The 72089-nt window shown below is 42.0% G+C and overlaps 2 protein-coding genes and 1 long non-coding RNA gene across 3 annotated transcripts; all 3 read right to left on the bottom strand.

The window, feature by feature from the left end:
* Positions 1 to 18263: 18263 nt before the first annotated feature.
* On the bottom strand, positions 18264 to 32317 carry LOC136762743 (CMRF35-like molecule 6). Its single transcript, XM_066716305.1, has 6 exons — positions 32192 to 32317; positions 25782 to 26114; positions 21397 to 21705; positions 19326 to 19449; positions 18860 to 18960; positions 18264 to 18593 (listed from the first exon to the last, which is right to left on the bottom strand). Exons 1-6 carry the CDS (start codon positions 32241 to 32243, stop codon positions 18571 to 18573), a joined length of 942 nt encoding a protein of 313 aa, XP_066572402.1. The 5' UTR covers positions 32244 to 32317; the 3' UTR covers positions 18264 to 18570.
* Positions 32318 to 35850: 3533 nt separating this feature from the next.
* Positions 35851 to 53785, bottom strand: LOC136762736 (uncharacterized). Its single transcript, XR_010820883.1, has 7 exons — positions 51509 to 53785; positions 50531 to 50627; positions 46033 to 46116; positions 45055 to 45151; positions 40557 to 40640; positions 39579 to 39675; positions 35851 to 36809 (listed from the first exon to the last, which is right to left on the bottom strand). It is a non-coding gene; the product is annotated as an uncharacterized LOC136762736 (long non-coding RNA).
* A 6655-nt stretch (positions 53786 to 60440) lies between these two features.
* Positions 60441 to 63021, bottom strand: LOC136712428 (uncharacterized). Its single transcript, XM_066689013.1, has 4 exons — positions 62804 to 63021; positions 61552 to 61650; positions 60989 to 61090; positions 60441 to 60862 (listed from the first exon to the last, which is right to left on the bottom strand). The coding sequence occupies exons 1-4, from the start codon at positions 62990 to 62992 to the stop codon at positions 60650 to 60652; spliced, it is 603 nt and encodes a 200-aa protein (XP_066545110.1). The 5' UTR covers positions 62993 to 63021; the 3' UTR covers positions 60441 to 60649.
* Positions 63022 to 72089: the final 9068 nt, after the last annotated feature.

Here is a 72089-nt window from a genome sequence, read left to right as displayed (position 1 = left end):
TGCACATTAGACCCTATACCCACTAAACTGCTAAAACAATCTCTGCCATTAATTATTCACAGAATACACACTATTATTAATGTCTCTTTATCCTCAGGATCTGTTCCTGAATCGTTTAAAATAGCTGTAATTAAACCACTTCTTAAGAAATCCAGTGCCGAGCCTAACCAACTTAAACACTCGATCTCAAATTTTCCCTTCCTTTCTAAGGTTCTAGAGAAAGTAGTTGCAAACCAACTGCAAGCTTTTTTAACCGATAATCATCTTTATGAAAAATTCCAATCAGGCTTCCGTTCCGGCCATAGTACAGAAACGGCCCTGTTAAAAGTATTGAATGATGTGTTTCAGTCCTCCGATGTAGGGCACACCAGTGTTATTATTCTATTAGACTTAAGTGCGGCTTTTGACAAAATCGACCACAAAATCTTGATACACCGCTTAAAAAATCGCAATGTGCTTTCATGGTTTAAATCATATCTGTCAAACAGACTCCAATATGTACAGATTAACGACAACCACTCAAATTTAACTGAGGTTAAGTACGGAGTCCCACAGGGCTCAGTCCTCGGACCTATACTTTTTTCATTATACATGCTCCCTTTAGGTGATATCATTCGACGACATAATATTAACTTTCACAGTTACGCAGACGACACACAATTATATCTGTCAGTAAATCCTAACAATACCATAGACCTAGAAAAACTAATGTGCTGTCTGTCTGAGATTAAAACAAGGATGACAAAAACATTTCTTATGCTTAATTCTGACAAAACAGAAGTCCTAATTTTAGGAGACAAAAATCGAACTGTTCATCATGCACTAACAAAACTGAGTAATGATAACTTTAATTTCTCCCCTAAGGAGATGGCACAAAACCTGGGTGTCGTCTGTGATCATAATCTGTCCTTTGAATCACACATTCAGAATGTGTCGAGATCTTCATTCCTCCCGCTCAGAAACATTGCTAGACTAAGACAATTCCTCTCGTTACAGGACACTGAGAAATTGATACACGCATTTGTTACATCTAGAATGGATTACTGCAATGACATTCTGTCAGGCAGCACAAACAGCTATTTCTGCACTTCAGTCCAAAATGCTGCTGCAAGAATCCTAACAACAACAAAAAAACATGAACACATCACTCCAGTATTGGCTTCTCTTCACTGGCTGCCGGTGCACTACAGGATAGACTTGAAAGTGCTCTTATTAACATTTAAAGCACTAAAGGGACTGGCACCTCTCTACCTCCTATTCGAATACACTCCAGGTCGGCCATTGAGATCACAGGAAGCCGGTTACTTAGCACTCCCTAAAATACACAAGAAAAGCGGAGGTGGTAGAGCATTCAGTTATAGGGCCCCGAAGCTGTGGAACGATCTTCCAGCCAATGTAAGAGATGCCCCCTCTGTCTTAGCCTTTAAATCACGGCTGAAGACTCATCTGTTTAGTCTCTGTTTTTCTAGCGCATAGTGCTGCCGGTGTGCCATGGACATGCAATTGCACAACTGTCTTTGGAAATGTTTACCAGTCTGTAAAGCGCTCTGTGGCTACCCTGCGAAGGGTGCTATACAAATAAAAATGGATTGATTGATTGTCAAAAGTGTAGAATTGAGAACAAGGGCAGTGATGTTCAGACTGTACAATGCACTAGTTAGAGCTCATCTGGATACTGTGGACGGTTCTGGGCTCCACACTTCAAGAAAGATATCGCTGCTCTAGAGGCAGTTCAGAGGAGAGCAACCAGACTTATTCCAGGTCTGAAGGGAATGTCCTACTGAGAGACTGAGGAACTGAACCTTTTCACCCAGGAACAGAGGAGACTACATGGGGACTTGATCCAAGTCTTCAAAATCATGAAAGGCATCGACCACATCAAACCAGAGGAGCTTTTCCAGATCAGCAGGGACACACGCACCCGGGGACACAAATGGAAATTGGGCTTCAAGGCATTCAAGACAGAAAACAGGAGACACTTCTTTACACAGAGAGTAGTCACAATCTGGAATAAACTACCCAGCGATGTGGTAGAAGCTGAAAGTTTGGGAACATTTAAAAATAGACTGGATAGGATCCTTGGATCACTTAGATATTAATGGACACCAAACGAGCACGATGGGTCGAATGGCCTCCTCTTGTTTGTAAATTTTCTTATGTTCTTATGTTCTAATGCATCTGGGTACGGGCACTCTCACAGTGCGCTGGTTCAGTGAGTGACCACTGATGAGCAGGACTGTATTATTTATTATAAATCCAATATGAGTGACCACTGATGAGCAGGACTGTGTGTTATTTATTATAAATCTAACATGCTGCTGTGATTGTGGGCCAGTGTCTCAAAGAGGGAAACGATTCTCTGTGAGTTTATATTCACACTCTGGGCAGCTGCTCTGTTGGCCGCTCACTGTATATAAAATCCTGCCCTGACCTTGCTGCTGCATCCACAGTTCGGTGAATGTCTTAATTCAGTTTTTAATTGCTTTGTTTTGTTTTTCATTTGTCTGATGTTTGGAAAAGTTATAAGAATGCATTAGACTGGTTGGAATTGTTTTGGTTTTGTTAGAGACAAGTTTTGTTTTTCATTTTGTTTAATGCATTCACTGTTAATTATAATAATGCATCAGATTGTTTTTTGAATGTTCTGTTGGGAAGTGTTAATTTGATTGAGTTATATACACTGATTGGTTTAAGTGCACTGGTTGATTTGTTTTGATCTTGTTTTGTTGAGATTTATTTGAAGATTTAAAAAAATAATTTTAGAATTTTAAAATGAAAAGTTTTAGAAATTTGAATCATAAGTATTAAAATTTGAATGCTTTTATATCTGTAAATGTAAAATACTCACACAATAAAACAATATTTTTACTAGGAGCCAGTGTCCCCTCAGTGGGTCAGTTTCACTGGGAGCCAGTGTCCCCTCAGTGGGTCAGTTTCACTGGGAGCCAGTGTCCCCTCAGTGGGTCAGTTTTACTGGGAGCCAGTGTCCGCTCAGTGGAGCAGTTTTACTGGGGGCCAGTGTCCACTCAGTGGGTCATTGACCACTAGCACCACTGACCGCATCCTGGAAACACAATCAGACAATTTGATGCCCCGACACACTGAAGTGGCTCCCATTACAGGGTTACTGAAGCCCCGCCCACTGCTGCGAGAGGCTGACTGACCAAAGGGACGGGGCTGGATTTGCATGTTAGGTATATATTTATTTGGCAAACTCCACATTTAACATTTATATTTAGACTAAATATGTATTTAAAAGCTATATATTCATTTTATGACTCAGAGATTTATGATTTAGTTAAATATTTAATAAAACGATAAATATTTATTTTTCAAAAACTGAGATTAAGCATTTGTTGAAGTATTTATTAAAAAAAAATGAAATCTTTAGATATGTGGAAAAAATGTCTTAAGTATTTACAAGAAAACCACAAGATTTAAGAATTCCTGCTCGTCCTTGACTAAATCACCTTTCTACAACCTATTTACTTGCACCAACTCAGCAGCTGAACTGAATTGACTTCAATTAAGGCAAACTTAATAACTTGTATGTCTTAAGAAGGAGGGTCTCTAATACAATCCAGGCGCATCGTGTTAAAAAATGCAATTGTTTTTTAAAAAGAAAGTTTTGAATATGAAATGAGGCAGATTTTCCATTATATAGACAGGGAGAAAAGCACCACTGGAACTCTGATATCTACTCCCTGTAGAACGGCTTTCTTAGGTTTTGCTTGGGCTGATGGTTGACACACATCACCCTGTCGTTATCCACACAGACTCCGTATTAAATTATGCAAATAAACATTTATTCCACTGGTTCCACAGGTCAAATATTTATGGTTATTTACATGATTTCATTGTAATCATTATACATATTTACAAGTTGATTTCATGAATTAACGCAGGTGTTATGACATGGTCAGATAACCATGAGGCTCCATAGCTAAACTAACTGAATATGTGACAGTTGATTTCAAATATATATATAAACGCACGAGCCATGGAACATACATAAAGCTCAGTTTCTTAAAGAAACAAAGTACAATTAATCCAAATGCATAAACTGACAAATACAGAATCAATATATTTCTTCTAAATAATAACACGTTAAATAAACTAATTGGCTCCTACATACCGGCCCCAAATTGTTATCTATGGCTATGAAACAATTACTAATTAAACACACAAGGAGCCAAGTTAACTGAAACTTTTGTTGAAAAATCCTCAGTCTTCCATTGTCTTCTATTACCTGAAGTCAGAGTTTACTAGCACATGACTCACCATAGGAGATCAGCTTTTACCACTGTCTAATTCTTATTCTGCTTCTTGAAGAAGACAGGCCTTAGTGATGGGTGTGTGCAGTACGCTGGTCTTAGTCTTGATGTGGACATCTGTCCATGTCCATGTCTGTCTGGAACCACCTGGATGACCTTTCCCATGACCCAGGAATTACGAGGTGCTGAGTCGTCCACCACCCGCACGACATCTCCAGCAACGAAGTTGCATGACACACGTGACAACTTCTGGCGCTCCTGCAGCTGAGGTAGATATTCCTTAGTCCATCGCTTCCAGAACAGGTCCGACATGTACTGGACTTGCTTCCACTTTCGACGAGCATAGAGGTCTTCCTTCTGAAAAAGCCCTGGGGGTAGAGATGGCTTGGTCTTGAGGAGCAGCAGGTGATTAGGCGTCAACGCCTCCAGGTCATTTGGGTCGCTGGATGCCTTTGTAATTGGACGACTGTTGATGATAGCTTCTGCTTCACACAGCACGGTATGAAGGCCCTCTTCATCCAAAGCTTGTACTCTCAAAGTAGCATTGAGAATCTTCCTTATTGACCTGATCAAACTTTCCCAGACTGCACCATGATGGGAGCCTGTAGGGGGGTTAATCTTCCACTGGATTCCATACTGATGGAGAGTGTTCTCGATCTTGGCGCAATTCCATCCTTTGATTGCTTCTCTCAGTTCACATTCAGCTCCAATGAAGTTGGTTCCATTGTCTGAGCGAAGCACTGAAACTTGACCTCTTCTGGCTATAAAGCGACGAAGAGCATTGATGAATGAGTCTGTATCCAGAGACAATGCTACTTCAATATGGACAGCTCGGATGGCCATGCAAGTAAAGATGACCCCATACCTCTTCACGACACCTCTTCCACGCCGAACCTCAAATGGACCAAAGTAGTCTACACCAGTATTTGTGAACGGAGGTTCATCTGGCAAGACTCTATCCTGGGGTAGATCAGCCATCTGTTGTCGCCCTGCAGCACTATGTAACCACCGACAGACAACACACTTGACTAGGACTCTTCTTGTAGCTGAACTGGCACCAGGAATCCAATAGTTTTGGCGCAGCTTGGATAGCATATGGTTGCGACCATTGTGACCCACATCCTGATGGATCTCACGAAGGATAATCTCTGTCACATGGAAGTCTTTTGACAGGATGGCAGGGTGTTTAGATTCTTCTGGAATAGCTGCCCTACTGAGTCTTCCACCAACTCTAAGGACTCCATCTTGTAATATAGGATTGAGTTTGTAAATATGGCTGCTCTTCTTAACACTCTTGCCCTTCTGTAGGGTGGAGATTTCCTCAGGAAACTTCCTCCTCTGGTTGCAGTGGATGATCTCCAGTTCGGCGTCCTTGAGGTCTTTCACAGTGATGCTTCTCTTGTCAATGCTTGCATTGAAGCTTTGTAGCTCCTTGTCCAGCACAAGCCTTTGTCGATCCTTGTCATTCTCAGACTGAGCAATGGCCACACTCAAAAGTTTCCTCTTTTTACAAAGACGATGCAGAGTTCCTCTCAACTTTAGAATCCATGCCACTGCCCTCTTGAGACGAATCCAAGAAGAGAAATGTTCCATAAACTGCTGCACTGTATCTATCCTTTCTTCAGCTGTCAGAGTGTTCACTATAATGCTCCTTTTGACCTCTGGGTCATCTGTAGAAGTGTCTCCAGATTGGTCTGGGTAATATGGCCACTCATTCTCAGACTTCACAAGAAAATCTGGCCCTGAGATCCAATCTTGATTCTGCATGAAGGAATCCACCTTGAGTCCTCTTGATGAATGATCAGCTGGATTGTTGACAGTATTAACATACCTCCACTGTGATGCTTCAGACACCCTCAAAATCATTGACACTCTGTTAGCCACGAAGGTGTGGAACCTAGTGGTCTCATTCTTAATTTACTTAAATACAGCTGTGCTATCTGTCCAAAATACAGATTCTTTGAGCTGTAGCTGCAACTCCCTTTTTAGCATCAGAGCAACTGGCCTTCCCCATGACAAAGGTGCAATGCACTTGATTGCGGCTGTTCCGATGCAGACGGTAGCTCAATGTACCATAGCCCTCTTCACTCGCATCTGAGAAATGATGCAGCTGAGCGAATGAGGAGTCTCCAAAGCCTGCAGGCTGAAAACACTGTTCAACTTCAAAGTCTTTCAGCTGGTGCAGTTCCTTCATCCAGTCAGACCACTGCTGTACAAGTTGATTTGATATGACATCGTCCCAGCCTAGCTTCATTCTGCAAAGCTCTTGCAGAATCTTCTGCTGACAACAGAAAGAATACCCCACTGTATGTACACTGTACACACCACTGTATGCCTAATGCTTGCTCTACTGGGAGTGCATCTTGATCCAGGTCCAAGTCCTTGACCTCCTTTGCTCTCTCCTCTTCGGAAATAGTAGACAGTACAGCACGATTGTTGCTCACCCATTTAGTTAGTCTGAATCCTCCCTTAGCGCAGATGGCTCTCGGGTCATGATGCAATGACACAGCTTCTTCCTTGGAGCTGACTAATTTCAGACAGTTGTGAACATAAAAATTGTGATGTACTGTGTCAACCACCATGGCGTCAAACTGCTCTCTGTTGTCTCCGGCACGTTTTTTAAGGGCAAAGCTGGCACAGCTTGGTGATGACGTTGCACTGAATAAGTGCACGACCATCTTATACTCCACCAAGGCTAGACTGATGTCACCATGTGGCCACCAGAGAAATCTGAGAAGGTCAGAATCTTCAGATGGCACCTTCACTTGATGGAACATGGCCCCCACGTCAGCCATAATCGCTACTGGCTCTTGTCTGAATCTGGTGATAACACCTATCAGTCTGCTGGAGAGAACTGGCCCATGTAGCAGCTGGTCGTTCAGTGTGGTACCTTGGAACGATGCCCCACAATCAAACACTACACGTATCTTCTGCTTCTTTGGATGGTACACACTGTGATGTGGTATATACCACATGCTTTAGCTAACAAAGTAACTCTTTTCACTTCAGCCTTTAAACGTGCAGATGAGGCAGATGATGAAGCAAGTGAAGAATGTCCAGTGTGGCTTTGTTTTCTCCTTCTAGTAACTGATGACACACTAGATATGCTATCTGATGGCTTGACCTCTTCATCACACTGCCTGGTTTGTTTCATACGTTTATGGACTTCTTCTATCCATATCTCAGTTTTCCCTATGAATTCTCTGAATGAACTAGCTTTGGGCTCAAACCAATTAAGCTGATCATCATTAATTTCCTTCTTGGATTGCTGCTGAAGTAGTTGTTTTACTGTAGTGTTCAGCTCACAGAAATCCCCAAAAAGCTGGCTGAACGTGATCATTAATTTGGTCTTAATTATTTCCAAGTTGTCATCATCATCCATTAAGTAACGCATTTCATTCATCTTGCCTGTCAGCTGACCTAGCTTGCCTTTCCGTGAGCCAATAAGACGATTCTGCATTTCCTCCATAGCTTTAAATGTAGGTTTCACTTGCCTCTTAGTCACAGGTAAAACAGATACTTCTTCATCACCATTCATGATAACATATTTTACCTTGCTTAGCTGATACAGTACAGTCCAATGATGTTCCACAATACAGCTGCGTCAATCTAAATACAGCGTATATACAAGTATTTCACCTTTTAATCCTTCACGATGTCTGAAACATTGAACTAGCAATGAAGGAGATAAATCCTGTACCGTACTATCGCTTTTCATGAATAGGGAAAACTAGTGAATAGCATTAGCTAGGGGTACACTAGTAGAAACAGTTAACTTTGTTTCCATCCACTGAGATAAAAAGACAAAACTTACATTCGCAGTCAAGCTGGCTCATTCAAAGCGACGATGGATAATCTTTCTTTTATCTTGAGATCCAAAAGCTCCGTTTCTTTTCACGTCCAGTTTTCCAACCGGAGAGCTGGGTTTTCTGACTTTATTGTAGAACGGCTTTCTTAGGTTTAGCTTGGGCTGATGGTTCACACGCATCACCCTGTCGTTATCCACACAGACTCCGTATTAAATCATGCAAATAAACATTTATTCCACTGGTTCCACAGGTCAAATATTTACGGCTATTTACACAATTTCATTGTAATCATTATACATATTTACAAATTGATTTCATGAATTACCGCAGGTGTTATGACACGGTCAGAAAACCGTGAGGCTCCATAGCTACACTAACTGAATATGTAACAGTTGATTTCAAATATATATATATATAAACGCACAAGCCATGGAACATAAATAAAGCTCGGTTTCTTAAAGAAACAAAGTACAATTAATCCAAATGCATAAACTAACAAATACAGAATAAATATATTTCTTCTAAATAATAACACGTTAAATAAACGAATTGGCTCCTACATTCCCATAATGCATTGTGGCTCAAAGATGGAAGAAAAGAGGGAGTTGACTGTCTGTTTAAATAGAGGATATTGGTCCCAGATAATGTGTGCATAAATGTGAATATCATCATACAATTGTGGGATTGCAAAATTATGTTGAATTTTGCATTTACATTTGAATTAAGTCCTCTAAACGCTTCCATATAGCATTGGATCTGAAAATGGGCTACAAGCGTAGAGCACAATAGGCGCTTGGAAAAGAGGAAGTGGGTTTGGGTGGTGGCTCAGCTACTCTTACAGTGGCCAGCCAGGGCTCAGAGCCTAAATGTCTATCCCCTCTATTTTCCTCTTTTAACTTATTGTAATGGTTTTAATATTTGAACATTTTATACTTTTAATTTGCAATCCCTTGTCCTTTTATTCCCTGGTGTTTTAATAAACTATTAAATATCAACTTTCATTGTTTTACTGTAATTCCAGTGCCAGATGAAAATAGCCTAATTAACATAAAGGTGGTGGGGTACACATGTAGAAGGACTACTATGTTATCCTTTTCAGAATTTGCTTTTTTTATTGTCGCCCTTTAAATGTTGCTTCGTTTAGAACCATTCGGTTTAGCTAATTCCCTTCAAGAAGTCATTTTACCTATTGCCCTTATAAAGACAAGGTGTTCTGGCCTGAAAATGAAGACCCTATACTTCTGCTTTAGCACTGTGCACACTGTTCAGTGACCTGCAGCTCAGTTATTTCTATCTCACCACCTTACAAGATATAAATACAGAGTGTGATCACATGGGCATCATGGTGCCATTAGTCTTCTGCAGTTTCCTGTTGAATTGTACAAGGTGTTAGATAAGACTCATCCGCTGAACCATTTAACACAGATACAAATTACATACATACTCAAAAGTTTTAGAAGACCTAAATTTTCACAGGTTTTATTGAATATAAGCAGTTTAATGTCCCAATGTACTCTGAAGTTAAAGCATAGAACAAATAAACAATTGGAGATAAACAAAATGATTTCATGATTTATTTTTTAACAAAATTTAATCTAAATTTTTCACTCATCAAAGTAGCCACCTTTTGCAGGTACAGTGAGGGAAAAAAGTATTTGATCCCCTGCTGATTTTTTTACGTTTGCCCAATGACAAAGAAATGATAATTTTAATGGTAGGTGTATTTTAACAGTGAGAGACAGAATAACAACAACAAAACTCGGAAAAACGCATTTCAAAAAAGTTATAAATTGATTTGCATGTTAATGAGGGAAATAAGTATTTGATCCCCTATCAATCAACAAGATTTCTGGCTCCCAGGTGTCTTTTATACAGGTAACGAGCTGAGATTAGGAGCACTCTCTTAAAGGGAGTGCTCCTAATCTCAGCTTGTTACCTGTATAAAAGACACCTGTCCACAGAAGCAATCAATCCCTGTCCAACTAGGCGTATACCAGAGGGTACTGCATGGTGGTAGTTATTTTGGTTCAGGGTACCACTCAGTCGCTGACTCTGGGATCCAGCAAAAGAGCCCCAGACCATCACACTCCTCCTCCATGTTTGACAGTTGGTGTCACACACTGAGGAACCATCCTTTCACCTACTTGACAGCATACAAAAACCCTGCGTGATGAACCAAAGATTTCAAATTTGAATTAGTCGGCCCATAAGACCTTCTTCCAGTCTTCAGTAGAAGAAGGCAAGCCTCTTTTTCTTATTATGCCATCTTAGCAATGGCTTTCTTACTGCATCTTCTCTTCACAGTTGAAACTGAGACTTGCTTACTTCGTGTTCAGGTGTGTTTGAAGCTGAAGTCCTGCGAGCCCCTATCTGCTGTAGACTCTCAGAAACTTGTCTTCTGATTCTGTTGTGGCTTTGGGTCTGCCAGACCTCTTCCTCTCAGAGTTTTCTCCAGTTTCCAAGTGCCTTTTGATGGTGTAGGAAACTGTACTCACTGACACCTTGGCTTTCTTTGCAATTTCTCTAAAGGACCTACACTTTTAAGTCTGTCTTCCTTTGTTAATTGCCTTTTTCTTGCCATTATGATAGTAATATACTATGTCCTGCAGTACAATGCTATCCAAATGCTTAAGAGGGTGTTGTAACACAGTCTGTTCCAGCACTGCTTTTATACAGCACTGTGGAGTAGTGGTTAGTGCTCTGGACTCATAACTGGAAGGTGGGGGTAGTAATCCCGGGTGGGGATATTTGTGTTGACTATTGATGATTGTTTCAGGTGTGTTTGAAATCTTGCTTTAGTAACTGAGAAAAAATAAATGTTGCATGACCAAGCTCTGTGAGGGTTTCATCTGGAAAGAGAAACTTTCCAAATTACAAAACACCAAATGAATAACAGTCAGCTCAGAGTTTCAGCAGCACGTGTTGGGAGCTCATCGCAGAGATACGCACTTAGATTGCTCCAGTAAAATGCCCAGCTGTATAAATGGGTACAAATGTAAATCGCCCTGGATAAGAGCGTCTGCTAAATTACAACTAATGTAATGTAATACAGACAAAGGGTTTGTAAGTAATCAACAGAAGTTGGGACACCTGTAGGAATTTTTAGCATCAACTCTTAAGGCTTAATTTAAGAACATAAGAAAGTTTACAAACGAGAGGAGGCCATTTGACCCATTGTGCTCGTTTGGTGTCCATTAATTTCTAAGTGATCCAAAGATCCTATCCAGTCTATTTTTAAATGTTCCCAAACTTTCAGCTTCTACCACATCGCTGGGGAGTTTGTTCAAATTGTGAGTCTCTCTGTGGAAAAAAGTGTCTCCTGTTTTCCATTTTGAATGCCTTGAAGCCCAATTTGCATTTGTGTCCCGGGTGCGTGTGTCCCTGCTGATCTGGAAAAGCTCCTCTGGTTTGATGTGGTCGATTACAGCAGAACAGCAAGTTGGTAACCCATTACTTGTTCCCTGAAAACATTTTTATAACTCTGAAATGTACATTATTTTTTCAGTTTTTGGTAACCTAAACTTTTATTCTTTAACTTCTGGTAGTTTACCGCTTACCATTTCAGGTTATTCACTGGACTTGAACTACTTACATTTCAATCAAAACTGGAAAAACTGTGAAAAAAAGGTGTTAGATTAGACTCATCCGCTGAACAATTTAACACAGATACAAAATACATACACTACCGGTCAAAAGTTTTAGAAGACCTACATTTTCACAGGTTTTATTGAAATATAAGCAGTTTAATGTCCCAATGTACTCTGAAGTTAAAGCATAGAACAAATAAACAATTGGAGATTGTTTCTCCATTTATAACTCTGAAATGTACATAATTTTTTCAGTTTTTGGTATCCTAAACTTTTATTTTTTAACTTCTGGTAGTTTACTGCTTACCATTTCAGGTTATTCACTGGACTTGAACTGCTTACATTTCAATCAAAACTGGAAAAATGTGGGTGTTCTAAAGCTTTTGACCGGTCGTGTATACATTTTTAATGCATGGTTGAAATGTGTGCCAAAAAGTTTGTATATTTAAAATTTGAGATACATTTCAAACAGGTTTTACTCTTGAAAATATATGATTAAGTTATTTTCTGAAATTTATTTTCAACATATAATACAAGGATTACAGACAAAAACATAGTTTAAATATATTTAAAATAATATACTATATATTCAAATGCATATTTGTTCTGTAAGGGCAGGCACTCATACTGCATGTGAGAATAGAAACACGGCTATTTCTGTATTTGGTCTAAGCATGTGGTTATGCAAGACATACAATACAATTAATCAAATTAGCTTTGCAAGTTTTGAAAATTATAAAGCATTCTCTCACGTTGACATTTTATTTTATTCTTGATTCTTTCTGTTTGAGTTTTGTAAAATGGACAAAGTTTCAGAAATTGTTTTATAAATTATGAAGAACTATTACATGAATGATCTATTATCCAATTCTGATTCCTGTAATAAATGTCATTACAGTAACAAATATGGTCTATTAGGACTGCAATATTTTAATTGTTGCAAATGTTAGTTTAAGCTAGTATATTGTATATGTACATCAAAATACCAAACTAACCAACAGATAGAATAAGAACACAATAGATATTGGATTTATAGTTTTACATACAATGTTGCCATGCTTAATCATATGCAGTGATGTGTAACCAATATATTTGAACAACACTTTTTTGTTCAGTGGTAAAACATTGCTTTAGTTTAAGTTGTGCAAGTATTATACAGGGATTTATACAATTAGATTTGCTACTGTTTTACAAGTTTTGTACATATGTGTTGTGTTTGGATATTTGTGTTGACTATTGATCATTGTTTCAGGTGTGTTTGAAATCTTGCTTTAGTAACTGAGAAAAAATAAATGTTGCATGACCAAGCTGTGTGAGGGTTTCATCTGGAAAAAGAAACTTTCCAAATTCCAAATCAACAAATGAATAACAGTCAGCACAGAGTTTCAGCAACATCGCAGAGATAGTCAGGTTCCTGCTAGAAGAGCCACAGTTTTATAAACTTATTCATAGTTGAAGACGGTTATCTCTGATTTTCACCACTCACCATTATCTAGGAGGCTGTTTACTTGTTTTAGACATTTCAACTACCTTTTACTCCAGACCTTGTAAATTCTTACACCTCAAATCCTTCAGCAGACCTCCATGCACTAAAGATGGACAGACAGCCATTCTCATAAAAATCAAAAATATATACGTATTCAATTTGTTTTCTTAACAAACATAGACTAAGGCACGGGATATATCCCACGTTAAATCTGTGGCTTTCATTACAGTTGTTTCAAAGGAAAATGGAAACTGTCGCAAATCCCTGATGGCAAAAGAGACCGTTAAAGAAAGATCGCAGTGAACATTGTGTGGTGTGAAGTGTAAAGTGAGAAACTCCTGCAAACGGGTCTCCACACACGCAGGAGTGATTGAATGTCTTTTACCTGGGAGTGGAGAGAGGAGCGGCAGCAGGAGGAGGAGCAGAGCAGCAGCCATTCCTGTCAGGACAGCAGTCCCTGCAGATTGGCTGCAAGTCGCTGCCCTGGAGAGACAGCAGCGGCTATCAGTGTCATCAGATCCTCTACCGCAGAGCTAATTACAGCCAAAAGGGGAACTGGGTTGAGCTGTGTGTGAAACAGCTGGTCCCTCGGGGTCACAGTGCAGCAAGATTTAAATTCTCTGGTTGATATAGTGGCTTATAACGTTCCTATGGATTGAAACTCATGACCCTCAGACCAACACACTGGTGTGTCACGTCAATAAACAGTAATGGCATGGCCATGGCATAAGAAAAAACAAAACTTGACAATTAAAGAATGACAATAGCTGTTAGATGTTTGAGTGCTGTTGTGACTGTCTTCTCCATGGTTTAGGAGACAATGCCCGGGGAGAGCAGGGCTATCGGCAATCTGCAGTGTCCTCTCAGCTGTCTGCCATGTGCAGTCAGATTCTCTCTTTCTGCAGATTGGTGACACGCGTGTATACATTTCCACTGGGTTGATTACCTTACTTGTTGAGAATGTTAATTGCTGCATGCTGTGTGTATGGCCTGTATCACAGAGGGGTTTAACCACATTAAGGTGATGGAGACCACACATTGACTTTTAAAACAAACCCAAAGTTTCTAAAGAATATGGTCATGTACTGGCTAAAGTGTCCTGACAAATGTAATCTGTATACATGCCTGATGCCAAGGCAGTAATGCCTGACAAATTAATCAGAGACATTCATGGTCATTATTAAAGTGAAGAATTTCATCCAAAATATAACCCACCAGTTCTCCCTTCAATACCAGTTTAGAATGAATGACTTTTCAGTGTTAAGCTTTCAAAATAATAATGAATACATCTAAAAACATTAGTCTGGCTGTTTACCCTTGCTATTAATACAAATCTTTATTTACAGGAACACAGGGCACGAAGACTGCTCTTGACAGTACATATGAACAGGGAAAAGAATACAAAACCTAGATAAAATTGCCTATGAATCTAGATTTCCTCCATATAGTAAACGTCACAGACTGACAGAAGCTCTCTTTATCACTGATTATATTGTTCACTAGGTGTCACAGGTGACAGTGACCACCGTAGTCCTGACTGCGCCACTCCTGATTATGGAGGTTGGGGGATCCCTAATCACCCCTAACACAGGTACCCTAACACAGGTACCCTAATCTCCCCTAACACAGGTACCTCTAATTGCCCTTAATAAACAGTTAATAAGTAAATCTATTTAATTCAGTCTTTCCTATTTCCTCTCAGTAGACACGGCCAGCAAGCAGCAAGAATGCAGGAGAGTGCAGGAGCAACAGCTCAGCCCTAGCAATGGCAATCAAGCCGGTCTGCCTTCTCAACAGTCTTGTTCGTGAATCCCTTGTACCACACGGATATTTATCTTGCCACAGTGTCGTGACAGTCTGGTCTGCTCTATGACCCGGACTATCCACACTGTTGGAGTTTCAGTGGAGCTGTGGGACAGGATTTCTCTCCCCGCTCTGCTGCTCACTTCTCCCATTTATCTTTCTCTCTCTCTCTCCATACAACATCGCTGGGGAGTTTGTTCCAGATTGTGACGACTCTCTGTGTGAAGAAGTGTCTCCTGTTTTCTTTCTTGAATGCCTTGAAGCCCAATTTCCATTTGTGTCCCCGGGTGCATGTGTTCCTGCTGAACTGGAAAAGCTCCTCTGGTTTGTGGTCGATGCCTTTGATGATTTTGAAGACTTGGATCAAGTCCCCATGTAGTCTTCTCTGTTCCAGGGTGAAAAGGTTCAGTTCCTCCGTCTCTCAGTAGGACATTCCCTTCAGACCTGAAAAAAGTCTGGTTGCTCTCCTCTGAACTGCCTCTAGAGCAGCGATATCTTTCTTGAAGTGCGGAGCCCAGAACTGTCCACAGTATCCAGATGAGCTCTAACTAGTGCATTGTACAGTGTGAACATCACTGCCCTTGTTCTCAATTCTACACTTTTGACAATATACCCTAGCATTGTGTTTGCCTTTTTTATTGCTTCCCCACATTGTCTGGATGGAGAAAGTGAGGAGTCCACATAGACTCCTAGGTCTTTCTCATGCGTTACTTCATCTCATAGTGTAATTATAGTGGACATGTTTGTTACCTGCATGTATTACCTTGCACTTGTCCACATTGAATTTCATCTGCCAGGTGTCGCCCACAACTGAATATTATCTAAGTCCCTTTGAATAGCCTGTGCCGCCAAGATTGTATCTGCTGAGCCACCTATTTTAGTATCATCTGCAAATTTGACAAGTTTGCTAACTATCCCAGAGTCCAGATCATTAATATAGATTAGAAAAAGCACAGGCCCTGCAACTCCACTAACAACCTCACTCCAGTTAGAAACAACTCCTCTAATCGACACCCTCTGTTTCCTATACATCAACCAGTTCATAATCTAAACCCATGTTGACTATCTGCAAGAATATGGTTTTCATTAAGATGCTCCTCTATTTTCCAATTACATTGGTTTAATTACATTCTCACAGCAATAAAATAATGTATGGCATTAAAGGAATGGAGAGGTTACAAATAGGAAAACTTTTTCTGCATATAGGATACCTGATGAGAAGTGTAAGCCTTCTGGCAGATGTGTGATCGCAGACCTGTGATAGGGGCTGTTCTGAAGGTGAAGGGATTTCATGAGAGAACCTCTCAGAGCTGCAGTCAGTTTGTGTCGTGATCTTCATGCTGCATAAACTGGGAGAAAGACCTCAGAGCATTTGTCTGCTACAGCTCATGTGTGATGCCACTGCAAGGCCATTTCTCAAGGAATATGAACTGATCTGGAGGAAGGACCACAACTTACAAATTACCGATACATTTTTAATTACACCCGTGTCACCTTCAATCAATTATTCCTAATCATTTTTTTTTATTTGACAGTTGAAATCAGCTCCTGTAGTATTAGGGGTGCATTGAGATTGAATGAGTGCATTGGATGAAAATGCTAATAAGGGCAAATCCATCATTAAGTGACCCTGGCCAAGAAGAAATAAAACTGCCTTTATAAACAAGAGATCTTTCTCAGTTTTTACTCAAAAGTGTATATTTGTGCATGTTGTATTATTTTTGTTCAGTTTATGCCTTTTCTTTACAGCCATTTAAAATTAACTGTTGAAAAACAAAATGGTCTACTTTTCAGGTTTAGATAGTAATATTGATTCATTTGGAAATGTGCCCAAGTTGAACTCAATGGATATGCAATACAGTTAAAAATACTGCATTTTACTGATAAAAGGAAACTTATACAGTAGTTCAAAATAACGGTGTTTATAAAAAACACGTCGTGTCCATACCATGTTCTTGTTTTTAATAACATTGTGTACTGCATAAAGAAGTACTATTCAGTCTGTATTTTTCCACTAACCAAAAATATATTCTGCTGTACTAGCAAAAATCCCAAATTACAATAACAAGTTGTCTAAGTAGGGCAAAGGGGACATATGTTGCAATATCTAAACTATGTACACGATCTTGTATGAATACCGTCTGCCTAGATACCATCCTCCAATGCAGGATGACACCCCAGATGTTTAAGACCATTGGAGTGAATTTGCCATAGAGGAAGCATAACCAGATTGTATAAATATAACTTGCTTCCTGTAAAACTTTGAGAATATCAGGGAACTTCCCCTGATGCTCCCCCGATAGAAAACGTTTAGCCTTTATTAATAAAAATGGCCAAAATGGTCTCTCCTAAAGTAATAGTAATCTTGAGAGATGATTACAAATAATGTCTTAGGATACAGAAGCAAAATACATATTAAATTCACTCATAGTAACACATTTTCATGCCATACCTTATATATTAAAATCACTTATTTAAACGGTGTCAAATTGCTCTTTATCTGTCAATAGCTCTTGGTGAATTACAAATGAGCATTGACGTGTTTAAAACGCTTATATAATACATATTGTAGCAGTGTGAGAGACAAGGTGGACATTTGTGTTACAAGGCTCTCAGACACAATCTCGGCAGCACAGGCTATTCAAATGGACTTAGATAATATTCAGTTGTGCGCTGATACCTGGCAGATGAAATTCAATGTGGACAAGTGCAAGGTATTTCATGCAGGTAACATAAATGTCCACTATAATTACACTATGGGAGGAATAGAACTAGATGAAGTAACGCATGAGAAAGACCTAGGAGTCTATGTGGACTCCTCACTTTCTCCATCCAAACAATGTGGGGAAGCAATAAAAAAGGCAAACACAATATTAGGGTATATTGTCAAAAGTGTAGAATTGAGAACAAGGGCAGTGATGTTCAGACTGTACAATGCACTAGTACTGGCAGCACTGTGGAGTAGTGGTTAGGGCTTTGGACTCATAACCGGAAGGTCTGAAAGGAATGTCCTGGGCACGACTTGCTCATGAACAAAATCTGCACATTCTTTGAAAACTGTGATCATTTATGAAAATCAATTATAGAAAATTAATAAATTAAATATATTTTCAATTTTAGTTTTTTACTGGGGGCCCCCTAGCGGCTCATGGCTAGAAACAGCTCTGTGTGAGAGTGTGCGTGTGTCAGTGTGGATGACTGGGAGTGCGTATGTGTGTGTCAGAGTGTGTTAGTGTGTGTCAATGTTGGTGTGTGTGTGTGAGACCACTCCTCCACTCCTGTTCACCTCTCAGACACAGTGTAATAGTTTGAAAACTGTCATGTAATATAATTTATTAGCAGTAAGATGATATACAGTGCAGACAGTTATATAGATGATAGAGAGATAGATAATAAAACGACCTGGTGGACCCTATTGAGGAGAGTTATAGAATTGTTTCTATTATAATGTGACGCTCAATGTCCCTATGTGTTGGGATCGCTGCTGGAGTCGCCTTTCTCTAATGTCCATCCAGGGCTCGGTGAGGAACTCCTGCAGACGGAGCTCCAGAGGCCGTGGGTTTGTGCTGCCAGATCAAAAGACCTGTTCTTTCAGGCATTGTGGGTCAACATCAAAGGGCATCTTGTTTGGCGGCTGTGGGAAACAGGACGGATTAGAGATTCCTGTGAGGAAGACCAGAGCGACATTGTGCAGGTCCTCATGTGCAGAAAGCCACAATGAAGAGGACATGCAACTAGCAGCCAAAGCATGTATGTCTCTCTGATATACTCGGGTGTGTTTGCTGAATATCAAGGTGTGTGCTCTCATACATATACACTGCAGTGCACATCTATTTCACCTTTCATAACGTGAGTCACAATGGCTCTGTAGGCAGAACGAATAGTTGTGTTGTAACTCACTGCGGTTCTTCCAGATCTTCCCGATGGCGATGACGGAGCAGGTCAAGAAGAGCAGGAACACGGTCATCTTCCCCAGGACGTTCAGCGCGAGTTCAGTTAGGCTGCAGGAGAGTCAATGATGTAGGTGTGGTGTCATGACTTCTTTTTAAGCTGCTAAGACTGAATAAGATTTTAGGCTGTCCTGGTCGGTTCTGTATTCACTTAACAATTCCTGCTTTGGACCTTTGTGATTTGAGGTGTTAAAATCATTTAAAGCTCTAACCAGCCTGAAGCGAGGCCAAAACACTCAGCCATGTGGTCAGGGAAGAGCGGAACAAGAGGATCGATCCCAGCAAGCTGGAGAACGAGGTCTCCTACAGTCACACAGGCACCTATAGGCGGCTCTGATAGAAACATGGTTCGATAGCTTTCCATGGGGATTGGTGTAACCCCAGTGCTTCCCACTTGAGAGATAACATATGTGTACCTGTTGGCGTTGTGCTTCTCACATCCTTCACCTCCGCTGTCTTTATCTGTAGGTGCAGGTGGAGCTGTGTGAACAGCTGAAGAGGTTTGCTGTGATGTAGGTGCTGCCGTTGCTGTTGTTGTTGCTGTAATAGAATGAATCAGAATTCAGCTTACAAATCACACAAAAAACAAACAAACAAAACAACATCCATGTGCAATGTTTTTCCATGCATTTTAAAACAAAAAAATAAGATAGCACCACATTGTACACAACCTGAATTTACACAAATGTGTACTTCATGTATAATTGCATTTTACTTAGTTCTTTAGTGTGTTTTTTTATTTATGCAGAAAAAATAAGGAGCCAGATCGAAGGAAAAAGCATAGGGAACAGGGACAGCAGGCAGGTCTGTAAAGAAACATGTAGGGAGATACAGTTAGGTCCATAAATATTTGGACAGTGACACAATTGTCATCATTTTGGCTCTGTACACCACCACAATGGATTTGAAAGGAAACAAGATGTGCTTTTCAGGGTAGTTATATCCAAATTGGGTGAACGGTGCAGGAATTACACCCATTTATATATGTGGTCCCCCAGTTTTATGGGCTGAAAAGTATTTGGACAAACTAACATAATCATGAATTAAATTGTGAGTTTCAATACTTGGTTTCAAATCCTTTGATTTGCCTGAAGTCTGAACCCATAGACATCTCCAGATGCTGGGTTTCTTCCCTGGTGATGCTCTGCCAGGCCTGCACTGTAGCTGTCTTTAGTTCCTGCTTGTCCTTGGGCTGTTTTGCCTTCAGTTTTGCCTTCAGCAAGTGAAATGCTGCTCAACTGGATTCAGGTCAGGTGAATGATTTGGCCATTACAGAACATTGCACTTCTTCACCTTAAAAAAGTCTTGGGTTGCATTTGCAGTATGCTTCGGGTCATTGTCCATCTGCACTGTGAAGCACCGTACAATGAGTTTTGAAGCATTTGGCTGAATCTGAGCAGATAATATAGCCCTAAACACTTCACAATTCATCCTGCTGCTTCAACTTCAACTGTTGTCAGGGGGTTATTCTTCACCAGGGAGAGAATTCTTCTGTCATCCACCACAGTTGTTATCCGTGGTCTTCTGGGCCTTTTGGTGTTCCTGAGCTCACCAGTGCGTTCTTTCTTTTTAAGAATGTACCAATAGTTGATTTGTTTTTGCTATCTCTCCGATTGGTTTTGTTGAATCCACCTTTTATCTGTGTATGGATTTTTCCAATAAGTCAGACCGATGAACCAGAAATATGTGAAGATAGAAGTTTATTGCGATACAAGCAGCTTGGAAGAATGTGATCACAGAGGTCTCTATGACAGCAGATCCTTAAAGGCAATTTACACACACACACATATTTATATGATATAGTACATGACGCGACGGACTCTCTGCCAATCTCCTCAGACATGTCAGTCTCTTTAGGACATATTACAGATCTAGTTGCTGGGCAGACAGGGAATTTGTCCGTTATCATAACTCATAACACAGAGAGCAGTCCGACAATATTTTTGACAAGTTTCTCTTGAGAACCACAGAGAGAAACAACTCCTTGTATGGTACAGACAGTCTGGATGCAGATCTTCCTATTTTTATATAAAGCACATCAAGTACAGACAACATTAAGTATAGACAAGGACAGGGTTATTCACATAGCACTCCTTATCTCAACTTCCTCAAACAGGAGGATTTTTACAAATTGTTTTAGTTCCTCAGCCTAATGACGGCTTGCTTCACTCGCAGTGGCAGCTCTTTGGATTCATATTGAGGGTTAACAGCAACAGATTCCAAATGCAAATGCCACACTTGAAATCAAATCTAGACCTTTTATCTGCTTACCTGTAATTGAACTAATGAAGGAATAACACACACCTGACTATGGAACAGCTGAGACAGGAGAAAGTACAAAAGAGTCACAGGACATGGAAACACACAAGAGTCTGAAGCTTGTTGTGCGTTTGCTGTGTTTGAGTTTGGCCATAAGACCTTTACATTCATACATAAACTAGTAATCATCACTTACTGATGTTGAAGCTAAATACTGCTGATCCTTACCTTCAGTGACTTTAAGGTAAACAGGAAGCTGTCGGTCCCCTATATCACACCAGTACCAGCCTTGGTCCTCCGGCCGCAGTCCGCTCACAGTCACACTGAAGAGTCCCTCCGCTGTGTGGTCAGTGATCAGGACAGAGCCGTGTCCTGCAGTCCCAGGGCTTCCTGCTGTCTGACAGGAGCTCCAGTCTCCACTCCTGCACCACTGTTTCTGTGTGGACCGGTATGGGTTTCCATATCGACACTGGACACTGACCTCCCCTCCTATCTGTCCTGTTACTGTGGCATTGACCACATACGGCACCCCAGCGTCTGCAGACAGAGACATTAGAGCAGCTTTACAATACAATCATGAAATCATTTTATAGGTAAACTGAAATATGTTTCTATGAATAAAATATGTGGAAAAGGATGAACCATTTTTAAGAAGTTCTACACTCGATTTCACAAGATAAATGTTCAGTTTACTGTTCGGATTCTGTAAACTTTTTACATGGAGACAGTAGATCCATACTGGCCCCTTGGGGCCACATCCTACTAAGAACAGTAATGCAGAGAGTGGCCAGTAGCACCTCTATCCTCACCTACAACAGTAACTAATGAACCATATACAGAGTGGAGGAGGCAGGAGACCAGCTCATGTGTCCCTCACAGCTAGGAGAGGGAGACAGCAAGCTCTACTGTGCTGTAACCTGCAAAGTGGGGCAAAGAGAGGCCAGGTCTTGTGCTCTCGCTTAACACAGGAGCACTCGCCTCCTGCTTGACCAGCACAGATAGGAGTGGGGCGACAGCGCTGTGTGCCAGCGAATTGTACACATAGCGGGGTAACCAGGCATCGCACATGCACACCCACAACACAATATCACAAACACACACACAGAGAACATAATACACAAAGACTACAATTATTATAGCGGTGGGTAGATATATATATATATAGCCAGCCAAACAAAAATACAGTTCAAGCTTTCTCAGTGAATTAAAAAAAGACAATAAACACAAGACAAGACAAGACCTGAGGATCCAAGGGCCAAACGGCAAAGAGGAAGTCCCTGTGTGTGCGTCTCGTTGTACGCAGACAGGAAACAGAAGGGCCTGTTTACACAGGGGCCTATAGCAGCTTCGACACACACTGTTTCAATGAGGTTCCTATGGTAGTGAGATAAACCCCTTGTGTTTGGGCAGTGCTTCGAAAGATAACAGCTCAATTACTGTAAATGTGAAACACAAATGTATAAATAAATGTAGTGTAAAACAGAGCCCGGTGTAAATGTGTTTATCTTTTGTTTACATCTACATGTGTTTTTTTAATTGAGCAATAAAATCTACAAATGGAAAGCATGCAATACAAACTGTGCGTCTCTGTTTGCACGACCCAGCGGATCTGAAGCTGTTCCAGTGTTAATAATGAAAAGATGGTCAGCCAGCTGACCCAGGTGGCCCATCCCCCAAGCTGACCACGGGCTCCAGCCGCCTGCTGCTGTGTTTGCATCTACAGTTTGGGATTATATCTGAAAATAAAGTACCGGTGTGCCTACATTCGTTATTTGTAGTTTATTTTCAACATGATCCAAAAGGGTACATTTCCTAAAAATGTTACACATTTTTCAAAATACTTTTTTCATTACTCAATTCTTTGAAATCCAAATGTCACCAGATCTGTCCCACCCGTTGCAGAGTTATTAACACAATTTGTCAGATAATAAAATCCCCCCCAAAATGATGGTCATATCGATGTTTCTTCAACACACATTTTTGGTGTAAAATCTGGTTGTGCTGTAATTGAGTTTGTCTAATCATGATCAATTACGCAGACAATGGCTGTACATACACTGCAAGAAACTAATGGTTTACAAATGCAGTAAACCATTTGATTTACAGAAGTTTAAACTGTCATGGTCATGTCATTTTTTATTGTGGTAAACTATTTGAAAGCCTTATATTTACAATATATTTACATATAACTAGAATGCATTTTTTATTTTATTTTTACATGCTGTATATGTAAACTAATCAAAATACTTTGTAACGTTTGCATAATATTTAAATTAAACTTAAACTTGTTTAATGATTTATACTACATATGTACCTTTTGTGTACCAATAAAATGTTTAAGCCATAATTACATGCATATTACTTATTACGAAAACTTTGTTTACAATACATTTACAAACATTACAGTACCAGATCGAGAGAATTTAACTTTACCTGACTTTGATAACCTATGGTAAATGGTGGCTGACATTATTTATTTGTTAACCCCACTATACAACTAATACAATTTCAAGGTAACTAATTCAATATTGTAACAGACACCAAAAGCCAGAGAAAAGAGAATGGCCGTGTGACTGAGGAGACTGAAGAGACTGTTTTATTACTGCTAGATATAAACCAATAAATGTAATTTTCACATTATGCTTGCATTTACACAAACATCTCGTACAGGTTGTCTCAAAGCACAGCAATTACATAATCAACACTTTCTAAGAACTAATAAGACTTATGTTTCTAATACAAGTGTAACATGGAACACAATAACTCTTTAGGGTTTATCACTGGATTAGCCATCCCCCTTAATCTTGTCAGGATTGATATGGAAATCATTGTAAACGTTCAGTTCCCCAGTAACTACAGGTGTCTAGACATGTGGATACTTAAAGTTTACACACTACAGTGTTCTTCAAACTGTACAGAAACCTAAAGTTTACTATTAGTGAAGTGATGACCTACAGTGTTTGTGTAATTTAAGTTGCCAAAGATGATGTATACGTCTGTGAACCTGAAGTGTACACATTACCTTGTGTACAGATATACATGAAGAGCTACAAGGTAAGCAGATCTTTGTAAACTCTGTGCAAACTTAGTTTACAAAGCAGTTTCACTGTGTAAATTTAGTACACTTGTAGGTTCCTGTAGTTTACAAAGAGTTTGCAGGTTTTGTAAGCAATTTCATGCAGTGATATGTGGACATTCAGTAGTTTCACAACACCAATTAGCGCTGGGGCGGGGGAAGTGATTTTATTTGATTTTGGCTTACTCTCGTGGCTGGAGCCGGTCCGGACCGTCAACCCCCCCCTTACAGGGACTGAGCCAAGGCGGTTGGTGACAGGGAGGTGGTGGGATGCAAGAGAATGAAGCGCTGAGGGTTTGTGTTGATGACGAGTATTTTTACTCTTTGAGTGTAAGCGAGTGTGATGATATCGGAGTTGTTTACTCCCAAAATTAATTCATAAATTCCACTTGTCACTACACAGTTACTCAAAGTTGCTCAGAAAAAGCTAGGTTTTTACAAATGTGTGTGAAAATTACAAAAACAAGCATTTCTTGTTTGGGAATAAAGTGTGATAGTGTAGTAATTCTATGTGTCTAATCATAATCAACTATACAGAACATTTTTCTACAGTCTGTCTGCTTTCATTTGATAGGTCACACATATCTGTATGTCAGGGTTATAAAACTGCAAACAAAAGCACCAAACAGGGGGAAATGGGTCGGAGGGTAAAGAGCAAAAACCCATTACTGTCACTCCTAAGAAAGAGGAGAGACTGAGTTGACACTAAATGCAGGAGGCTGTGCATCACACTGTAATGGTGGGAGTCCCTGTCCTGTGTGTTGGCTGGGTTGTGTTGGCTGTGGGGTGAAGGTGTGGGATAGGTGATCACTGGCAGGGGAGCTGGACCGGCATGGTAGTCACACATCCTAGGGGATGTATAGAGAGGCGCAGGGGTCCCTCCCCAGTCGGGGTGTACGGACGTCAGTGTATATACTGTATTGTAGCGAGCGGGGGTCTCTTTTATTCATTTTGAGAAGACGGACTGCAGACACCAGTCTTTTCACACAGAACTAGGGATCCCTATTGGCTGGGACCCACGCCAAAATAACAGAAATAACCCCCAGTGACGCACAGATTGACACTCGCATACAGCGTCCGCTCACTCTCGCTGCTCCGCGCCAACTCACTCCTCAGTCCGGATCCCCTGCCCTCAACTCCCGCCAGACCGGCAACCCAGCCCGGGTTCAAGAGAACTAACTGGGTAACTATGTACAATCCGCCGCCCGCCCAGGCGTGGACCTTACAATGCACACAACACGGACAGTCCCCTGCTTTGGGCAGGTCGCTGCAATACCTTATTTATTTGCTCATTTGCACATCTGTGTATTTGCACTGTCCGCTTGCATTGCCCTGTATTTATGTATACACTTGATTTTACTTGATTTTGTTGTGTTTTTCTTATATATATTCATGGTTGTATATTGACTTTAATATTATTATTACTGTATATACAGTTAGGAGGCCCCTAGAAAAAGCATCTCACTGCCATTGTGGATGTGACAAATAAACTTTGATGTTTTAACTAAGTGAGTGGAAGATGATTTTAAGGTCTTACCTGCAGTAACTGTGATGAGCAGGCCTGCTGTGTCATCACGTGTCCTGGGCCCCTCTGTCTCCACAGCACAACAGTAATAGCCTGTGTCCCCCGTCTCCAGTCCCCTCATGGTCACAGTGAAGACCCCCTGGGCTGGATCGTCAGAGATGGACACTTTATCACTGTCTGTGATTGGAGAGTCAGTCCTTATAAGAGTATTGAATTTGCCCCACTTATCGAGAAGGAGCCAGGTTTTCACACGGCTTTTGTGTTTGTCCTCGTAGTGACAAGGGATGGTGACTGATGCTCCTGTCCGGACGAAGGTCTGTCTCAGTGTTGACACGGCATCAGCACCTGCAACAGCAGCGCGACGGGAAAGGATTAAAACCTGACCATGTGTTTTATATAGAACCGCTGAACACATGTTTATCTATAACGTGTAACACTGGTGTTTTTGTGCACGTTTTGATGTGTTTCACCTTCATTGTCTATGTAATTAATCTCGTAATGTCTTTACTTCAGCGCTTTTCTCTCTCTAGGGGCATGACCCCTGTAATGGCGCTGTGTATGTATGACAGCGGCTCCAGTGTATAATGTGTCTCTTATTGAGAGAGAGATCCTGTCCGCTCACTGCACTGGAAGGAAACAGACATTTTCTTTGCGTGTCTAATCCACACTTCTCCCCCGTCTCGCTGCTCCGGTGTCCGGTGTCCATAAACGCGGTCTGTCCCTCAGGGGCGATGAAGGAGCCCAGTCGCGCTGTTTGTCCTTCACGGCTTCCTTCGGCGGAGTGAACACAAGCGGAAGCGGCTGCGTTGCCCACTAGTTTCAATGCAATTATAAAGCCTGCTCGAAAAGTCGCTACATGGTGTTACGCTAATTAACGTATTTGTTACGTCACCACGTCTCATTTGCATTTTGCAGTGTCCGCCCTTTACGCGTGTTTGCGTCTCTGTGCTTCCGTACGTACTGTAATATATTCATTCCCTGTAGCTCTCAATCACTCCGAGAAAGTTAGAAGCGACAGAAACTTTCTTTTCTCTCACACAGCGCTCAGCCATAACAAACCACTATGTGCATATTTACCAAAAAATATGAGAAAAACTCTGCATGTTTACAAAAACACTTGTGTAATGTCTGTGTATATTTGTATGAATATTTGTGATTGCATTGTGTGTGTCTAGTACAATGTAAAGTCTGTTAGGCTATGAGTTTGAATCGAGTACAATGTACAGAGTTGTCTCAGTAAGTGTCTGAATCCAGAGAATGAACTGCCTGCTATCCGTGAGGGCTTTTGTGCATTAATGTGCTTTGCAGTATTTGCGTGTTTAATCGGGTCCGACTTTTTTGCATTCAGTGTAGTTTTACTAAACTTACAGTAAGCTATGTTTGCCATCCCAGCAACAGACTTCAGCCAAAGTTTGAAATCATCCTCCTTTAACCATGTCTGTCGGAAATGTTGTTCATATTTTTTAGACATTTTTCCGCCATTTCTAACAAATCGCCTCGAAAAGAAATAACCGCCGAGATAGAGCAAGCGGCCCGCTGTTACTATATTGTCAATTATTATTATTATTATTATTATTATTATTATTATTATTATTATTATTATTATTATTATTATTATTATTGTTATTATTATTATTATTTCTTGGCAGACACCCTTATCCAGGGCGACTTACAACATAAGTGCAAACAAGGTGCAAAAATACAGTGAAGTACAAGGCATCAATCGATACAAATTGAATTTAGCTAAAACATAGCAATTCAAACTAATACATTTTACAAATTGCAATTTACAATTTACACAAGTACAGTAAGTGAAGTGCTGTCAAGATGTAGGTGACAGTCAAGGGCTACGGGATAGGGAGCGAGGAGGACATAAAACTGATAACTAGCTTTGACTGGTTCAGCTCGGCGGCGAGGGGCGCTAGTGGGGAAAGTATGATATTAAAGACTAGTGTCCACGGGCGGCGCAAGAAATACTAATACTACTAATAATAAGAACAACGTGTTTTATGGAGCTTAACAATGTGCTGGACGTGTCCGTAACGTCCGTCCCACTGAGGACACGATTCACTGTCAGAGGAGAGGAGCGCTGGACTGAGACACAGGAGGACATCAGACACATATCATCTCAAGTGCCGGTGCGATCACGAAGAAATGACAGTTTATTAGCAGCGTGGAGTGAAATCACGGACAGAGACACTGACTGAGACAGTTAAAATCAGTGCATTAAACCTGTGATTCACAGACCGGTGCAGCGCTGACCAGTTACAATAAACTGAAGGATAATAATGTATTAATATTGTGTTCAGGCTGTGTGTCAATGTGTGCAGGACAGTCCAGACACAGTCCGTGTGAAGGAACACGATTCAGTTAACGTGTCCATTTACAAGATAAATTAACGAATACATTAATACAGCTCTCTGTCCACTGTGGTGTCATATTAATATTGCTGTGTCTTCTGCTCTCTGTCCACTGTGGTGTCATATTAATATTGCTGTGTCTTCTGCTCTCTGTCCACTGTGGTGTCATATTAATATTGCTGTGTCTTCTGCTGTCTGTCCACTGTGGTGACATATTAATATTGCTGTGATCTTCTGATCTCTGTCCACTGTGGTGACATATTAATAGAGTTATATATTCTATATATGCTTCCATATAGAATTGGATCTGAAAATGTGCTAAAAGCGTAGAGCATAAGAGGCGCCTAGAGGAAGTGGATTTGGGCAGTGGCTCAGCTACTCTTACGGTGGCCAGCCTGACTGATAGGCTGCTCAGAGCCCTATCCCCCCTATTTTTCACTTTTAACTTATTTTAATGGTTTTAATATTTGAATATTTTATGCTTTTAATTTGCAATCACTTTTAAACTTTTAAAGATCAACAACTAATTGTTTTACTGTAATTCCAGTGCTAGATACAAATAACCGAATTAACCTAAAATTAAGGTGGTGCCTTCAGTGGCGTACAGATGTAGAAGGACTACTATGTTATCCTTTTTTATTGTCACCCTTTAAATGTTGCTCCGTTTTGAACCATTCTGTTTAGCCAATTCCCTTCAAGAAGTCATTTTACCCATTGCTGTCATAAAGAGAAGGTGTTCTGGCCTGACTTATCAGTCCCGGGGGAATCTCCAGGGGGGAGACTCATGATTGGGGGACTAAGGGAACACTTTGTTGTATTAAGTTTTAATACATTTAGGGGGAAATGAAGACCCTATACTTCTGCTTTAGCACTGTGCACACTGTTCAGTGACCTGCAGCTCAGCTATTTCCATCTCACCACCTTACAAGACATAAATACAGAGTGTGATCACATGGGCATCATGGTGCCATTAGTCTTCTGCAGTTTCCTGTCGAACTGTACAAGATGTTAGATAAGACTCATCCGCTTAACCATTTAACACAGATACAAAATACATAAACTACCGGTCAAAAGTTTTCAGATTTTCCCAGGTTTTATTGAAATATACGCAGTTAATGTCTCAATGTACTCTGAAATTAAAGCAAAGAACAAATAAACAATTAGAGATAAACATAATGATTTCATTATTTATTTTGTATCAAAATGTCATCAAAATGTTTGACTCGTCGAAGTAGCCACCTTTTGCAGATATAACAGCCGAACACACTTGTGACATTCTTTCTACATTGGAAATCAAATATTGTTTGGAAAGTTCTTCCCAACACTGTTGCAGAAGTTCCCACAACTGTGTTGCACTTATAGGTTGCTTTGCTTTCACCCTTCTGTCCAGTTCATCCCAAACCAGCTCGATGGGGTTTAAGTCTGTAGACTGTGCTGGCCATTCCATGATTTGAAGCCTACCGTCTTGTTCTTTTCTTCTAAGGTAGTTCTGACATAGCCTGGAGGTATGTTTTGGGGCATTATCTTGCTGTAGGATGAACCCCTGACCAACTTGGCGTATACCAGAGGGTATTGCATGGTGCTGCAAAATGCTGTGGTAGCCGTTTTGGTTCATCTTGCCACTCACTCTGTGCAAGTCACCGACTCTGGATCCAGCAAAAGAGCCCCAGACCATCACACTCCTCCTCCATGTTTGACAGTTGGTGTCACACATTGAGGAAGCATCCTTTCGCCTACTCGACGGCACACAAAAACCCTGCTTGATGAACCGAAGATTTCAAATTTTGATTAATCAGTCCATAAGTAGTCCACTGGCGGTGCTTCATGGCCCAGGCAAGCCTCTTTTTCTTATTTTGCCATCTTAGCAATGCCTTTGTTACTGCCACAATGTCAAACCTGCAGCTCCAAGTCTTCTCTTCACAGTTGAAACTGAGACTTGCTTACTTCGACTAGTGTTAACTGTGCTTGAATCTGATGTCCTGCGAGCCCCTGTCTGCTGTAGACTCTCAGAAACTTGTCCTCTGATTCTGTTGTGGCTTTGGGTCTGCCAGACCTCTTTCTGTCAGAGTGCCTTTTGATGGTGTAGGAAACTGTACTCACTTACACCTTGGCTTTCTTTTAAATTTCTCTAAAGGACCTACACTTTTAAGTGTTATAATGGTCTGTCTGTCTTCCTTTGTTAATTGCCTTTTTCTCGCCATTATGATAGTAATATACTACGTCCTGCAGTACAATACTGTCCAAATAATGCTTAAGAGGGTGTTGTGACACAGTCTGTTCCAACACTTGTTTTATACAGACAGAGGGTTTGTAAGTAATCAACAGAACTTGGGACACCTGTAGGAATTGTTAGCATTAACTCTTAAGGCTTAATTTACTTCCATTGCTGCAGAACAGCTATAAGTTGTTAACCCATTACTTGTTCCCTGAAAAAGGCCTGTCTTATAACTCTGAAATGTACATTATTTTTCAGTTTTTGATAACCTAAACTTTTTTTTTAACCTCTGGCAGTTTACCACTTACTTTTGTACCATTTCAGGTTATTCACTGGACTTGAACTGCTTAAATGTCAATAAAACCTGGAAAAATGGGGTGTTCTAAAACTTTTGACCGGTCGTGTATACATTTTTAATGTATGGTTGAAATGTGTACCAAAAAGGTTGTATATTTAAAATTTGAGATGCATTTCAAACAAGTTTTATATTTTCAACATATAATACAAGGATTACAGACAAACATATTTTTAATATATTTTGAATATATCATATATTCAAATCCATATTTGTTTTGTGCAGGCACTCATACTGCATGTGAGAATAGAAACACGACTATTTCTGTATTTGGTCTAAGCATGTGGTTATGCAAGACATACAATACAATTGATCAAGTAAACTTTTTGCAAGTTTTGAAAATGTATAAAGCATTCTCTCACATTTACATTTTATTTTGCTTTAGTTTCTTTCTGTTTGAGTTTTGTAAAATGGACAAAGTTTCAGAAATGTTGTTTTAGAAATTATGAAGAACTGTAGTACAAGAATGATCTATTATCCAATTCTGATTCCTGTAATAAATGTCATTGCAGTAACAAATATGGTCTATTAGGACTGCAATATTTTAATTGTTGCAAATGTTAGTTTAAGCTAGTATATTGTATATGTACATCAAAATACCAAACTAACCAGCAGATATAATAAAAACACAATAGATATTGGATTTATAGTTTTACATACAATGTTGCCATGCTTAATCATATGCAGTGATGTGTAACCAATATATTTGAACAACATTATTTCTTGTTCAGTGGTAAAACATTGCTTTAAGTTGTGCAAGTATTATACAGGGATTTATACAGTTCATTTGCTAATGTTATTTTTTGTACATATGTGTTGTGTTTGGATATTTGTGTAGACTATTGATCATTGTTTCAGGTGTGTTTGAAATCTTGTTTTAGTAACTGAGGAAAAATAAATGTTGCATGACCAAGCTGTGTGAGGGTTTCATCTGGAAAAAGAAACTTTCCAAATTCCAAAACACCAAATGAATAACAGTCAGCACAGAGTTTCAGCAACATCGCAGAGATAGTCAGGTTCCTGCTAGAAGAGCCACAGTTTTATACACTTATTCATAGTTTAAGACCGTTATCTCTGATTTTCACCACTCACCATTATCTAGGAGGCTGTTTACTTGTTTTAGACATTTCAACTACCTTTTACTCCAGACCTTGTAAATTCTTACACCTCAAATCCCTCAGCAGACCTCCATGCACTAAAGATGTACAGACAGCCATTCTCTTAAAAATCAAGAATATAAGTATTCAATTTGTTTTCTTAAACCTAGAGTAAGGCAAGGGATACATCCCACGTTAAATCTGTGTTTTTTCCATTCAGTTGTTTCAAAGGAAAATGGACACTGTTGCAAATGCCTGATGGCCAAAGAATAACTGAACAAGAAGCAGTTAAAGAAAGTCGGCAGTGAACATTGTGTGATGTAAAGTGTAAAGTGTAAAGTGAGAAACTCCTGCAAACGGGTCTCCACATGCAGGAGTGATTGAATGTCTTTTACCTGGGAGTGGAGAGAGGAGCGGCAGCAGGAGGAGGAGCAGAGCAGCAGCCATTCCTGTCAGGACAGCAGCTCCACAGAGAGGCTGTGAGTCGCTGCCCTGGAGAGACAGCAGCGGCTATCAGTGTCATCAGATCCTCTACCGCAGAGCTAATAACAACCAAAAGAGGAACTGGGTTGAGCTGTGTGTGAAACAGCCGGTCCCTTGGGGCCACAGTGCAGCAGGTATTTAATTCTGTGGTTGATACAGTGGCTGATAACGTTCCTGTGGATTGAAACTCATGATCAGACTCAGACCAACACACTGGTGTGTCACATCAATAAACAGTAATGGAACCAGTGGAGGCAGCCATGGCATAAGGAAAAATAAAACTTGACAATTAAAGACTGACAATAGCTGCTAGATGTTTGAGTGCTATAGTGACTGTCTTCTCAGTGGTTTAGGGAGACAATGCCCAGGGACAACAGGGCTATCAGCAATCTGCAGTGTCCTCTCAGCTGTCTGCCATGTGCAGTCAGATTCTCTCTTTCTGCAGATTGGTGACACGCGTGTATACATTTCCACTGGGTTGATTACCTTACTTGTTGAGAATGTTAATTGCTGCATGCTGTGTGTATGGCCTGTATCACAGAGGGATTTAACCACATTAAGGTGATGGAGACCACACATTGACTTTTAAAACAAATCAGAGTTTCCAAAGAATATGGTCATGTACTGGCTAAAGTGTCCTGACAAATGTAATCTGTATACATGCCTGATGCCAAGGCAGTAATGCCTGACAAATTAATCAGAGACATTCACGGTCATTATTAAAATGAAGAATGTCATCCAAAATATCTCCCTTCAATACCGGTTTAGAATGAAGTAATTTTCAGTGTTAAACTTTCAAAATAATAATGAATACATCTAAAAACATTAGTCTGGCTGTTTACCCTTGCTATTAATACAAATCTTTATTTACAGGAACACAGGGCACGAAGACTTCCCCCCCCCCCCCACTCTTACCAGAGAAAACACTGGGAATTTCAAAACTCAGCGCCTGTGCCTGACAGGACATATAAGTGGGGAAAAAATATAAAACCTAGATAAAGTTGCCTATGAACACAGACTGACAGAAGCTCTCTTTATCACTGATTATATTGTTCACTAGGTGTCACAGGTGACAGTGACCACCGTAGTCCTGACTGCACCACTCCTGATTATGGAGGTTGGAGACCCCCTAATCACCCCTAACACAGGTACCCTAATCACCACTAACACAGGTACCTCTAATTGCCCTTAATAAGGGTTAATAAACAGTTAATAAGTAAATCTATTTAATTCAGTCTTTCCTATTTCCTCTCAGTAGACACTGCCAGCAAGCAGCAAGAATGCAGGAGAGTGCAGGAGCAACAGCTCAGCCCTAGCAATGGCAATCAAGCCGGTCTGCCTTCTCAACAGTCTTGTTCGTGAATCCCTTGTACCACACGGATATTTATCTTGCCACAGTGTCGTGACAGTCTGGTCTGCTCTATGACCCGGACTGTCCACACTGTTGGAGTCTCAGTGGAGCTGTGGGACAGGCTTTCTCTCCCCGCTCTGCTGCTCACTTCTCCCATTTATCTCTCTCTCTCTCTCTCTCTCTCTCTCTCTCTCTCTCCAGGCTTCCATACAGCAGATTGATGAGGAAGAAATACTAATATATAGAGGTTACTTTTTAAGGACAGACACATTCAGCATTTAAAGCAGCCTGGATACATATCCAGGTATCGATTCATCTTCAAAATGCTCAGAACAAAAGAACATAAGAAAGTGTCCAAATGAGGCCATTCGCCCCATCGTGCTCATTTGGTGTCCATTAATAACTAAGTGATCCAAGGATCCTATCCAGTCTGTTTTTGAATGCTCCCAAATTGTCTCTTCAGCCACATCGCTGGGGAGTTTGTTCAGATTGTGATGCCTCTCTGTGTGAAGAAGTGTCTCCTGTTTTCTGTCTTGAATGCCTTGAAGCCCAATTTCCATTTGTGTCCCCGGGTGCTTGTGTCCCTGCTGATCTGGAAAAGCTCCTCTGGTTTGATGTGGTCGATGCCTTTCATGATTTCGAAGACTTGAATCAAGTCCCCTCGTAGTCTCCTCTGTTCCAGGGTGAAAAGGTTCAGGTCCCTCAGTCTCTCAGTAGGACATTCCCTTCAGACCTGAAAAAAGTCTGGTTGCTAGACACTTCCAGAAGCTTAAAGTTTCCTAGAAGCTTCCAGTACAGGGTCACAGTGACACCTGAAACACTTACTGAAACATAACATGTAATTAAAAAGTGAATTGTTAATGTCAGTGCTTAGTAACAAGTGTTAATGAGTAACTGTTAGAATTGTATATTGTACAGGTGTGGTGAATGCCATGTGAATGTAAACTTGAACCATTTAACAGGGCTGGGACAAGATCCAATGAACTGAGTAGCTGTTGTTACAGCACCTCTCTTACTCATCTGGGACTCGCTGCAGTCAGTTTCTCTGGCTGGACTTCCTTCTCTGCCTTAATGATACTGAGATCTTTCTACCCATCCGACTGCTCTGCTTTGTCTGGAAATTCACTTGTCCTTCCTCTGAGTGCAACAGAATTGAATTCAATGAACATCCTGTCCTAGAAGTTTCCTAAGTGTTGTCAAAAGCGACACCAAGTGGTGTTTAAAGGGAGTAAGAACTGCCTCGCTGCATTTATCATTCTCGTGTGCAGGAACATCTTCCCATTTGCTGTACACACTGGGAAGAGGTGGGCTGCATTCTGCATCATCCTCACAATTACTTGTTTTTTAATTTTGTTAACAGTCATTTATGCATGAAATCTTCAAAATCAGTGCATTATAGTTATATCGTTATTGCGTTAGAGATGGCACATAAGGTTTTGAATGTGTATTTTTTATTTGTATGTATGTTTGTTCTCACCAGTAGCATAAACTGCAAAGCCTTTACAGGTCTTAGGCCTAACTTAAATACAGTTTTTTATATGGTTTGTTTATTATTGATTATTATATTTTGCATTATATCTGTTTCCAAATTATTGTCTTGCAGGTATGTTGATCCCAAATTATTTTTATTTAAAATGTAAATTTTGTATTGTTGTGTTTAAGAAATAATATAAGAAATAAAGAATGAAATATTCTGTCAATAGGTGTATAAAATGCAAATTAAGGATTTTATATTTTGATATGTAATTGTAACCCACATTAGATTTGCAAGTGTGACAACCACAGTTTAATGCACCTCCACATGTCCCCACCAGAGGTCGCCATCACCCTCTCCATATCAGTCACCCCTCCCATCACCAAGCAGTCAACTTATGCCTTGTGCAAACCTTTGTATCCTCGACCTCTGGCTTTACCGCTCAACCACGACCTTGGACTTACTTTGATTACGTGTTTTGTGGGAACCACAGTAATGTTGGCCAAGTTAATGGTCTCCGTTAGGCATAGTGATGGACACTAGACAGTGCGCACCCCCCCCCCCCCACCCCCCACTATGATGTATTATTTTTATTCTGATGTATTATTGTTACAGTACCAAAGCTTCAGTTGAAGCAACCCTTCGGATTCCCCAGTGAATCAGGCACCCCAGTTAGCGCTTCCAGTAACAGATGAGGCTTTTCAACAGGAGACAGGCCCGGGAAGTAAAGTCACTGACACAATGTCTGTTCGTTTATCTTCGTTTATTGAAAGTTTCATACAGCCTTTTATACATCTACAAGCAATATTTCAAAGGAGGTTTGGGGCAGTCCCGAACCTGGATGATATTTTCTTGGCATATGTCCCGGGGCAGTTCCGAGACACAGGAAGCAATAATTGATAAGGTATTCTTTCTAATTGGGGAAACAATATTTCATCCAGACATGGAAGCGCTGGTACCAAGGACACAGCACACACTATACTGATAAGAACATGTTATATAGTTTTGGTTCGTTAACTAAAGAATGTCCACAGCAGTAAATTATCTCTATCTGCCACACAGATAAGTCTGAGCAGAGAAATAAGAACAAAGAAACCCTTTTAAGAGCAAGTTTTAACTAGTATCTTACTGGAAAGCAATTTTTACCCCAACAATTATTTTATTGTTTTGACTTTGTTGAGTCATAATCTGATATATGTTCATTGTGGGAGCTCTGGCATTCTTTCATCTAGGTGTGGGGAGGTGTTCTCCTGACATTTGTCTTTTTAAATTGTGTGTGTCCTGTGGGTGCTACTACTCTCATTTGTATACAAGTATTGCCAAAGCATGTGATGTGATTTATACATATAAACAGGAAATCATATTTATGGATAATAAAGTAAAAAAAAAAAAATACTTAGATTAAACATCATTTAAATTATTAAATGAATACATAAAAAGAAAATCATTGATAATAGTATGATTAGGTAAATTTCAGTAAATAAAAGTAATCTGTATCATAGTAAATAATAGTAATATATAGAGAAAGACCTGTGAAAGGGGCCGGTCTGAAGGTGAAGGGATTTCATGAGAGAACCTCTCAAAGCTGCAGTCAGTTTGTGTCGTGATCTTCATGCTGCATAAACTGGGAGAAAGACCTCAGAGCATTTGTCTGCTACAGCTCCTGTGTGATGCCACTGCAAGCCCATTTCTCAAGCAATATGATCTGGAGGAAGGTTCACAACTTACAAATTACTGATACATTTTTAATTACACCCGTGTCACCTTCAATCAGTTATTCCTAATCAATTGTTTTGACAGTTGAAATCAGCTCCTGTAGTATTAGGGGTGCATTGAGACTGAATGAGTGCATTGAATGAAAATGATAAGAAGGGCAAATCCAAGAAGAAATAAAACTGCCTTTATAAACAAGAGATCTTTCTCAGTTTTTACTCAAAAGTGTATATTTGTGCATGTTGTATTATTTTTGTTCAGTTTATGCCTTTTCTTTACAGCCATTTAAAATTAACTGTTGAAAAACAAAATGGTCTACTTTTCAGGTTTAGATAGTAATATTGATTCATTTGGAAATGTGCCCAAGTTGAACTCAATGGATATGCAATACAGTTAAAAATACTGCATTTTACTGATAAAAGGAAACTTATACAGTAGTTCAAAATAACAGTGTTTATAAAAAACACGTCGTGTCCATACCATGTTCTTGTTTTTAATAACATTGTATACTGCATAAAGAAGTACTGTTCAGTCGGTATTTTTCCACTAACCAAAAATATATTCTGCTGTACTAGCAAAAATCCCAAATTACAATAACAAGTTGTCTAAGTAGGGCAAAGGGGACATATGTTGCAATATCTAAACTATGTACACGATCTTGTATGAATACCGTCTGCCTAGATACCATCCTCCAATGCAGGATGACACCCCAGATGTTTAAGACCATTGGAGTGAATTTGCCATAGAGGAAGCATAACCAGATTGTATAAATATAACTTGCTTCCTGTAAAACTTTGAGAATATCAGGGAACTTCCCCTGATGCTCTACTGTTCGAAAACGTTTACCCTTTATTAATAAAAATAGCCAAAATGGTCTCCCCTAAAGTAATACTAATCTAGATGAGAGATGATTACAAATAATGTCTAAGGATATAGAAGCAAAATAAATATTGAATTCACTCATAGTAACAAATTTTCATGCCATATATTGAAATTGCAACAGAAAATCCTGAGTTATTTTAATAGGGGATTATTTTTTAAAATCTTATCTGCTTATTAAAACAGTGTCAAATTGCTCTTTGTCTGTCAATAGCTCTTGCTGAATTACAAATGAGCATTGACGTGTTTAAAATGCATATATATATATATATATATATATATGCAATGAGGCATCATTTGAAATGTTATACAATATTAATTTTCAGATCAGCCAAATACACACCTTAAAACATATTAAAAGCTTTCTGAAAATCTAAGTATATCATATCATATGCTTTCACACGATCTACAGCTGCAGTTGCATGTTAAAAAAAAATTAGTAAGTTAGTAAGACATGATCTGCCTCGTCTAAACCCATGTTGACTATCTCCAAGAATATGGTTTTCATTGAGATGCTCCTCTATTTTCTGTCTAATCATTTTTTCCAACATTTTACAGGTGATGCAGGTGAGACTGATTGGTCTGTAATTTCCTGGCTCAGTTTTGTCCCCTTTCTTGTGGATTGGTTTGACATTTGCTGTCTTCCAGTCACTGGGCACATCCCCTGTTCTAAGTGTCATTTGGAATAATCGAGTTAGCGGCCTATAAATAATTTCCCTCATTTCTTTAAGTACTGTTGGAAATATCCCATCTGGCCCAGGTGATTTGTTTGTTTTTAATTCTGCTAGTCCCTTTAGTACCTCCTCCTCATTCATCCTGATCTCTCTTATGGTTTGACTGGACTGATTGTCAACCTGTGGCATGTCATCTGTCTTTTCTTTTGTAAAAACCTCTGTGAAATACTCATTTAGAATATTTGCCACATCTTGTTCGTTTTCCAAGATACCTCCATTTTTGCCCTTTATCTGTTTCACCTCCTCCTTTATTGACCGCTTGCTGTTGTAATATTGAAAAAAGCTCTTTGCATTAGTTTTAGCTCCAAGAACAATGTTTCTTTCTATTTCCCTCTTTGCTTTCCTGATCCCTTTCTTAAGATCTCTTTGCAGCTCAACATATTCTATATATTTTGTTTCGTCACCATCCTTTTTGTATGCGCTATACAACATTTTCTTCCTCTTTATATTTTTTTGCATACCTCTATTAAACCAGTGTTTTTTGTTCCTCAATTTGCTAAGTTTTGGTACAAATTTCTCCTGAGCCTCAAGTAGTATATTCTTAAAATATACCCATCCATTTTCAACTGAATCTGTATCCAGTGTGCTCCAGTCTAACTCTTCTAAGTGCCACCTCATACCTTCAGGGTTTGCTTTTCTAAAATTGTAGACCAATATAGTACAATACATGTGATTTTCCTCACAGATTCCTGCTAGAAGAGACACACACTTTTACACACTTATTCTTCATAGTTTAAGACCGTTATCTCTGATTTTCACCACTCACCATTATCTCGAAGGCTGTTTACTTGTTTTAGGCATTTCAACTACCTTTTACTCCAGACCTCATAAATTCTTACACCTCAAATCCCTCAGCAGACCTCCACACTCTAAAGATGGACAGCCATTCTCTTAAAAATCAAGAAGATAATTATTCTATATTTTGTTCTTAACAAACCTAGACTAAGACACAGGATATATCCCATGTTAAATCCATGGTTATTTCATTTAGTTGTTTCAAAGGAAAATGGACACTGTCACAAATGGCTGATGGCAAAAGAATAACTGAACAAGAGGCAATTAAAGAAAGACTGCAGTGAACATTGTGTGATGTAAAGTGTAAAGTGAGAAACTCCTGCAAATGTGTCTCTTGAATGAATGTCTTTTACCTGGGAGTTGAGAGAGGAGCGGCAGCAGGAAGAGGAGCAGAGCAGCAGCCGTTCCTGTCAGGACAGCAGGTCCGCAGAGAGGCTGTGAGTCGCTGCCCTGGAGAGACAGCAGTGGGTCTCAGTGTCACCAGATCCTCTACCGCAGAGTTAATAACAGCCAAAAGAGGAACTGGTTTGAGCTGTGTGTAAAACAGCTGGTCCCTCAGGGTCACAGTGCAGCAGGTTTTTAATTCTGTGGTTGATATAGTGGCTGATAATGTTCCTGTGGATTGAAACTTATGACCCTCAGACCAACACACTGGTGTGTCATGTCAATAAACTGTAATGGCAGCCATGGCATACGGAAAACAAAACATGACAATTAAAGAATGACAATCAGTCAGATTCTCTCTTTCTGCAGATTGGTGACACGCATGTAAAGATTTCCACTGGGTTGATTACCTTACTTGTTGAGAGTGTTAATTGCTTCATGCTGTCTGTATGGCCTGTATCACAGAGGGATTTAACCACATTAAGGTGATGGAGACAACACATTGACTTTTAAAACAAACCCAGAGTTTCCAAAGAATATGGTCATATGCTGGCTAAACTGTAAAATGTAATCTGTGTACGTGCCTGATGGCAAGGCAATAATGGCTGACAGAAATTAACGAGAAACATTCACAGTCATTATTAAAATGAAGGATGTCATCCAAAATATCTCCAACCAGTTCTCCCTTCAATACCGGTTCAGAATGGATGACATTTGGATGACATTTTGAAAAAGGATTACAAAGGAAACCCTTGGAACCTGGACATTGCGAAAGGAGAAGGAGACTTCATTGCTGGAGATGACAGAAGTCTACAGAGCGTTAAGTATTCTGCCTTCTTTCTTGGAAAAACAGAATAGTTAAAGGAAAGAAGCATACACAAAGTAGATATCCAAAGAGTTTCAAAGATGTAATATTTACATATTCTTGTAATATTCTTGCTGTTTACCTTGTGGAGAAGGATCCCTGTGCTGGGGTGTAGAAACTGATATCTGCTTCAGCTCTCTACAGTCTCTGAGTTGCGGATTTGGGTCTGTGGCATAAAAGGAGAGATGGCAAACAATCATGCTTGGGTTTGTGCAATCTGAGATTTGAAATTAATACTTACATCCTCTAAGAGGAAGGGGGATTCATCCTGCGTTATTGCACTTCCCTGTGAATGGAAAAAGAGATTGTAAAATTACTGGTAGCTGCTATTTGAATTGTAGATAAGGAAATTGGGTTTTATTAATTCTTAGTTAGTTCCTTCTAATTTCTTTTGTGTTATTTTTGTGTAGAGGTTTTAGTAGTTTTAGCACCATGTTTTATTAAATGTGATTTTAGACTAGGTTTTATATATGACTATACCAATTTCTTCATGGTTATGATGTTGAAGTGTTCATGTCCTGTCCTAGCTAATTAAAAAATGTTACTTTTTGAAAACTTGTCTTCTGTGTGGTGATGTTCTGGGGTCCAGTTGAGCCTGCCCGGGGAGAGAAGTGGGTGTACTAAAGAGGTGGCGTAGTCGCGTAGCATGTCATCCCTAAGCACCCCGTAGGCTGTGACTTATTCTGGCTGTTACCTTTGCTGCAGCCCTAGATCTACACTGGCTCTCAAAAGTATTCACCCCCTTGGACTTTTCCACTTTTCATTGTTACAACATTAAATCAGAATCGATTTAATCAGGAGTTTTTGCCACTGATCAACACAGAAAATGTCCATAATGTCAAATTGAAAAACATAATCTGCAAATTGTTTTAAATTACAAATACCACTCCGGAGCTGTAGCCAGCAAACCCGGAGCATTGCCAACCCCACTCTGGGGCTGATTATTGATTAGGTTCACTGCTTATTTTATATCCTTATAGTGCCAGATACACTAATGAAACAGTCAAACATGACAGTTTGGGCTTCACCTGTGGACCCCAAAGGGGGCCTTGGCGGCCCTCATACCCCTGGACTAGGTTGTAGTACCTCCTCTTTCTCTTCAGATGTTCAGCCTTGCCCTTTATATTGAGAATATGGGCACACTATCCCTATACCAGGATACCAGGTTAATGTAAAAACAAAGTAATAAAGGAGTTATCTTTCAAGTCGGAATCACTGCCCAAGGGGGAGGGGTTTCTGCGCACTTCCACAGGAACCTGATCGAAACGTCACTCTATCAAAGCTGCCATTGGCCCCTGCGCACTTCACTCAGAACAGGTCCCTTCCCACTTCCTGTTCTATAAAACGTGATGTCAGCACAGGTTCGTCCTTTTGCCTTTTCGCTTGACTCAGGAACGTAAGCTTTGTGTGTCTGTGTTTGTAATAAACATTCAAACTGCATATTTCGGCTGGCTGGCTCACTTCATAATGTTGTTCACCACCGTTTTCGGTACACATCGTCTCCGTCTTGTATGTGTTTAGTTATTATTGATAGCTAATCCTGATTCTGTCCCGTCCGCGCACCCGAGGTCCGGCTGCGCTTTCGGTTTCAGTTTTGTTCACAAGAAGAGCCTTTTAAAAATAATAGTCGTGTTTATATAGTGCTATATATATTCCGACTGCTTGCTGTGTTGTTGTTTTTTTGTCCACAGGGCTTTTTCCTCCACAGCAGGAGCCGCGGTGTGTCGTAAGAGATCTCGCCCGCGTGAGGCACTCCTCCGCTGGCTTGTGCCTGCACTACAGCCCACCTACGGGCCTACGCGGTGCTTGTATCCAGCACCTGGTGCCTGGTATACACAGTGTTCAGTCCGGCAACAGCAAGGTTGCGTTTGGTTGGTGTCGCAGCGCTCCCGTGTATATACAGTGAGGGAAAAAAGTTGCTGATTTTGTACGTTTGCCAACTGACAAAGAAATGATCAGTCTATAATTTTAATGGTAGGTGTATTTTAACAGTGAGAGACAGAAAAACAACAAAAAAATCCAGAAAAATGCATTTCAAAAAAGTTATAAATAGATTTGCATGTTAATGAGGGAAATAAGTATTTGATCCCCTGTCAATCAGCAATATTTCTGGCTCCCAGGTGTCTTTTATACAGGTAATGAGCTGAGATTAGGAGCACTCTCTTAAAGGGAAGAGATGCTCTCGCGCACCCTCCAGGAGAGGGAGCAGTCCCTGCAGCTGGCCCGAGTGTACCCGGTGTCACCTCAGGCTCAGCAACACAGGTCGTCTGCGGCAGCTCGCCGGCGAGGAGGACCTCCGACCGCGGCTCCCAGGCCACAGGCCGGATCTCCGCCAGCGTCTCACTGGCGCCCCCCCAGGCTCGCCGCCCTGGCCCCCTGCAGCCCACGGCAGCTCGTGGTAGGAGGGGACCCAGCCCAACCCCGCCTCCTCCACCACCTGAGCCCCGCCCCTGAGGCGTTCCAGCAGCCTCTGGCACACCTTTTGACTGGCTGGTTTGTTCTCACTCGACGGAGCAGGTTCGGATTCACACGGACCTGATTTTAGGCCGCCTCTCTGAATTGGGCCTTCGGGTCAATCGAGAGAAGAGCCGCCTGACGCCAACTCAGCAGGCACAGTTCCTCGGACTGCGCCTTGATTCCGTTGCCATGCTCGCCACGCTGGCACCAGAGAGAATTGCCTCAATTCACACGTGTCTCTCCCTCTTCCGACTGAGAGCTTGTGTGAGGGTGTCCCTTTGCCAGAGGCTGCTGGGCCTCCTAGTGGCCTGCGGGACAGACATCTGCTGGTCCGGATGGACAACACAGCGGTGGTTGCCTATATCAACAGGCAAGGAAGTCTCAGGTTGTGCAGACTGTACTGTACCACGGTTCCGGTCCATCAGAGCAGTTCACCTCCCAGGCCTGTCCAACATGGCGGCGGACTTCCTCTCTCGGGGAGGTGGCCTCGCAGATTCTGGTTCGCAGACCTGATCGCCCTCCTCCACGGAGGCATCATTTGAAATGTTATACAATATTAATTTTCAGATCAGCCAAATACACACCTTAAAACATATTAAAAGCTTTCTGAAAATCTAAGTATATCATATCATATGCTTTCACACGATCTACAGCTGCAGTTGCATGTTAAAAAAAAATTAGTAAGTTAGTAAGACATGATCTGCCTCGTCTAAACCCATGTTGACTATCTCCAAGAATATGGTTTTCATTGAGATGCTCCTCTATTTTCTGTCTAATCATTTTTTCCAACATTTTACAGGTGATGCAGGTGAGACTGATTGGTCTGTAATTTCCTGGCTCAGTTTTGTCCCCTTTCTTGTGGATTGGTTTGACATTTGCTGTCTTCCAGTCACTGGGCACATCCCCTGTTCTAAGTGTCATTTGGAATAATCGAGTTAGCGGCCTATAAATAATTTCCCTCATTTCTTTAAGTACTGTTGGAAATATCCCATCTGGCCCAGGTGATTTGTTTGTTTTTAATTCTGCTAGTCCCTTTAGTACCTCCTCCTCATTCATCCTGATCTCTCTTATGGTTTGACTGGACTGATTGTCAACCTGTGGCATGTCATCTGTCTTTTCTTTTGTAAAAACCTCTGTGAAATACTCATTTAGAATATTTGCCACATCTTGTTCGTTTTCCAAGATACCTCCATTTTTGCCCTTTATCTGTTTCACCTCCTCCTTTATTGACCGCTTGCTGTTGTAATATTGAAAAAAGCTCTTTGCATTAGTTTTAGCTCCAAGAACAATGTTTCTTTCTATTTCCCTCTTTGCTTTCCTGATCCCTTTCTTAAGATCTCTTTGCAGCTCAACATATTCTATATATTTTGTTTCGTCACCATCCTTTTTGTATGCGCTATACAACATTTTCTTCCTCTTTATATTTTTTTGCATACCTCTATTAAACCAGTGTTTTTTGTTCCTCAATTTGCTAAGTTTTGGTACAAATTTCTCCTGAGCCTCAAGTAGTATATTCTTAAAATATACCCATCCATTTTCAACTGAATCTGTATCCAGTGTGCTCCAGTCTAACTCTTCTAAGTGCCACCTCATACCTTCAGGGTTTGCTTTTCTAAAATTGTAGACCAATATAGTACAATACATGTGATTTTCCTCACAGATTCCTGCTAGAAGAGACACACACTTTTACACACTTATTCTTCATAGTTTAAGACCGTTATCTCTGATTTTCACCACTCACCATTATCTCGAAGGCTGTTTACTTGTTTTAGGCATTTCAACTACCTTTTACTCCAGACCTCATAAATTCTTACACCTCAAATCCCTCAGCAGACCTCCACACTCTAAAGATGGACAGCCATTCTCTTAAAAATCAAGAAGATAATTATTCTATATTTTGTTCTTAACAAACCTAGACTAAGACACAGGATATATCCCATGTTAAATCCATGGTTATTTCATTTAGTTGTTTCAAAGGAAAATGGACACTGTCACAAATGGCTGATGGCAAAAGAATAACTGAACAAGAGGCAATTAAAGAAAGACTGCAGTGAACATTGTGTGATGTAAAGTGTAAAGTGAGAAACTCCTGCAAATGTGTCTCTTGAATGAATGTCTTTTACCTGGGAGTTGAGAGAGGAGCGGCAGCAGGAAGAGGAGCAGAGCAGCAGCCGTTCCTGTCAGGACAGCAGGTCCGCAGAGAGGCTGTGAGTCGCTGCCCTGGAGAGACAGCAGTGGGTCTCAGTGTCACCAGATCCTCTACCGCAGAGTTAATAACAGCCAAAAGAGGAACTGGTTTGAGCTGTGTGTAAAACAGCTGGTCCCTCAGGGTCACAGTGCAGCAGGTTTTTAATTCTGTGGTTGATATAGTGGCTGATAATGTTCCTGTGGATTGAAACTTATGACCCTCAGACCAACACACTGGTGTGTCATGTCAATAAACTGTAATGGCAGCCATGGCATACGGAAAACAAAACATGACAATTAAAGAATGACAATCAGTCAGATTCTCTCTTTCTGCAGATTGGTGACACGCATGTAAAGATTTCCACTGGGTTGATTACCTTACTTGTTGAGAGTGTTAATTGCTTCATGCTGTCTGTATGGCCTGTATCACAGAGGGATTTAACCACATTAAGGTGATGGAGACAACACATTGACTTTTAAAACAAACCCAGAGTTTCCAAAGAATATGGTCATATGCTGGCTAAACTGTAAAATGTAATCTGTGTACGTGCCTGATGGCAAGGCAATAATGGCTGACAGAAATTAACGAGAAACATTCACAGTCATTATTAAAATGAAGGATGTCATCCAAAATATCTCCAACCAGTTCTCCCTTCAATACCGGTTCAGAATGGATGACATTTGGATGACATTTTGAAAAAGGATTACAAAGGAAACCCTTGGAACCTGGACATTGCGAAAGGAGAAGGAGACTTCATTGCTGGAGATGACAGAAGTCTACAGAGCGTTAAGTATTCTGCCTTCTTTCTTGGAAAAACAGAATAGTTAAAGGAAAGAAGCATACACAAAGTAGATATCCAAAGAGTTTCAAAGATGTAATATTTACATATTCTTGTAATATTCTTGCTGTTTACCTTGTGGAGAAGGATCCCTGTGCTGGGGTGTAGAAACTGATATCTGCTTCAGCTCTCTACAGTCTCTGAGTTGCGGATTTGGGTCTGTGGCATAAAAGGAGAGATGGCAAACAATCATGCTTGGGTTTGTGCAATCTGAGATTTGAAATTAATACTTACATCCTCTAAGAGGAAGGGGGATTCATCCTGCGTTATTGCACTTCCCTGTGAATGGAAAAAGAGATTGTAAAATTACTGGTAGCTGCTATTTGAATTGTAGATAAGGAAATTGGGTTTTATTAATTCTTAGTTAGTTCCTTCTAATTTCTTTTGTGTTATTTTTGTGTAGAGGTTTTAGTAGTTTTAGCACCATGTTTTATTAAATGTGATTTTAGACTAGGTTTTATATATGACTATACCAATTTCTTCATGGTTATGATGTTGAAGTGTTCATGTCCTGTCCTAGCTAATTAAAAAATGTTACTTTTTGAAAACTTGTCTTCTGTGTGGTGATGTTCTGGGGTCCAGTTGAGCCTGCCCGGGGAGAGAAGTGGGTGTACTAAAGAGGTGGCGTAGTCGCGTAGCATGTCATCCCTAAGCACCCCGTAGGCTGTGACTTATTCTGGCTGTTACCTTTGCTGCAGCCCTAGATCTACACTGGCTCTCAAAAGTATTCACCCCCTTGGACTTTTCCACTTTTCATTGTTACAACATTAAATCAGAATCGATTTAATCAGGAGTTTTTGCCACTGATCAACACAGAAAATGTCCATAATGTCAAATTGAAAAACATAATCTGCAAATTGTTTTAAATTACAAATACCACTCCGGAGCTGTAGCCAGCAAACCCGGAGCATTGCCAACCCCACTCTGGGGCTGATTATTGATTAGGTTCACTGCTTATTTTATATCCTTATAGTGCCAGATACACTAATGAAACAGTCAAACATGACAGTTTGGGCTTCACCTGTGGACCCCAAAGGGGGCCTTGGCGGCCCTCATACCCCTGGACTAGGTTGTAGTACCTCCTCTTTCTCTTCAGATGTTCAGCCTTGCCCTTTATATTGAGAATATGGGCACACTATCCCTATACCAGGATACCAGGTTAATGTAAAAACAAAGTAATAAAGGAGTTATCTTTCAAGTCGGAATCACTGCCCAAGGGGGAGGGGTTTCTGCGCACTTCCACAGGAACCTGATCGAAACGTCACTCTATCAAAGCTGCCATTGGCCCCTGCGCACTTCACTCAGAACAGGTCCCTTCCCACTTCCTGTTCTATAAAACGTGATGTCAGCACAGGTTCGTCCTTTTGCCTTTTCGCTTGACTCAGGAACGTAAGCTTTGTGTGTCTGTGTTTGTAATAAACATTCAAACTGCATATTTCGGCTGGCTGGCTCACTTCATAATGTTGTTCACCACCGTTTTCGGTACACATCGTCTCCGTCTTGTATGTGTTTAGTTATTATTGATAGCTAATCCTGATTCTGTCCCGTCCGCGCACCCGAGGTCCGGCTGCGCTTTCGGTTTCAGTTTTGTTCACAAGAAGAGCCTTTTAAAAATAATAGTCGTGTTTATATAGTGCTATATATATTCCGACTGCTTGCTGTGTTGTTGTTTTTTTGTCCACAGGGCTTTTTCCTCCACAGCAGGAGCCGCGGTGTGTCGTAAGAGATCTCGCCCGCGTGAGGCACTCCTCCGCTGGCTTGTGCCTGCACTACAGCCCACCTACGGGCCTACGCGGTGCTTGTATCCAGCACCTGGTGCCTGGTATACACAGTGTTCAGTCCGGCAACAGCAAGGTTGCGTTTGGTTGGTGTCGCAGCGCTCCCGTGTATATACAGTGAGGGAAAAAAGTTGCTGATTTTGTACGTTTGCCAACTGACAAAGAAATGATCAGTCTATAATTTTAATGGTAGGTGTATTTTAACAGTGAGAGACAGAAAAACAACAAAAAAATCCAGAAAAATGCATTTCAAAAAAGTTATAAATAGATTTGCATGTTAATGAGGGAAATAAGTATTTGATCCCCTGTCAATCAGCAATATTTCTGGCTCCCAGGTGTCTTTTATACAGGTAATGAGCTGAGATTAGGAGCACTCTCTTAAAGGGAAGAGATGCTCTCGCGCACCCTCCAGGAGAGGGAGCAGTCCCTGCAGCTGGCCCGAGTGTACCCGGTGTCACCTCAGGCTCAGCAACACAGGTCGTCTGCGGCAGCTCGCCGGCGAGGAGGACCTCCGACCGCGGCTCCCAGGCCACAGGCCGGATCTCCGCCAGCGTCTCACTGGCGCCCCCCCAGGCTCGCCGCCCTGGCCCCCTGCAGCCCACGGCAGCTCGTGGTAGGAGGGGACCCAGCCCAACCCCGCCTCCTCCACCACCTGAGCCCCGCCCCTGAGGCGTTCCAGCAGCCTCTGGCACACCTTTTGACTGGCTGGTTTGTTCTCACTCGACGGAGCAGGTTCGGATTCACACGGACCTGATTTTAGGCCGCCTCTCTGAATTGGGCCTTCGGGTCAATCGAGAGAAGAGCCGCCTGACGCCAACTCAGCAGGCACAGTTCCTCGGACTGCGCCTTGATTCCGTTGCCATGCTCGCCACGCTGGCACCAGAGAGAATTGCCTCAATTCACACGTGTCTCTCCCTCTTCCGACTGAGAGCTTGTGTGAGGGTGTCCCTTTGCCAGAGGCTGCTGGGCCTCCTAGTGGCCTGCGGGACAGACATCTGCTGGTCCGGATGGACAACACAGCGGTGGTTGCCTATATCAACAGGCAAGGAAGTCTCAGGTTGTGCAGACTGTACTGTACCACGGTTCCGGTCCATCAGAGCAGTTCACCTCCCAGGCCTGTCCAACATGGCGGCGGACTTCCTCTCTCGGGGAGGTGGCCTCGCAGATTCTGGTTCGCAGACCTGATCGCCCTCCTCCACGGAGGCATCATTTGAAATGTTATACAATATTAATTTTCAGATCAGCCAAATACACACCTTAAAACATATTAAAAGCTTTCTGAAAATCTAAGTATATCATATCATATGCTTTCACACGATCTACAGCTGCAGTTGCATGTTAAAAAAAAATTAGTAAGTTAGTAAGACATGATCTGCCTCGTCTAAACCCATGTTGACTATCTCCAAGAATATGGTTTTCATTGAGATGCTCCTCTATTTTCTGTCTAATCATTTTTTCCAACATTTTACAGGTGATGCAGGTGAGACTGATTGGTCTGTAATTTCCTGGCTCAGTTTTGTCCCCTTTCTTGTGGATTGGTTTGACATTTGCTGTCTTCCAGTCACTGGGCACATCCCCTGTTCTAAGTGTCATTTGGAATAATCGAGTTAGCGGCCTATAAATAATTTCCCTCATTTCTTTAAGTACTGTTGGAAATATCCCATCTGGCCCAGGTGATTTGTTTGTTTTTAATTCTGCTAGTCCCTTTAGTACCTCCTCCTCATTCATCCTGATCTCTCTTATGGTTTGACTGGACTGATTGTCAACCTGTGGCATGTCATCTGTCTTTTCTTTTGTAAAAACCTCTGTGAAATACTCATTTAGAATATTTGCCACATCTTGTTCGTTTTCCAAGATACCTCCATTTTTGCCCTTTATCTGTTTCACCTCCTCCTTTATTGACCGCTTGCTGTTGTAATATTGAAAAAAGCTCTTTGCATTAGTTTTAGCTCCAAGAACAATGTTTCTTTCTATTTCCCTCTTTGCTTTCCTGATCCCTTTCTTAAGATCTCTTTGCAGCTCAACATATTCTATATATTTTGTTTCGTCACCATCCTTTTTGTATGCGCTATACAACATTTTCTTCCTCTTTATATTTTTTTGCATACCTCTATTAAACCAGTGTTTTTTGTTCCTCAATTTGCTAAGTTTTGGTACAAATTTCTCCTGAGCCTCAAGTAGTATATTCTTAAAATATACCCATCCATTTTCAACTGAATCTGTATCCAGTGTGCTCCAGTCTAACTCTTCTAAGTGCCACCTCATACCTTCAGGGTTTGCTTTTCTAAAATTGTAGACCAATATAGTACAATACATGTGATTTTCCTCACAGATTCCTGCTAGAAGAGACACACACTTTTACACACTTATTCTTCATAGTTTAAGACCGTTATCTCTGATTTTCACCACTCACCATTATCTCGAAGGCTGTTTACTTGTTTTAGGCATTTCAACTACCTTTTACTCCAGACCTCATAAATTCTTACACCTCAAATCCCTCAGCAGACCTCCACACTCTAAAGATGGACAGCCATTCTCTTAAAAATCAAGAAGATAATTATTCTATATTTTGTTCTTAACAAACCTAGACTAAGACACAGGATATATCCCATGTTAAATCCATGGTTATTTCATTTAGTTGTTTCAAAGGAAAATGGACACTGTCACAAATGGCTGATGGCAAAAGAATAACTGAACAAGAGGCAATTAAAGAAAGACTGCAGTGAACATTGTGTGATGTAAAGTGTAAAGTGAGAAACTCCTGCAAATGTGTCTCTTGAATGAATGTCTTTTACCTGGGAGTTGAGAGAGGAGCGGCAGCAGGAAGAGGAGCAGAGCAGCAGCCGTTCCTGTCAGGACAGCAGGTCCGCAGAGAGGCTGTGAGTCGCTGCCCTGGAGAGACAGCAGTGGGTCTCAGTGTCACCAGATCCTCTACCGCAGAGTTAATAACAGCCAAAAGAGGAACTGGTTTGAGCTGTGTGTAAAACAGCTGGTCCCTCAGGGTCACAGTGCAGCAGGTTTTTAATTCTGTGGTTGATATAGTGGCTGATAATGTTCCTGTGGATTGAAACTTATGACCCTCAGACCAACACACTGGTGTGTCATGTCAATAAACTGTAATGGCAGCCATGGCATACGGAAAACAAAACATGACAATTAAAGAATGACAATCAGTCAGATTCTCTCTTTCTGCAGATTGGTGACACGCATGTAAAGATTTCCACTGGGTTGATTACCTTACTTGTTGAGAGTGTTAATTGCTTCATGCTGTCTGTATGGCCTGTATCACAGAGGGATTTAACCACATTAAGGTGATGGAGACAACACATTGACTTTTAAAACAAACCCAGAGTTTCCAAAGAATATGGTCATATGCTGGCTAAACTGTAAAATGTAATCTGTGTACGTGCCTGATGGCAAGGCAATAATGGCTGACAGAAATTAACGAGAAACATTCACAGTCATTATTAAAATGAAGGATGTCATCCAAAATATCTCCAACCAGTTCTCCCTTCAATACCGGTTCAGAATGGATGACATTTGGATGACATTTTGAAAAAGGATTACAAAGGAAACCCTTGGAACCTGGACATTGCGAAAGGAGAAGGAGACTTCATTGCTGGAGATGACAGAAGTCTGCAGAGCGTTAAGTATTCTGCCTTCTTTCTTGGAAAAACAGAATAGTTAAAGGAAAGAAGCATACACAAAGTAGATATCCAAAGAGTTTCAAAGATGTAATATTTACATATTCTTGTAATATTCTTGCTGTTTACCTTGTGGAGAAGGATCCCTGTGCTGGGGTGTAGAAACTGATATCTGCTTCAGCTCTCTACAGTCTCTGAGTTGCGGATTTGGGTCTGTGGCATAAAAGGAGAGATGGCAAACAATCATGCTTGGGTTTGTGCAATCTGAGATTTGAAATTAATACTTACATCCTCTAAGAGGAAGGGGGATTCATCCTGCGTTATTGCACTTCCCTGTGAATGGAAAAAGAGATTGTAAAATTACTGGTAGCTGCTATTTGAATTGTAGATAAGGAAATTGGGTTTTATTAATTCTTAGTTAGTTCCTTCTAATTTCTTTTGTGTTATTTTTGTGTAGGGGTTTTAGTAGTTTTAGCACCATGTTTTATTAAATGTGATTTTAGACTAGGTTTTATATATGACTATACCAATTTCTTCATGGTTATGATGTTGAAGTGTTCATGTCCTGTCCTAGCTAATTAAAAAATGTTACTTTTTGAAAACTTGTCTTCTGTGTGGTGATGTTCTGGGGTCCAGTTGAGCCTGCCCGGGGAGAGAAGTGGGTGTACTAAAGAGGTGGCGTAGTCGCGTAGCATGTCATCCCTAAGCACCCCGTAGGCTGTGACTTATTCTGGCTGTTACCTTTGCTGCAGCCCTAGATCTACACTGGCTCTCAAAAGTATTCACCCCCTTGGACTTTTCCACTTTTCATTGTTACAACATTAAATCAGAATCGATTTAATCAGGAGTTTTTGCCACTGATCAACACAGAAAATGTCCATAATGTCAAATTGAAAAACATAATCTGCAAATTGTTTTAAATTACAAATACCACTCCGGAGCTGTAGCCAGCAAACCCGGAGCATTGCCAACCCCACTCTGGGGCTGATTATTGATTAGGTTCACTGCTTATTTTATATCCTTATAGTGCCAGATACACTAATGAAACAGTCAAACATGACAGTTTGGGCTTCACCTGTGGACCCCAAAGGGGGCCTTGGCGGCCCTCATACCCCTGGACTAGGTTGTAGTACCTCCTCTTTCTCTTCAGATGTTCAGCCTTGCCCTTTATATTGAGAATATGGGCACACTATCCCTATACCAGGATACCAGGTTAATGTAAAAACAAAGTAATAAAGGAGTTATCTTTCAAGTCGGAATCACTGCCCAAGGGGGAGGGGTTTCTGCGCACTTCCACAGGAACCTGATCGAAACGTCACTCTATCAAAGCTGCCATTGGCCCCTGCGCACTTCACTCAGAACAGGTCCCTTCCCACTTCCTGTTCTATAAAACGTGATGTCAGCACAGGTTCGTCCTTTTGCCTTTTCGCTTGACTCAGGAACGTAAGCTTTGTGTGTCTGTGTTTGTAATAAACATTCAAACTGCATATTTCGGCTGGCTGGCTCACTTCATAATGTTGTTCACCACCGTTTTCGGTACACATCGTCTCCGTCTTGTATGTGTTTAGTTATTATTGATAGCTAATCCTGATTCTGTCCCGTCCGCGCACCCGAGGTCCGGCTGCGCTTTCGGTTTCAGTTTTGTTCACAAGAAGAGCCTTTTAAAAATAATAGTCGTGTTTATATAGTGCTATATATATTCCGACTGCTTGCTGTGTTGTTGTTTTTTTGTCCACAGGGCTTTTTCCTCCACAGCAGGAGCCGCGGTGTGTCGTAAGAGATCTCGCCCGCGTGAGGCACTCCTCCGCTGGCTTGTGCCTGCACTACAGCCCACCTACGGGCCTACGCGGTGCTTGTATCCAGCACCTGGTGCCTGGTATACACAGTGTTCAGTCCGGCAACAGCAAGGTTGCGTTTGGTTGGTGTCGCAGCGCTCCCGTGTATATACAGTGAGGGAAAAAAGTTGCTGATTTTGTACGTTTGCCAACTGACAAAGAAATGATCAGTCTATAATTTTAATGGTAGGTGTATTTTAACAGTGAGAGACAGAAAAACAACAAAAAAATCCAGAAAAATGCATTTCAAAAAAGTTATAAATAGATTTGCATGTTAATGAGGGAAATAAGTATTTGATCCCCTGTCAATCAGCAATATTTCTGGCTCCCAGGTGTCTTTTATACAGGTAATGAGCTGAGATTAGGAGCACTCTCTTAAAGGGAAGAGATGCTCTCGCGCACCCTCCAGGAGAGGGAGCAGTCCCTGCAGCTGGCCCGAGTGTACCCGGTGTCACCTCAGGCTCAGCAACACAGGTCGTCTGCGGCAGCTCGCCGGCGAGGAGGACCTCCGACCGCGGCTCCCAGGCCACAGGCCGGATCTCCGCCAGCGTCTCACTGGCGCCCCCCCAGGCTCGCCGCCCTGGCCCCCTGCAGCCCACGGCAGCTCGTGGTAGGAGGGGACCCAGCCCAACCCCGCCTCCTCCACCACCTGAGCCCCGCCCCTGAGGCGTTCCAGCAGCCTCTGGCACACCTTTTGACTGGCTGGTTTGTTCTCACTCGACGGAGCAGGTTCGGATTCACACGGACCTGATTTTAGGCCGCCTCTCTGAATTGGGCCTTCGGGTCAATCGAGAGAAGAGCCGCCTGACGCCAACTCAGCAGGCACAGTTCCTCGGACTGCGCCTTGATTCCGTTGCCATGCTCGCCACGCTGGCACCAGAGAGAATTGCCTCAATTCACACGTGTCTCTCCCTCTTCCGACTGAGAGCTTGTGTGAGGGTGTCCCTTTGCCAGAGGCTGCTGGGCCTCCTAGTGGCCTGCGGGACAGACATCTGCTGGTCCGGATGGACAACACAGCGGTGGTTGCCTATATCAACAGGCAAGGAAGTCTCAGGTTGTGCAGACTGTACTGTACCACGGTTCCGGTCCATCAGAGCAGTTCACCTCCCAGGCCTGTCCAACATGGCGGCGGACTTCCACTCTCGGGGAGGTGGCCTCGCAGATTCTGGTTCGCAGACCTGATCGCCCTCCTCCACGGAGAGCATTGGCAGCTCCCAGTGAAAGCAGACTTGTTGTCCCAGGTGCAGGGCACGCATTGGCACCCCAATCCGGGCCTCCGAGCAATTGATTGCCTGGGGTCTGTCGGACACGGTAGTTGCCACTATTCAGTCGGCGAGAGCTCCCTCTACGAGGTCCCAGTATTCCTACCGCTGGCGGACGTTTAGCACCTGGTGCCAAGATGGCGGTCAAGACCCAATTAATTGCCCCATCGGGGTCATATTGCAATTTCTACAAGAGCTGTTGGACCAGGGCAAGTCCGCATCCATGCTCAAAGTGTATCTGGCAGCCATCTCAACATGTCATGTTCGGATTTATGGTGAGCCTCCTGGGTCTCATTTTCTGGCTGTGCAGTTTCTAAAGGGAGTTCGACGGCTACGGCCCCCATGAACCCTTTCACTGCCCACATGGCGCCTTGATGTAGTGCTGGACGCACTTTCCCAAGCCCCATTTGAGCCACTGAACTCAGCTGAGCTGAAGCTGGTGTCACTTAAGACTGCGTTTTTGCTGGCAATCACCTCTGCTAAACACGTGAGCGAGTTACATGCCCTGTCTTACACCCATTGTGTGTTCGTTTTGCTGGAGATGGCTCCAGGGTCACGCTACGGCCTAACCCTGCGTTCCTCCCGAAAGTGCTGTTTCCATTTCATGTCAACAGGCCTATTGAGCTGATGGCTTTTCATCCTCCTCCCTTCGCTTCAGAGCAAGAGAGTCGGCTTCACCTGCTCTGCCCTGTGCGGGCCCTCAGGTGCTGTTTGGAACGCACTAAGGACATTTGGCGCTCAGACCAACTGTTTGTGTCTTATGGAGCGCGGACACAGGGCCAGGCGCTTTCAAAGCAGTGCCTCTCGCATTGGATTGTGGACACCATTACCATGTCCTACGAGTCTACGGGACCCCGGTGCCTGATCACCTGGTGGCCCATTCAACTCGAGGCATTGCCACATCGTGGGCCCTTTTTCACGGTGCCCCCTTGGCAGACATTTGTGCGGCTGCAGCTTGGGCCTCGCCACTTACATTTGCCCGGTTCTACAGGTTGGATGTGACGGGACCGGTCCCTTCCATTGGGAACCCGGTGTTGGCTGCAGTCGAGCCCCAGTAGCCTGCAGGCTCTGGCTCCTGCCTTTCCTCTCCCAGTCTGCCCCTGTAAGTGCATCTTGAGGGAGCTAGTGAACCGTGTCTTTCCCTTCCACCAGACTATGCCTTCCATTCGAGCACCCACGCGAGCTGCTCCTGGATGTACAGACAGCCCTGTTGATGTGTTCCCGGGGCTTGTCGTGCGGCCTACAGGCATGTTGCCTTACGAGGCCGCCCTGTATATAGTTCATTCATTGTAATTGTGTTGTGGTGGTGCATGCATTTGGCCTGTACCCCGCTCTGTGTATTGGTCAGCAGGTCTGTGGCCCGCTCTGGCTGTATTACGCCATAGAGCAGGGGACCGCTACTGTTGTCCTCCAGCGGAGGGCACTTGAGTTCTCCAGTGCACTTGAGTTCTCCAGTGCCCCGCTGTGTTCATAGTTCATTTATTCGCACGGTAGAGCTGTAGTTGCCAGCTGACGGCACTTGAGTTTCGCTGCCTCGCTGTGTATATAGTTCCTTTGTTAACACAGTAGAGTTAATGTTGCCCTGTGTTAGCCGGTCTAACCAGCAGGCGTCAACTGCTCCTGTGTTCCATGGGCGGCGCATGACTTCGTTCCTGCGCCCCGTGGTGTATATAGTTCGTTTGTGCGAAATCTAAATTGTCAGCACAATGGAGTTCTTCCACTCTGTACTGTTTAGTCAAGTTGGATGCTCTTGTGCTGCGCGCTGACAGCATGAAGTTCTTGCTGTCACGTGATATGTATGTATTGTATATTGTTCAGCTTGGCTACGCTGTTGACTAGCCAGCTATGTATTATATTGTATTTTTTCTCATTGGTTCTGTGGCCACGCTCCTATTGGATCAGGGGTCCACTGCCATGATATTGCGCGGAGGCCGCACAAGTGCTTGATTGCCCGCGCCAGATGTTTTTCAAGTAGATTACGGCCTCGCTCCTAGCTGCACTAGTAGAGCAGCCGGCCTTGCTCTTGTAAGCGGAGGGCGTAAGAGTTAACCTCTGTAGCCCCGCTTTGTATATGCTGATTGCAGACAGTTCCTGGTAGAGCGTGACTACGGTCCTCACTCCTGGATGGCTCAGGTGTGGCCCTACAGGGCCCCTGAGGTTACTGTCTGGAGTTGTGTTGCCGAGGTCCCCTAGCAGTGCACCTTGGTGCAGGCTCCCTTATCAGCTCGCTGCCTCCTCCCTTGCGACAGTTTTGTTATACAGTAACCCCTCCCCAGTGGGCAGTGCTTCCGACTTCAAAGATAACAATAGGTTGCGTATGTCATTCCAGAGCACTCAGGCATTGTCAGTGCCTTCAGAGGTATTCACAGTCATGTGTCCTATGAATCTGTGTGAATACAATGGCAACTTTCACATCTGGAGTGTTTGTATTTTTTTCCAGTGTCTTTTTAAATATCTACAGCCATGGTGAGGTAAAGGAAGATAAATTGTTCTTCGCTTTGTTTCCTTGCTAGGAAGTCAAGGCGAGGATGAGCTGATCTGAGCAGCTGCCTAAAGAGGGAGCTGGACAGTCTGCCTGCAGAGCATCACCGTCTGCTCAAGCACCTTGTCCGTTTCCTGGTCCGAGTGGTGTTTCACAGCCACACCAATAGGATGACCCTGCAGAACTTGGGGACAGTGTTTCTACCCTGCATGTTTCGGTGAGCTTCTTTTGTATTATAATAATAATAATAATAATAATAATAATAATAATAATAATAATAATAATAATAATAATGACGTGTAAGAGGCATCATTCTGTCTAACGTGCTTCTGCAGCAGCATCAGTTGATATATTAATCAGCCCTCTAGTCTGCATAAGTCACTGGTTAGACGTGTCTGGGAAATCAGTGGTTTTCAGCTAAACCCAGCAGTGAAAGTTTATGCTTAATAAATTGTATTTGAGATATCTTGAAATGGAGTTCCTGTGAAAATGTAAAGGATATGTTTTTTCACTGAATTCAGAATGATGAATGAAACCTCAAATTCAGGTTTTGTTTTGTAGCCATGAAGAACAAAGGATTAAAATGCTGCTTCCCAATGCATCAGGGCTAAAAGATCTGTGCTTCTTGTGGATCTTTAGTGTCTCAAATGTTTCCCACATTCTCTCTCTCTCTCTCTCTCACACACACGAGAAATATAGGGTGGCTGTTGTTGAAAACAATTCACCTAATAAAGTTGAAAGAATTCTAAAGCCTACAAACAAATATTCAAAAGAAAAACATTGTCTCTGCTCACATCATATGCAGACCTGCCCACATGGCTTGATATAGACCTCATTAAGAATGGTACCATGGCTATGACCCTGTATTAAAAATACACCCGTCACCTTCAATCAGTTATTCCATGTTTGACATTTGTGAACGTGGGCAGGCGGCTGGGTGAAGATGTGAGGAATGGCAATAACTTTTCAACAGAAGAAAGCTATTATTGTCCCACCAGTTCCATCAAAGACCACAAATATGACTGGTTTATAATTTTACCTGAATGTGAAGTGACTCAGAATGTGGTCTCCTCAGTTGATACTGTTTTGTCCAATGAATTGAAATAGAATAATGCCAATTCTTTGGAACTTGCAAGTGTTGCCATTTTATAACATCCATGATATTAGCAAGTTGAAATCGCTCAAGCATACTCACTGTAGTTATTCAGATACAATGTAGGCATATATATACACACACACACTCACCTAAAGGATTATTAGGAACACCTGTTCAATTTCTCATTAATGCAATTATCTAACCAACTAATCACATGGCAGTTGCTTCAATGCATTTAGGGGTGTGGTCCTGGTCAAGACAATCTCCTGAACTCCAAACTGAATGTCTGAATGGGAAAGAAAGGTGATTTAAGCAATTTTAAGCGTGGCATGGTTGTTGGTGCGAGACGGGCCGGTCTGAGTATTTCACAATCTGCTCAGTTACTGGGATTTTCATGCACAACCATTTCTAGGGTTTACAAAGAATGGTGTGAAAAGGGAAAAACATCCAGTATGCGGCAGTCCTGTGGGCGAAAATGCCTTGTTGATGCTAGAGGTCAGAGGAGAATGGGCCGACTGATTCAAGCTGATAGAAGAGCAACTTTGACTGAAATAACCACTCGTTACAACCGAGGTATGCAGCAAAGCATTTGTGAAGCCACAACACGTACAACCTTGAGGCGGATGGGCTACAACAGCAGAAGACCCCACCGGGTACCACTCATCTCCACTACAAATAGGAAACAGAGGCTACAATTTGCACAAGCTCACCAAAATTGGACAGTTGAAGACTGGAAAAATGTTGCCTGGTCTGATGAGTCTCGATTTCTGTTGAGACATTCAGATGGTAGAGTCAGAATTTGGCGTAAACAGAATGAGAACATGGATCCATCATGCCTTGTTACCACTGTGCAGGCTGGTGGTGGTGGTGTAATGGTGTGGGGGATGTTTTCTTGGCACACTTTAGGCCCCTTAGTGCCAATTGGGCATCGTTTAAATGCCACGGCCTACCTGAGCATTGTTTCTGACCATGTCCATCCCTTTATGACCACCATGTACCCATCCTCTGATGGCTACTTCCAGCAGGATAATGCACCATGTCACAAAGGTCCAATCATTTCAAATTGGTTTCTTGAACATGACAATGAGTTCACTGTACTAAACTGGCCCCCACAGTCACCAGATCTCAACCCAATAGAGCATCTTTGGGATGTGGTGGAACGGGAGCTTCGTGCCCTGGATGTGCATCCCACAAATCTCCATCAACTGCAAGATGCTATCCTATCAATATGGGCCAACATTTCTAAAGAATGCTTTCAGCACCTTGTTGAATCAATGCCACGTAGAATTAAGGCAGTTCTGAAGGCGAAAGGGGGTCAAACACAGTATTAGTATGGTGTTCCTAATAATCCTTTAGGTGAGTGTATATATATATAAAATTAATCAATCTATGTGCATTGATCATGAAGAGTATAGGGTCCATTTGTATACTATGCATGTAATTCTGCGAGTAAAAATATCACCCTTTGATGGTGAAACTCAAGTTTTTCTTTGTAAACTGTTCAAGACCATTTTAGACAGGCAAGTCTGCGCTCACCATTAACTCCCAGGCCGGAGGTGGGTGGGGGGCAACCCTTCAGGGCCCTAGACCCCAGACCTGTGTCTCTGTCCTGCAAAGAGTTTGGGTCTCACTCACCTCTGCACCTGATGGTTGTAATGTTTCTGAGGACAGCTGAGGTGGATCCAAGTGCAAGCTCTTATACAGAGGAGTCACGGCTGACAATGCAAAGGGGATATCCAACAGACGAGGTTTAAAGACAGTCCAGGGGTCAATAGAACGGGCAAACAGGCTGAAACCGGTAATCCAAAGGAGTGGTCAAAAAGGCGAAGGCAAAAGGTCAGGAACACAGGAAAGTCAAAAGCCAGAGGGAATGCTTAGAAATGCAACAATGAATGAGACAAGACTTAGCAGAGAGTGAAGGGCAAACAGGGGTTTAAGAGCAGGGAAGAGTGGAGTCAGTGGAGCTGGTGGAGAGAGGTAGAACCAATGAGTGAAGAGGGTTAGTAGGACAAGTGCACATGGAAGGTAGAAATGTTAATTGGATGATTGCAGGGTTAGTATTCAGGGGATGATGACCTCTGGTGGAGAACAGGGGAACTGTGGCTGACAGGTGTGACAAAGGTGAGATTGACCTTCATTTCAACTTTCTTTTGTTTTGTCTTTAATATGTGATGACCTGTGGTTAAGGCTCTATACACAATAGAAAGTGATTGATTGAATGATGCCCACGGTCACTGTAGAGGCCCAGGGCAAATATGCAGCACAGCAGCTGCACACTGAGCCTGCAGAGCAGCACCAGCGCACAGGGAGACCGAGGGGAGATCTGCAGGAGAGGACAGACACACGCACAGGGGGTGGGGGGCAGCACAGACACTCGACACAGGCCTCAGGGACAGACAGGACACTTTATTACAGCCCACTGATCAGCACCGTCACCAACCACACTGGCACTGTGGGGAAATGTTGTCCACTGGTTTAAACTGGCAGAACTTGGCTGGAGCTGCAGGACAGGGTCTCTGGCGCCGGAGTTGCAGCCCCTGGGTCTCTGATTGAGGGGCTGGACTGCCCCTCAGCCATGGAGGCAGCTGGGTGACACTACTGGGAAGGTGGGGGGGCAGAAGTGTCGATCTTGAAGCCTTCAAAGTGCGGAACTGGCTCAGGATGAGAGGCACTCTCTTGTAATGAATGAAAGATTCCTGAGCGATAGGGCTCATGAACCCAATAAACTGAAACCCTTGGAGGATGATCTGAAACTTTGATAGACTCATGAAGTCTTTTACACTCTTGAGCTGCATGATCCTGTCGCCTCTAAAAAGAAAAAAAGTACACGTGAAATACAAAAGTAAATAATGTCAATATTATTATTTTACTGCAACTATAATCATTGTTGTTTCTACACCAGCTAGTTAAGATCACACTCCAGGCGTTTCTGACCTTGTTCATGACTCGTACAGGGGTGCAGTCGATGTATCTCTTGGCGCTGTGGAAGTCTTCGGGGTCAGTGACTGTAAAGCATGCCTTACAGACCCTCAGCGCCTTTACACACAGAAGAGAGAACAGGGACAGTAAACAGGACAGACTGCGACAACAGAGAAAGGCAAACAGAAAACATTCCTTATCGGCCTGTGTCAGAGAGCACAGATTTATTGACAAAACAGGAAACAGGGCGAGTGTCTCAGGAGAACAACCACAGAGCAGCTCTTTAACTGATAAACTGCAGCACACAAATCAGCCCCAGCGAGGGCCTCAGAGCCTCCTGCCTCACAGAAACAGTGCTGGTGTCTGGGCCATCCTTCCCAGCACCGGGACCATCTGGAGCCACAGTGACCAGGACAGGCAGGGACAGACAGGTGACAGATGTATGTCTGGGAGCTGTGTCTGTGGCCCATTATTATTATTATCCAGGGCGACTTACAAAACATAAGGGCATTATAAAAGATAAAAAATACAGTGTTCAGCCGCTGTGCTCAGAGTGCCCTGAGGGCTGTGCTACTCACCCCCCTGGGCAGGACCTTGCAGTCCTGTGTCGAGGGGACATCATGAGGACAGTCTGTCTCCTTCACAAAGATGTCCAAGCTGTGGAAGGTCCCACCAGCCTGAGTAATAGAGACAGACCTCAGAGGACCAGCATCACATCTATAGCGGCTCTGTTAACCAGTTGTGCAGAAACATCTGGAGCTGCTGTGTGTGTGTGCAGTACGCACCTTGTGTAGACGACATGGCACTTGATTATTTCGTTTGCTTGTTGCTGGTAGTTTCATTCAAATGCACACGACAGTGCTGCCTACTAAAACTGTTGAAATTTGTATTGTTAATTCAGATAATTTGTCTGAAATTAACAATTGTATTAATCAATGCCCATATGGAGCAAACCTACATTTTTATTATATATTCAAACGATATGATCCTTATTTTATTACGTCATGTCTTTACCCCACACTTCCCCAGTTCGCCACCAGAGGTCGCCATCCCCTGCATTCTAGCCCCTGTCTCTGACATTCCAAAGCACCATGTGCAATTAGGTTACTTGACCCTCGTCTCTAATTCATTCAGCTCACCAATCCACAACTGCCTGCTTCCCTCTGCCCAGAGTATGTATATCCCTTTGTTCCTTCAGCTCACTGTGTAGTGTTGTTTGCTTTTGGGTGACATTACCAAGCGCTTCTGACTGTTATTGCTTGTTCCCTTGACGTTTTGGATTTCCTACTCTGCCCTGTTTGCCAGTTCCCTTGACTTCTTGCTTATCTCTTTGACCACGATTCTGGATTTCCCTTATTGCTCTGTTTGCTGGCTCTTGAATCCTCATTTGTTTTCTGACCTATCTACCTGCTCTATATTTCGCCCTGCACTTCGAAGTGCTCTGCTAGGACCCTTACAATGCAGAAGTTTTCCCCTTGATTTGTAATTTAGGTATAGGGGATATATTTTAACAACCTGTAAGTCTGTAATCCATATGTTTATTTTTTACATTGAAAATAAAGCAGACATTAATGTCACAAAATATTTTGAGCATGTGCAATAAATACAACAATGTAAGACTATATCTCTCATATTTTTTTTATAAGTGAGCAATTCTGGAGTATGAATAATATAAGGATCATATACTTTTGCCATGGATCAAAATAAATTTGTGTCCCTGATGGACAGTACCAACCCCGACAGCCAGTCAAACACAGCTGCCTGTTCCACAGCAGCACAGCCAGACCCCACCACCCCAGGGCCTCCAGGCTCTCTCTCAGCTCTCCTCACCTCTGGGACTGTGTCCCCAGATACCCCCGACTCTGCGTGGAGGAGGAAGGTTTTCTTCAATTTGTTCATCCCATTGAAGTGTTTAATAATAGCATCCACAGCTCTCTGCTGGTGGAGGGGACTCTGCCCCTCAGTGGGGTCCAGCAGCGCCCCGGCAGTGAGCAGCAGCACAGGCAGCAGGCGGCTCATCTTCCTCTCAGCGCTGGGGGAGCAGCAGGTCTGAGGACTGGGCTCTGTGGCTCCTCAGCTCCCTGCCCCTCAGACACTCCCCCCTGGCACTGAGCCCCTAATGATGCAACAGGATGTCGTGGGTTTCCAAACGAGAAACTTCTCTGAAGGATTGTAGTATTCCTGCGGTTTGTCTTTGGTTTTGTCACTCGCTTGTTTGCCAGCACTGGAAAACAAGAATGGCTTTTATTTTTTCTGTCACTAACGAAGAAACACTGGTTAGATGCAAGTGGCTGCAAGTGACATGTTTAAATGCTTCATAATTTGTGTCTTATTACTAAAGTATTATCAGATTTGATATTAACTAGGTAATATTTGCATCCGCCAAGGATTAACTATGAATTAACAAATCAAACAATGTTCCTGCATGTCCAAACTTTATAAAAGCATGCTGTGCTGTGATATTTGCATTTGTTAACACTAAAAGCTCACAGAAATTTTCCAAAAAGCAATACATTCGATACATAATGCAATACTTTTGAATCCTACATGTTGAGTTTTCTTTGAGAGCCACAGCTGTTTTCACATTGTAGCTTTGCTTCGAATGGTTGCACTTCTTATAAATTCACAGGCTTCCTTTTAAGTGTAAAGGACTTCACTGCAGCGAATTCTGAGATGGATGTTTCCTTTTCATTATTGTTAAAATGATCGCTGGGGTCAGAGAGTATAGCAGCTGAGCTCCAGCACCAGGGCTGGACACCCCTGCTATACAGGAGTTTCATATAGTATAGGGTGAACGTCATAGTGACTGTATATAGAAAGAATTGTATTTTATGTATTTGTCTTTGTGGGAATATGAGAATGTTTGTTCAGAAATGTAGGTGCTGCCAAAAATTAAGCCCTGTGCCATTTTTTTTTTAAATGTGGGACTTTTTCTGCAGAAAGGTGCATGTAGAATGCAATCAGATTCGCTTCTGAACTTTGCCACGACTCAGCCACCTGATGTCGCTGTGATATGGCATTTCACTGTATAAAGTATTCACTTCGTCCAAGTAACTTTGAAGTTGCTGATGGTTCAGTGTATGCAAATTAATGAAGTTTACTGTTAAAACCACAACTTTCATAACCTCTGTTCGCCCTCTGAACTGAGAGAAGTGAGGCTGGACAAAGTGAGAAACTGAAACAAGTGTCACGAGCAGGGTGTGACGTGCTAAATTCACCTTAATTAATTATTATTACTTAATTACTTTTTGCTTTATATATGTGCACTTATTGGTTTATTGTGATTATTGTCTTTTTATAATTGTAAGGGTTGCTTCTTTTCTTTCTTTTTGTGTGGTTTTATTGTTATTTCTTCTAAATTGGGTTTATTCTATTATTGTTCCTTTGCCAAGTGCAAGCCACCGACCCGCATTCTCACCTGGACTCACCTGTATTCTCTCTGCACATTATCATCACCTGTGCCCCTGACTCTCTGCCTGACTACTTAAGCTGGGGGTTTCTTTAGTTTCGGAGCAGACAAACACAGAGCGAGGCACTGGATGGAGCGCAATGGTGTTCTCCATGAAACAACGAGGGGTTTGAGGGGTAAGGAGTTTAAGATGGTGGTCCTGGGGAAGATGGTGAAAGCTTTCTGGATTGACGATTACAATTATTAAAGAAGAAACCTGGAACTAGGGATGGGGAACAAGGAAACAAGCGGACTTGACAGCTAGAGTCAACAGTGAGGACTTCGGAGTGCTAAGTACCATACGTTTCTATTAAATGGGGATTAGTCTCTTAGCCCTTTAAAGACACTTTACCTGGACTCTAGTGGTTTTGAACTTTATTTGCACTTTATCTTTGAGAACTGTTGCCATGTTACTGCCTCCCCTCCGGCATCTCGCAATGGAGCCGCACCTGTGTGGAATTAAGGACCTGCAACACTAGTTAGTTGAGACTTTGAATTGTGAAACAATTATTGCATCCTCCTTACTTGCAGTTCCGTTGAAGCCCGGCTGGGCTGAAGAGGGAGCCGATAAAGGAGTGAAACATAGATTACTTGGAAACTATTCTGGAGTTGAATAAGGAACTCTAAAATCTTTCTCACCTGCAGCCTTGCTAGGATCCTGTTTTGCCAACGGGGTGCTGGTCTGGGTTGCCATGAAGGAAGAAAGGATATAAAGATTAGGAGATTCTAGGGGAGGGGGTCTCTGCTGTGATCCGTGTGCAGTCGCACCTACCTGTGGTGGTTGGCTGTGTTGTGCTCTACCTGCAAAGAAAAGGGAAACTGTTATTATTGTTCTTGTCTGCTATTTCAATATAAGGGGAAAGTTTGTCTCTTTTTTACCCGGTAAGGTTTTTAGTATTTTATATGCCCATTTTATTAAAGGCAGTTTTATAATTTTTTCCAAGCCAGTGACACCAGCTTCAGCTCAGCTGAGTTCAGTGGCTCAAATGGGGCTTGGGGAAAATGTGTCAAGACGCCATGTGGGCAGTTAAGGGGTGTGAGGAGGTCGCAGCCGTTGAGCTCCCTTTAAAAACTGCACAGCCAGGAAATGAGACCCAGGGGGCTCACCATCAATCTGGACATGACATGCGGAGATGGCCACCAGATACACTTTGAGTGTAGATGGGGACTTGCCCCGATGGGGCAATGTATTGGGTCTTACCGCCGTCTTGGCACCAGGTGCTAATTGTCTGCCAGCGGTATGTAAGATATTATTTGTTAGAACGTATTTTTCTATGGGAAATTCTGTCCTATCTGGTTTGGTAGAGGAAATGCACTTCCTTCCTTTTATCTAGTTCCCTGGTAGGCCCTGGTAGCCTGGCTTATCTATGTGTCCAGAGACCAAAAGGGTACCTGTCCTCTGATTGGCTCCTAGCCAAATTCCAAAGGCCCCTCACTTCGAAATAACATTAGCATCAAGCACCCAACTCATAGTGGTGGCCAGTACGGGGAGATGAGATTTGCTACAAGTCATAGATTGCTCTGAGAGTATTAATGTGCATGCATTAGACACAATAGCGCTGTACATCCGACTCTTGCCTGAAAGACGAACCTCACGTAACGGTGTCGTCAGCATAGCCAGGATTGTACGAAGTGTATCATTAACCTTAGGAGTGTGATTACTGCGCATTCAACTCCAAGGAGGAAAACCACGGAGTGTGGGCGAGTGATTGAAAAGTTAAACGTGGAACATCTGTGTCAGAAGGCAATAAAGATGTGTCCTAGTACTTTGTTGCAGAACTTAGAGTCCTGTTTAACGGAGTTAACAAACAAAAAAGTTAAAAAACCACAACTGAAATTATCTGGTCTTTATGGGTTAGCTCAGTGTGTTAAGATCTTAACTGATCATTCTGCCGAGGTAGAAACTAAATTGAAATTTGTTAGTGATGACAAATCTGGACTGCTCTTACAAAATGCAGAGTTGAAACTTCATAAGAACATAAGAAAGTTTAAAACGAGAGGAGGCCATTCGCCTTATCGTGCTCGTTTGGTGTCCATTAATAACTAAGTGATCCAAGGATCCTATCCAGTCTGTTTTTGAATGTTTCCAAATTGTCTCTTCAGCCACATCGCTGGGGAGTTTGTTCAGATTGTGACGACTCTCTGTGTGAAGATGTCTCTCCTCTTTTCTGTTTTGAATGCCTTGAAGCCCAATTTCCATTTGTGTCCCCAGGTGCGTGTGTCCCTGCTGATCTGGAAAAGCTCCTCTGGTTTGATGTGGTCGATGCCTTTCATGATTTTGAAGACCTGGATCAAGTCCCCACGTAGTCTCGTCTGTGTCCTCTGCGCCCACAGAAGCAGACAGTGTGCTAGACAGTACAGTCTGCGCAACCGGAGACCCTCTTGCCTGTTGATTATAGGCGACCACCACTGTGTTGTCCGTCCGAACCAACGCATGTCTGTCCCGCAGGACCGGCAGGAAATGAAACCGTCCAAGGAGTACGGAGCCCTGGAGAGTGGATGGAACAGAATTGGGTTAGCTATCAATAATCCTAACTAAACCATACAAATAGACATAGAAGTAAACGGTGGTGACAGCACAGCCATGAACCCAAACAACTGGATAACAATCATAATTATTGTAAAAACAATAATAATAATAATAATAATAATAATAATAATAATAATAATAATAATAATTCTAATGCACGGACAAGACACAGAGAGCTCAAGTTCTCGGTCCAGGCAAAGTGGCAAAAGAGGACGAACCTGTGCTGACGTCACGTTTTATGGAACAGGAAGTGTGAAGGGACCTGTTCTGAGTGATGTGCGTTGGGGCCAACGCAGCTTTGAGTGACGTTTCGATCGGGTTCCTAAGGCAGTGGGCAGAAACCCCTCCCCCTTGGGCAATGCTTCCGACTTGAAAGATAACTAAAAAGTGTGGCCTAAGCTATGCCCTGGCATAGAAATGATGTTACTTTGCTTTTTCAATTGGCTTATTTAAATCCGCTTAGCCCCATTTTTGTATGGTAAATTATCATTCTTTCTGTGGTTTTAGTTTCCATTGACAGTGTAACAGGTTTGGTATTGCTAAAACCCTTCTGTGTCCAAAACAAGGAGTCAGATACCGATATCTGTGGTAGAGTGCTCTTTATTTCTACACATGCAACAGCCGCCTTTAAAAAGGCAACACTAGCCGTGGAAAAGAACTGCCAAACTGCAGGAGAAGCGCTGGGGCTAATCCGACCCCAATTATGTAATCACAGGGAGGGGAAACCAAATTTAACAGACCTACAGAAAAAGGGAAATAAACACCAATACACAACAAAGAAGAGCGGGGTGAACAATTACAATTAACACATCATTAACTAGCTTTATTCAGTCCATTCACTCCTCTCCCAGCAGCCCTTATGGAGATGGGTGCATATTAATCAAGAGGGGCGGTGCTGCCTTTCCATCTCTCTTACAATAGTGTATCTGAGAATATAATATTTTGGAATGTGGAAGCATTTTTTTCAGCTTGCTATGTGTGACTTCAGACTGTACAATGTCTGTGTGTTCCTGTATGTGGATGGACTGAATGGGGTTTGGGGGAGAGGTGGGGGTGCTTTGAAGGGGGCCTAGAAAAACGTCATAGACCCGGGACCCTATGTGGTTTAATGCAGGCCTGCTCGTGAATTCTGTACAAAATAGCTCATCTCTCATTTCTTCACCATAAGTGTATGTTTTTTAAGGCCTTAATAATGCAGAGATGTTGTTGTTACGTACCTGGATGCAACCATATATTATACACCTCTTTACCGTGGTATCTTTCCCCTGGGTGCATTGTTATTATTTTTTGGTAACGGGTTTTCCTAAACGCTAATGCTGCAAATCAGCTTGAGAGATGATGAGCTTCTCGTAAATTAGCCGCAGATTCCAGTGAGCTAGACTTTCACAGAGGTGTCATCTTCAGACTTGTTTTTAATGCACTTATCGTTAAAACCTACATTCTGAAAAAAGAAGAAAAATATATGATCCCCCACCTATCAGAAGTAGTCGAATTGCAGTTATTTTAAAGGATTCTGTTACAGATCCTGAGGATAAAGAGGTGTTAATAATATTGTGTATTAGGTGAATAATTAATGGCAGAGATTGGTTTAGCACTTTAGTAGGTATAAGGTCTAGTGTGCAGGTTGTAGTTTTCAATTTAGTAAATAAGGAGACTATATCCTGGAGATTTATTGCATTAAAGGTAGGCAGGGACTGTGAAGGACTGCATGCGTCGGCTATAGTATTTGTGTATGTTTCCAGTTCTATCTGTTTTCTAATGCCATCGAGTTTGCTACTGAAATTATCCATAAAGTTGCTGCAGGTGATATTGGGAGGGATGACCTCTGAAGGCTCTACCTGCTTATTAGTGAGTGTCACTATTGTGAAAGCGTGGGTTATATGTTTCTAATAAATTAGGGTAATAGGCAGACCTAGCAGAGGACAGGGCCTGCTTGTATCTTATTATACTGTAATTATATGCCATGTGGAACACCTCTAATTTTGTAGTTCTACATTTATGTTCAGATCTACAGCATTCTGTTTTAAATGAGCAAGTGACTCGTTAAATAATGGTGAGCGTTTTGTTGGATTAATTAGTCTTGTCCTTAATGGAGCTACTGTATTCTTGAAGTTATTTATTAATTAATCTACAAATCCTGATTTGATATATCTATAGAAGAAGACCTGTCCAAGGTCACCTTTGGTATTTTGGGGTAGTGTGGTGCTGTAGATTGTGGTTGTTCATCTGGATCTTGAGCTCTTTATTGGCCTTTCCGTTATAAATGTGGAATAAACTGGAATGTTTGAGAAGCTTGGTTTGAGTCGACATTTGTTACAGTATTGTTTGTGTTGTGCTGTATCCTATATATGTTACAGGAGGTGCTGGGAGGGGTGATTGGTGTTGCCTATTAATTGGTGTTATTTATTATGTTTATTTTATTACAGAGTTTTTATTTTCACTTGTCATTACTTTTGTATTTGTTATATTACTTGTTAATTTTCACTTGATTTGCTTTGTTTTTTTCACTTAATTGTTTTCACTTAAAGGCAACATTCTCACCAACTGCAGACACCAATCAAGGACACACCCGTGTGATTGGGCGGTGTCCCCCCACTCCTTTAATTAGCACAACTGTTTTCATTCATCTCCTGACCCCTACTGAAGAGGACCTGCTTTAAAAAGAGTGCAGAGAGCAGGAAGAGGTTCCTTAAGGAACAGGAAGCTGCAGATGGGAACAGGGGCATTGTTCACAGCAGGATAAGTACTCTAATGTCTCATGGGGAAAACTCTCCTTGGTTTTGAATGCGTTTTGGCTGATTGCTGTGCACCCTTCCTGGCTGCCTCTGCATAATATGAGTGTGGTATCCTGAGGAGAAAAGGAAAGTTAATTTTGAGAATAGATCCTGGACTGATTTCCTATTTTTTTCCTACTTGTCTGACAGGGCTGGTAGAGACTGGGTGTTCCCCCGGTGGTCAGCTGGGCCTGAGAAAGCAGTGCACCTGTGAAGACGCGCTGGGGAAAAGGATAGCGGAGGGATGTAAAGGGGGGGGGGAAATAAGTGTGTGTGTGTGTGTGGTTTCACTTACCTGGCCTCAATGATGCATCCCCTCTGAATGTCCTTTCCTTGTTCCTCTCTCCCAGCCTAGGATTGGTGGCACTGCAGAGCCTGATCCAGGGGCTGACATCGTAGGAGGGGGACCTAGGAATCCACCTGCCATGAACGTTGGTGACGAAGACTCCTTGCAGCATATTTGCACCTTAATTCCGGGACTTTGGGGGGGGGGCTTCCCAAGACAGGCTTTACTTTTAGCATAGTTTTATTGGGGATTTTCTTGATTTTAGTTTTAGGATTTTATTTTGCTCATCTTTTAAACATTTTCTGCTTGTTTCTTTATTGATTGCTGGCGCAATCGCCTGTTATTAAAGGCGGCTTTAGTATTTCTAATTGTAGGTAATGGGGCCTCTAGGCTGGCGGACTTTGTGCCCCACCTGGCAACCATCGTAATAAACTTGTTGTAATTCCAAATATTGACTCTGTGGTGTGTACATTAGGATCTTGCTAAAGCCTGTGTGGGGGGAGGGGAATAATGAAACCCCCCCCCCCCCCCCCCCCCCCCCCCTCCTCACTGGAATAAAATGGGGGTGGCGTGGTCACGTGACGGTGGCAATTGTTCCCCCCCCATTGTCATTGTCACACTTGCACTACTGGTCAAAAGCTTTAGAACGCCCCCATTTTTCCAGTTGTTGCATATTTTTCATTGCTCTGTAAATACAGAAACGCAAGCACATCAGCAATGTTGTGGATACATACAGCAGGCTGTTTCAGTCTTCTGACTGATGTCTGCACCCTCCTGAGCCTAACCCAAGGGACCCCATAAGCTGTCCAAGGTGCCTGTGTGAGCCTTACTCCTTATAACCATAAATTAACTACAATATTAGTTATTGCATAAGAACATATATCTAGTTATGACTTGACAAAGTCAAAACAAATAAATAATACATCATAGTTGGGGGGGTGTGCACACTGTCTAGTGTCCATCACTATGCCTAAACAGAGACCATTAACGTTGTCAACATTACTGTGGGTCCCACACAGTTTTTATTGAAATGTAAGCAGTTCAAGTCCATTGAATAACCTGAAATGGCGCAAAGGTAAGCGGTAAACTACCAGAGGGAAAAAAAAAAAAGTTTAGGTTACCAGAAACTGAAAAATAATGTGTGTTTCAAAGTTATATACTGTTACCACACCCTCTTAACCATCATTTGTCAGTGTTACGTGCAGCTCCTGTGCATAGAAGTGACACTGTATTCCTACAATTTTATTTTTAGAGGGAAGATGCGGTCAAGTATCAGATGTGCAATAATCATTTGTGACAAAAATAGGAAACTAATATCATTCAATTATATTACTGAACATATGTAATATAAAGCTTCTGCTGGATTACAGAAAGGATAGGATATTACCCCTATTCTCCTCTTCTCCTTACAGGGCAGCTTAGGGTCAGTCTGGTCAGTGTGTCTCTCTCTCTTCCTCCTGCTGTTCCTCTTCTTCTTGTCTCTGTCCTCTCTTCTCCCGTTCTCCGTTCTCTTTGTCTTCCTAGTTTATAAGGTTTCCTTTTAACAAATCACATTTTGCAAACATCACACCAAATTTCGATATGGCAGTAAGAAACCTAACTGTTTGGCCTCTTTTAGGTATTTATCCTTGTACTCTTATCTCTAGTTTAACTGGTAGCAGGGCCCCTTGGAATCTCGGGAACTAGGCAAAAAGAGGGAGATGTCGGTTTTCCTGTATCAAACTAGACAGGAAGATATTCCCCATAGAAAAATACATTCTAACAAATAATATCTTACACAGATCACTCAGTTTCAATTGGATTTCTTTGCAAATAGGCTTGTTTTGTTCAGAACAAGCTAACGATTAATCCAGTATATATTATTTGATGTTCTATGAAACAGAGAAGTTCAGATCCAATTATGTAAAATTGTTGTGTATTAGTACACTGTAAACAGAGTTTTCTATGATGACATTTTGAGCTATCTACGGGTGTGTGTTGCTTTTGCCAAATAGATGGTTTTGTTTTGATCAGTAGATTGTCTGGTTCCAGAATATGTCATAATTGTCAATATTTTCTGAGATTTTGTATTCCTACTC

Source organism: Amia ocellicauda, chromosome 2 (genome assembly GCF_036373705.1).
Source record: "Amia ocellicauda isolate fAmiCal2 chromosome 2, fAmiCal2.hap1, whole genome shotgun sequence".
Classification (NCBI taxonomy): Eukaryota; Metazoa; Chordata; class Actinopteri; order Amiiformes; family Amiidae; genus Amia; species Amia ocellicauda.
This window is presented reverse-complemented; position numbering and strand designations above follow the sequence as displayed.

Coding starts and splice junctions, on each gene's coding strand:
- LOC136762743 (XM_066716305.1), bottom strand. CDS start 32,243: ATGGCTGCTGCTCTGCTCCTCCTCCTGCTGCCGCTCCTCTCTCCACTC. Junction 26,115..32,191: donor GCTCCTCTCTCCACTCCCAG/GTAAAAGACATT, acceptor CTGCTGTTGCAG/GTGCTGATGCCGTGTCAACA. Junction 19,450..21,396: donor TTACCTTAAAGTCACTGAAG/GTAAGGATCAGC, acceptor ATTCTATTACAG/CAACAACAACAGCAACGGCA.
- LOC136712428 (XM_066689013.1), bottom strand. CDS start 62,992: ATGAGCCGCCTGCTGCCTGTGCTGCTGCTCACTGCCGGGGCGCTGCTG. Junction 61,651..62,803: donor CTGGGGACACAGTCCCAGAG/GTGAGGAGAGCT, acceptor TCTATTACTCAG/GCTGGTGGGACCTTCCACAG. Junction 60,863..60,988: donor CTGTACGAGTCATGAACAAG/GTCAGAAACGCC, acceptor TTTTCTTTTTAG/AGGCGACAGGATCATGCAGC.